General features: G+C 46.4%; 3 protein-coding genes across 3 annotated transcripts; 1 reads left to right on the top strand and 2 right to left on the bottom strand.

Moving 5' to 3' along the window:
• Nucleotides 1–20393: 20393 nt before the first annotated feature.
• LOC136457561 (cytokinin dehydrogenase 1) lies at nucleotides 20394–23000 on the top strand. Its single transcript, XM_066457595.1, has 4 exons — nucleotides 20394–21055; nucleotides 21519–21925; nucleotides 22033–22298; nucleotides 22412–23000. The coding sequence occupies exons 1-4, from the start codon at nucleotides 20440–20442 to the stop codon at nucleotides 22701–22703; spliced, it is 1581 nt and encodes a 526-aa protein (XP_066313692.1). The 5' UTR covers nucleotides 20394–20439; the 3' UTR covers nucleotides 22704–23000.
• A 1691-nt stretch (nucleotides 23001–24691) lies between these two features.
• On the bottom strand, nucleotides 24692–28784 carry LOC136457563 (zinc finger CCCH domain-containing protein 17-like). The gene is made up of 7 exons (XM_066457596.1): nucleotides 28268–28784; nucleotides 28065–28160; nucleotides 27304–27393; nucleotides 26974–27222; nucleotides 26706–26885; nucleotides 25324–25424; nucleotides 24692–25204 (listed from the first exon to the last, which is right to left on the bottom strand). The coding sequence occupies exons 1-7, from the start codon at nucleotides 28673–28675 to the stop codon at nucleotides 25048–25050; spliced, it is 1281 nt and encodes a 426-aa protein (XP_066313693.1). The 5' UTR covers nucleotides 28676–28784; the 3' UTR covers nucleotides 24692–25047.
• Nucleotides 28785–31344: 2560 nt separating this feature from the next.
• On the bottom strand, nucleotides 31345–43091 carry LOC136461609 (uncharacterized). Its single transcript, XM_066460890.1, has 22 exons — nucleotides 42019–43091; nucleotides 41100–41215; nucleotides 40381–40589; nucleotides 39933–40052; nucleotides 39700–39828; nucleotides 39488–39613; nucleotides 38978–39033; nucleotides 38776–38875; nucleotides 38573–38690; nucleotides 37814–38017; nucleotides 37425–37725; nucleotides 36795–36888; nucleotides 35487–35595; nucleotides 34506–34777; nucleotides 34287–34414; nucleotides 33860–34094; nucleotides 33206–33394; nucleotides 32839–33125; nucleotides 32570–32750; nucleotides 32236–32478; nucleotides 32020–32102; nucleotides 31345–31936 (listed from the first exon to the last, which is right to left on the bottom strand). Exons 1-22 carry the CDS (start codon nucleotides 42852–42854, stop codon nucleotides 31789–31791), a joined length of 4284 nt encoding a protein of 1427 aa, XP_066316987.1. The 5' UTR covers nucleotides 42855–43091; the 3' UTR covers nucleotides 31345–31788.
• Between the last annotated feature and the right edge of the window lie 28390 nt (nucleotides 43092–71481).

A 71481-nucleotide genomic window follows, 5' to 3' on the forward strand; every position in this document is an offset into this window, starting at 1 on the left:
TGGATTAGGATGTCCTAGAGGACAAGGATTCACTGACAGGCACCCAATTGTCCACATAGGGACCCTTCCCATTCCACGTGCGGTGAAGTGAGTCTGTGAGGCCGGTGGAGGTGAGCCAACTCATCGTCCCGTCCTTGGGTCTGATGGGAGCCAGTGGATCTGCCACCACACCCGGGGTGCCGGTGGAGGATCGGTGGATGGGGGAGGCGGATCTGCCACCGCACCTAAGGTGCTAATGGAGGTGGGTGGCCCTGCCACCATGCCCGAGGTACCGACAGACCGCACCCTTAGAGATAAGGGAGGCGAGACCCTCTGCCCAAGAGCAGGGGCAGGTTCGAAGCGGTCCTACCTGGATGAGTTGGACAGGAATCTAGGGGTTCATCCCCAAAATGTTCCTACCGCCCAACTGCACTGGAGTAAGTCATCGACTCCTCTATTTTTCATGTTTTTCTATTTTTTCTGTTTGACCTTGTGCCGTTCCTTGGCGCTGGCGCCCAAGAAGAGTGTTGTTCTCCAGGCGACACGGGTGCCATCGCCTGATGTCGCTCCTATTTCGGGTAGGAGAGGAACCGATGTTGCGGCCTCATTGGCCGGTCTAGTGCCGCCTACGGTGGCTCCCGCACCCTTGGCAGGTCAAGCAGGTGCCAGGGCTGAAGAAGCACCCTCGAGGGTCGCCGAGTAGACGACGGCGGAGGTGACTCCGCCGCCCATGTTGGAGCGGATGGAGCTGTCGCCCACGCTTGTGGCGCCTCCTATGGTAGGCGTGGCATAGCAAGTCAAGGCCCCAGCGTTGCAAGCAGAGGTGGTCGTGACCGTGCTAGGCCAGGAGCAGCCCGATATAGCCACGGTGGTGTCCGAGGGGCAGCGCAATCCGCGCCTCCAGCGGTCCAAGCGACGGAGCCTGAGGTGGGTCAGATGGAGGGGGGACATGGCCGGAGGGTCCTCGAGCATCATGGCAGTGGTGGAGAGGACTAGTGGGAGGTCGCCCTTGGTCCTAAAGTCGGGGGGCAGCCACTCACCCGCGTGGGGCGAGCTGCCGCTCCAATGGATGGATCCCCGAGATCCAACTTTGACCCTTTTCTCGCTCGACGATGCCACCGAGAGCGTAGAGGAGTGGAGTCTCAACGAAGGGATCTCAGTGATGATGGATGTCCTAGATCATGCCAGGGTCATCCGGCATGATGTCATCGACCCCAATGGCCGGGTATCCGCTTGATCTTTTCTTTCGCACCCTTCTTTCTTCATGTACTTTCGTATTTTTGACACTGGTCTTCTCTTTAGTCTCTCATTACTCATAGATAAGAGAAATCTCGATTCCTCCATGAGTAGAAGGAGGAATGGGACTGCCTCACCGAGGAGGCCCGGTTGCATAGAGATGTGGGCGCCCAGCTTGCTACTGCCCAATAGCGGGAAGCCGAGGCGCGTCGAGACGTGGAGGAGATCCATGGGATGTTCTAGGATCTGTCGACGAGAGTGCAAGAGGATGAGGAGGCAGCCGCTAGGGTCTAAAAGGAGTGGGACAAGCTCCTCCAGAAGGATGCCAAGGCCAACCAGTGGGCCGTCGAACTCCTGGATGAGCTAGAGACAAAGCAGAATCTCAAGCTAAAAGCCGAGGACAGGTCCATGGCACTGCAGCAGAGGGTGGATCAAGATGCCGAGGTGATCGCCTGGCTATGCAGGGAGTGAGACGAGCTACACCAAGCTACAGAAAGGCTCTGGTCTTCAATGGCACGGTCTGCAAGGAGCGTGACTGGGCCGTCCAGGAGCGTGACGAGGAGCATCAGGTGGTCAGCTCCCTCCGGGTAGATCTTGGAGTCACGGTGACCCAAAGGTTGGAGGCCGAGAGCATCTCTGCTAGGCTAGGCATGGAGCTTGCTGAGGTGTGGGGGACTCTTTAGGCCGAGAGTGACAAGCATGATCTTCTACGCGCTACCATCGGGGTGGTCTTCAATGACCTGGGGGTGGCACGGCCGGAGGAAACTAGCTCACTTGTGGCCCATGCCATGGGTATTACGACACGGGTGGGCCAGCTTGAGGAGAACTCCTTTCACGCTGGGATCACCCAAACCTTTACTGTTGCCTGCTCTCATTATGATTAGGAAATCAACTTGGAGGTAATGAGCCTCGGCTTTGTGCCTAGCTACGAGAACTCTGAGCTGGATGAGATTAAGAAGGCGGTGACTCCCATTACGCAGAACCTAGTGAATAGGCTGAAAGACGTGGTTCTCCCTTCGAGGAAGTAGTTAGTTGAATAAGTTTGATAAACATTTATCTGTGATATGTGGACAAGTGTCGGTACTTTTGTGTCTTGAAAATAGTATTGTTTCATTTTGTTTTGTAATTTTGTTTCGTTCGTTTGAGTTTACTTTCTCTCTTTTGCAATTAAAAAAAAAGGTTTATGCGATCTGGCCCTTCCGTTCATTAAGACCATAGGGCCTGAGGTGTATAAGGGGGAAATTTCGATTAAGCTAGTGAGCAAAGTTACCGTAGCCGTCGGGACATGGGCTTTTTGCTATCTTACCAGGCGTGCTCGTTTATCTATTCCCACAAATCTTGCCGCCAATCTTACCATGAGGAAAAGGTCTGATGCAATGGCTGTTTTGAAAAAAGAAAGGAGGTATTCGTACCTTTATCAGCCCCCGAGTGTGATCTGACCCCTTGCGGTCGCTGGGGTCGGATGTTACTGGAGATCGGAGCGAGGGTAGCGAACTTGCTTTTGTATTCGCACGTACCCCCTACTTAGGATTTTGGTGATCGTTCGGTGACCATGCGTTTGGTCCCATTGCTCGCCTGACCTTCCTTGAGCCCCCACGCGTGGTGGGGATTTGGTCAAGGGTTGGCTCGTTTTGTGAGTGTCGCCCCGTCTGTAATTTTTTTCACAACTAGAGGGGTTGAGGCGGCGTCCCTTGCCTTGTCGGCTCAAGTGACATGCTTGGTGAGCTAGCTAACGGGGATGTTTGGATGGAATCTAATCCCATTGCTTTGCGATAGGGTCGGCAAAGCCCTTGGGTGGTGTTCTGTTGCTCCTTAACTAGCCTTCCAATAGATTCCCCCTCAATGGAGATTCTATGGGCTCGGCAAGAGGCTGGATTGAACTTAGAAGGTTGAGATGACCCTATCCGCCTCAATGCGGGTTGGGCGAAGGCCGCTAAGGCTCATCAGTGTTTTCTCCCCTGGCTTTTGTTTGATGCGAGGTGGCCTCGAATCCTTTGTGGGTCAGCCTTCGAACCTTGGTCTTTCGATCTCAGATCAAGCGGCTCGAGCCCCCGAGCCCCTTAGGGTCTGATAGGGGTCGGCCATGTTTTGCCCGTCACCCCATCCTTGGTTTCTGTAACCAAGGGGCTCAGTTGACGACACTTGCCTCGACAACTTGAGTGTCGCAGTCAATGAGCTCGCTAATGGGTATGTTTGTGTGGAATCCAGGTCCATCATTCGTTGATGGGGTCAGCAAAGCCCTCATGTGGCATTCCACTACTTCTTAATCCGCCTCCCGGTAGAAGTCCGAGCCGTTCGATAGGCTCAGGTGGCCCGTTGGCCTCTCCTCGATGGAGATTCTATGGGTTTGGCTCAAGGTTAGAATCAAACGAGAAAGGTCAAGATGTCCCTGTCTGCTTCTAAGCGGGGTCAAGCAAGGCCGCTGGGGCTCATCACGGTTTTTCTCCCCTGGCTTAGTTTGATGTGAGGCGGCCTCGAGCCCTTCATGGGCCAACCTTCAAACCTCGGCCATTTGCTGCTCATATTGAATGAGGCGACTACCGCTTCATGACACGACATGAAGCGTTGGGATGCAGCGATTGCATATGCAATGTTTGGATGATGGGATTAATGTATGATTTAATTGAAATGAAAGCAGGGGTCGGTAATGTTATCTTGGTGTCTTGAGCGATGAGAATCTCTTACCAGACATGTCCGTGTGGGGTTTGAGTCCGACATTCATGATGGGGTCGGCGTGACTTGCACGAGCACCGCAGTTTTTCGTTTCCATCTTTCGATGGTGATTCGAGCTGTTCAATTGACTTTAAGTGATCTAACAGCTTCTCCTTGAAGGAGATTCTACAAGAGGACCCCTCCTAACCCTTCTCGAGAAGGCGGATGCAAAAGCTTGGGGTACGGGGAACTATAAATTCAATTATGCTGGTGAACAAAACCACCGTAGCCACCGAGGCATAGGGTCTAGCGGTTTATCCAGTTTTACTCAAAGCTTTACACCCGCACCCCATGTCTCTAGTTTTTAAACATAAGGAGGGGTCAGGCGATGAGGATGTCTAAACAAGTAGACACTCTCGGCAACCCCTGAGCGATGTTCGTGCCCCTGCCGTTGCTGGGGTCAGAAGCTCGGTAAAGAAATTAACACACCAAGTAAGTAAATAGAGGTGCTTATCTTTCAGCGGTCGTTTATTTGTCATTTTACCTAGGCCATCCGATCAACCTAGGAGGCCTGTTGGGCCCCCTTGGATGGGGGTTCCATCGTCGGATCGTTTCAAGTCCTGCCTAGGGAAGCAGAGAGTCGCTTGTATGTGGGTGCACTCTAATTCTCATGCCTGACATGTGGTAGTGGTGGGCCATGCGTAGGCAATGTCTAGCTTGACCAGGCGACGTCTCATCGACCAGAGCGCGTCCCATCGGTCTAGGCATGTTCCCTCGGATTCCCGTCAGCATCGATTTCCCATCTGCATTGATTAGGGGAAGGGAGAGGGTTTTTCGTCCCAACCTTTCGCCTTTCCTTAGCTACGGTGCCTCTTCCTTAAATAGGGAGGGGGAGGGGAGTTCTCGTCCCATTCCTTCACTTGCTTCTGAGCCGCTACCTCTTCTCCTTCCCTTTCACCAAATGCATTCGTGCGTCGCAGTGGTTCCTAAGTGAGAGAGGGTAATGCCAGGGAGAGAAAAACTCATAGATCCGCTCATGAATCTGGAGCGTGATGTTGAGCTGGAGGTCCTCCAATGTAGATGAGATGGTGCTGGCCGCCTTTGCCAAGAAGGGGCCGCCTCAGCCGAAGGAGGAGGTGCACTAGAGGGTGCTGAGCATTATTGGTTTTGTCGTCGTTCATGGCGGCCTTTCTTTGGCAGGAAATGCCCCCCGCGTAGACGCCGTTGTCAAGGTAGCAGCTGATCATGGTGGCATAGTCCTTGGATGCTCTGGCAGAGGTGCTATTATTGGGGTTGCGGCTAATCATGATGGCGCAGTCCCTGAATGCCCCGGTGGAGCTGCCATTGTCGGGGTTGTGGCTAATCATGATGGCGCAGACCCTAGATGTCCCAGTGGAGCTGCTGTTGTTAGGGTTGCGACTGATGATGATGGCATAGTCCCTGGATGCCCCAGCGGAGGTGCCATAGTCGCCGATGTGGTGCTCGACATTGCAAATGATGGCACCCTCAAGGATCCCATGAAGCGGTTGGACGTCACCGATGGAGAGCATGGCGCGGCGACCGTAGTAGTACCCATAGTAGAGCTGGTCAAAAACTGTAATCAAATAAGTTTGTGGGGGAGCCCTGGGTGAATAGTCTTTTGTATTTATGAATACATTAGTCTTTTTCGTGATGAAATCACTTAGTAAGCAATGAATTTGTGCAAAAAATGAATAAGTTTTCAACTTTTGTTATGGCAAATAGCTTTTTGGCTTTTCTCCCTCTTTTTGTAAAAGAGGTTTAGTGCCTTCCGACCCTTCCCATAGTTAAGGTCATGAAAACTCAGAGTGTGGGCGAGCCAATTCTGATCACGCTGATGAGCAAGGAGATCGTAGCCGCTGGGGCGTGGGTTTCCCACAGTCCTACCAATTATACTTAGATTTTGTTCCTAAAATCCTAGCCCTTAGGACTTGCTATGAGAAAAGAGGGAAAACTCAGAGAATGTTGGCAAAGATAACACAGAGAGTGTTTGTACAATAAATGTACTTATATCAACCCCTGAGTGAGGTCCGACCCCTCGCACTTTGCAGGGGTCAGATGTCACTAAAGATTGGGGATTTTTGGAGACAAAAACTAATAAGAAAGAGTATGCATTTATTTAAGGGTAAAAATGACATAGCAGCTCAATGTTCTAGGTGTTGGTGAAGACCTCGCCGTTGATGGTTTTCAACTTGTAGGTGCCTGGCCAGAGTACTTCTGTGATGACTTATGGCCCCTCCTAGGGTGGGGAGAGCTTGTGACGGTCCTTGTTGCTCTACACGAGGTGGAGAACCAGGTCCCCAATGTTGAACGCTCGGTCCCCCACCCATCGGCCATGGTACCAATGCAGCGCCTAATGGTACTTGGCTAAACAGAGGAGGGAGATGTTGCGGGCTTTGTCTAGCTAGTCCATGGCATCTTCGTGGGATGCCTCGACTCCCTGTTCATCGTATGCTCTGATTCTTGGTGCTCCATAGTCAAGGTCCGTCGGGATGATGGCCTCAGAACCGTAGACCATGAAGAAAGGTGTGTAGCCGGTGGCCCAACTAGGAGTTGTCCTTAGGCTCTAGAGTACTGTAGGGAGCTTGGCAACACATTGTGTGCCGAACTTGTTCAACCAGTTGAAGATCCTAGGCTTGAGGCCCTATAGGAGCATGTCGTTTGTGCGCTCAACATATCTGTTCGTTCGAGGGTGCGCGACAGCAGCCCAATCGACTCAAATATGTTGTTCATCGTAGAATCAAATGAATTTCTTGCTGGTGCACTGTGTGCCATTGTCTGTGATGATGGAGTTTGGTACTCTGAAGTAATGGATGATGTTGAGGAAGAACATCACAGCTTGCTCGGACTTAATGATGGAGATCGACCGAGCTTCGATCCATTTTGTGAACTTGTCTATGGTGACAAGCAAATGGGTGTATCCCCCGGGCGCCTTTTTTAGAGGCCCAACCAGATCGAGCCCCCAGACCGCAAAGGGCCACATGATGGGGATCATCTGAAGTGCCTGGGCCAGGAGGTGAGTTTGCCGAGTATAGTACTAGCACCCTTCATAGGTGCGTACGATTTGCTCGGCGTCGGCTACTGCAGTGGGCCAGTAGAAGCCCTATCGGAATACATTCCCAACCAAGGTTCTAGGCGTGGCATGGTGACCGCAGACCCCACTGTGGACATCGCTCAGCAGAAGCTTCCCCTGTTCGATAGGGATACAAAGCTACAGGATCTCGGTGTGGCTCTATTTGTAGAGTTCACCTTCTACAAGAACAAAGGACTTGGTGCAATGTGCGAGCCATCAAGCCTCCATCTTATCCATCGACAGCGTGTCACAGAGGAGGTAGTCGAGGTAGAGTGTTCGCCAGTCATCTAGAGGGTTGTGCTCTATCACTGGTTCCTCTTCAAGCTCCATGACCTCAGGGTCGGAGGGAGCTGTCGGTTGGTCAGCCCCTAGGGCTAGATCAGATAGGCCATCATCAGCCCGCTCTGACACTTTGTAGCATACCGAGGGCTTATGTTGGTCACTGGTCAAGACGCCTGTTGGCACCGGCTCTTGACCAGACGCTACTTTTGCAAGTGTGTCGGCCGCCTCATTGAGGTGCCTTGGGATGTGATTGAGTTCGAGGCCATCGAATTTGTCCTCCAGCCATCAGACCTCCTAGCAGTACATAACCATCTTGGCGTCATGGCAGCTAGACTCCTTCATGACTTGGTTGACGACTAGCTAGGAGTTGCCTCGGATGTCGAGGCATCGGATGCCCAACTCGATGGCAATTTGTAGGCCGTTGATGAGCGCTTCATACTCAGCCACATTATTTGATGAAGGGAAATGGAGCCGAACCATGTACCTCATGCGAACCCCAAGGGGTGATACGAAGACCAGCCCCACGCTGGCGCCCTTCTTCATCAGTGATCCATCGAAGTACATCATCCAGTACTCTTGATCGACGACCGCCGGTGGTGTCTGGACCTTGGTCCATTCCGTGATGAAGTCAGCCAACACCTGGGACTTGATCGCCGTTCAGGAGGCATATGTGATGCCTTGATCCATCAACTTGAGCGCCCACTTTGCGGTTCTTCCCATGGCGTCTTGGCTCTAGACGACCTCGACGAGGGGGAATGACGTCACGACCGTCATGGGGTGTGACTCGAAGTAGTGACGTAGCTTCCTCTTGGGGATGAGGACGGCATATAGGAGCTTCTAGATTTGAGAGTAGCAGGTCTTGGAGTCAGATAGTACCTCACGGATGAAGTACACAGGGCGCTGCACCTTGAGGGCATGCTCCTCTTCCTCCCACTCTACTACTAGGGTGACACTGACCACCTGCGTGGTGGCCGCTATGTATAGCACAAGGGATTCTCCGTCGGTTGGAGGAACTAGGATCGGGGGCATTGTCAGAAGTAGTTTGACCATGTCAAGTGCCTCCTGGGCCTCGGACATCCACTCAAAGCGGTTGGCTTTCTTCAAGAGTCAATAAAGGGGGAGACCTCATTTGCCAAGGTGCGAGATGAATCGGCTGAGGGCGGTGAGGCACCCTATGATTCGCTGAACCCCCTTTATGTTCTGAATCAGGCCCATCCTTGTGATGGTGGAAATCTTCTCCGGGTTGGCTTTAATACCACGCTCGGAGACGATGAAGCCGAGCAGCATGCCCCTTGGGACCCCAAAAACATATTTTTCAAGATTGAGTTTGATGCCATTCGCTCAGAGTTTCACAAAGGTTTGCCCAAGATTGGTAATGAGATGGTCAGCCCGCTTTGATTTAACCACGATGTCGTCAACATAGGCCTCAACGGTCCGCCCGATGAGGTCCCCGAAGCATTTGAGCATATAGTGCTGGTACATGGCCCCAGTGTTCTTCAGACCAAACGGCATTGAGACATAGCAGAACGATCCAAAATGGGTGATGAAAGATGTCGTGAGCTGGTTGGATTCTTTCATCGTGATTTGATGGTAGCTAGAGTACGCATCAAGGAAGCAGAGGGTTTCGCACCCCAAGGTAGAGTCAACTATTTGGTCTATGTGTGGCAAAGGAAAAGGATCCTTTGGGCACGCTTTGTTGAGGCCCATATAGTCAACACACATCCTCCATTTCTCGCTCTTCTTTTGTACAAGAACAGGATTAGCTAACCACTCTAGGTGGTGTACTTCCCTGATGAATCCGGTGGTCGACAGTTTTGCTATCTCTTTACCGATGGCCCTATGCTTTTCCTTGTCAAAGCAACATAGGCGTTGCTTCACCGGCTTGGAGCCTAGATAGATTCTCAAGGTATGCTCGGCGACCTCCCTCAGAATGCCTATCATATCCGAGGGTTTCCACGCAAAGATGTCTTTGTTGTCACGGAGAAAGTCGATGAGCGCGCTTTCCAATTCAGAGGAAAGCGTGGTACCAATGCGTACCATTTTACCCTCGAAGCTGTTGGGATCAATGAGGACCCCCTTGGATCCTTCTGTTGATTTGATTGACCCGGTCAATTTCTTCGCGTCGGGTGCTTCTTCGGCGACCTCCTCCCTGAGAGCGACGAGTTCCCTGGAGGCGACGATTGTTGTGGCATGGCCACAGCACTCGACCTTGCATTCGCAGGCGCGCTGGAAGGAGGTGCCGATGGTGATGACCCCATGAGGGCCTGGCATCTTCAGCTTGAGATATGTATAATTGGGGATGACCATGAACTTCGCATAGCATGATCATCCTAGGATTGCGTGGAAGGTTCTGGGGAACCCAACCTCCTTGAAGGTGAGAGTCTCAGTCCTGTAATTGAACTGATCTCCAAAGGTAATGGGCAGATCGATCTACCCAAGTGGCATGTCCTGCTTCCTAGGCATGATGCCATGAAAAGGCGCTCGGGGTGGGTGGAGGCGTGTCCGGTCGACGCCCATCATGTCGAGCGTCTTGGCATACATGATGTTGAGGCTATTACCTCCGTCCATCAGTACTTTGGTGAGTCGCTTTGGGCCAACAACCGGGTCGACCACAAGCAGATACCTTCCTAGGTGTGGGATAGCATCTGGATAGTTGGTCCAATCGAAGGTTATGGCAGACTCCGACCACCAGAGGAAGGGAGGTGTGGCTGGTTGAGCCATGTAGACTTGGCGGCGTGTGATCTTCTGGCGATGTTTGGAGTCGTAGGCCGTTGATCCTCCAAAGATCATGAGGCAGTCGTCCAGCATCAGAAAGTCGTCGTCCTTCTCCTCGGCGTTGTCCGTAGTGGGGGCAGGTTCCTTCCCCTGCTCCCCTTTGTTGGAGCTTCTAGAAAAGAACTTCCGCATGAGGTTGTAGTCCTTGAGTAGATGCTTTATGGGAAAGGCATGGTTCGGGCATGGCCCCTCGAGCATTTTTTCAAAGTGGTTCAGGGCACCCTCCATGGGCTTTCGTCATCCCTTATGGTCAGCAGCGGCCACGAGCGAGTCCTCATGCCATTGCTTCTTATTCTTTCTTTTGGTGGAACGATTGGAGGTGCCTTCGCCGACACCCTCGTCCCACCTTGCCTTGCCCTTGAGGTAATCAAAGATCGCTCTGACCACCTCTTCTCTTGAGGCATGGCTAGTAGCGATGTCTAGGATTTCCTTGGTGGTTTGTGGGCCTTTGCATCCTAGCTTATGAACCAAGGACTCGCAGGTCATCCCGGATAGGAAGGCTCCTATCACGTCAGCATCGGCGGTGTTAGGGAGCTCATTGCACTATAGAGAGAAGCATCGGATGTACCCACGAAGGGTCTCACTAGCCTTTTGATGATAGTTCTTGAGGTCTTATGGGTTCCTAGGGCGTTTGTACATGCCCTAGAAGTTTCCCACAAAGATATCCTTTAGATCCACCCAACTCTAGATTGCGTTAGACGGCAGGTGTTCCAACCACGCTCGTGCCGAATCGGCAAAGAATAGTGGGAGGTTGCGGATAATGAAGTCATCATTATCTGCACCACCGACTTTATAGGCAAGCCAATAGTCTTCTAGCCAAAGTCCGGGGTTTGTCTCCCTAGAGTATTTAGGGATATTGGTAGGCGATTGATACCTTGGCGGGAATACAGCGTTGAGGATGTGTCGGCTAAAGGCCTGAGGCCCTGGGAGGCTAAGGCTCAAGCTTCGGTCCTCGCTACTATCGTAGCATCTGCCGCATCAAGGATGATAGCCGCGGTGAGCTCCTTCCCTTGGGTTGCTATAGGCGCGTCTGTGGGTGTCGATGGTGCTGCATGTGTCGCGGTTGTGGCCAAGACATTGATGTACTAGGATCGTAGCGCGTTGCCCAGTGCCTTGTGGTGCTTGGTGGACTGATGTGTCCCTGGCAGGACACACCGAGGGCATACGCTGGCTGGTGTTGAACTCACATTGCCGGGACAATGAGCTTTCCACCTGCTACGTCGTCGTACGCTCGAGCAGCGTGGGTATTTCATGGTGGGCCCGATGATCCTCGGGCATTGTGGCCTCTGGAAGGCCATGAAGCAAGGCCATTACGGCGGCGATGTTTTGGCTTGCTTGAGTGAAGTGAGGAAGGGTTTCATCGTCATCGATGATCCTTCGATTTACGTCATGGGCCACAGCACGTGCGCGCCCACCGTTTTCACGACATTTGATCTCCTGATCAACCTCCGTGTACTCCCAAACAAGCTGTTGTCTGGCTTCATCTATCTCCCACTTTCAGGCTCTCAGCTGCTCCACCCCTACATGAGGCGGGGTGGCTGTCCCCCCTTTAGTTCTGCCGCTGAGGTTGCCTACTAGAGTAGTCTCCTCCATGGAGACACTTTCGACATGTCCCTCGGGGGTTTCTGCCATGAAACATTCCTGGGAGGGGTGATGGCTCCCCCTGCTAGAGTTAGAGCTAGAGTTCGACCCCGGCCCCTCTGTGAGGAGGCCGTGGAGGGATTCTATGATGCTTTCGATCATCCCTACGAACTTGTTGTTCATGGGGGATGGGATCGTGTGCTATGCCACAAGGTGGCTAACGGTCGCCGTGGCGTTGCGGAGACTGAATGGAAGCGCCATCGGGGCGCACCGTGCAGAGTGTTCTAGAGAGAGGGTGAGGTGGTGTGGGTCCTCCCTAGATAGTTAGGGTCTAGGGGAGACACCGGCTGGCGCTCAAGCCTCCCATAGTTGAAGCTAACGGAGGGGAGAGACTGGGTGGCGGCGTGGGCCAACGCCAACTCTCCCCCCACCGTGACGATGAAGTCTAGATCATCGAAATGCATGTGTGCGCTCGGGGCCCAGCTGATTACGTGGCAAGCCATCCGAGGCTTGATTTGGAACGCGCAAAGGCCCCTACCTAGCGTGCCAACTGTCGGTGTTTCAAACAAGCACCGGCTAGTAAATTTATAATTGTTGCGCGTTAGGCTCGGATGGTGTACTAAAGGACACAAAGTTTATACTGGTTTGGGTGGAATGTCCCTATGTCTAGTTTGCTGCTGCTTGTGTTATTAGTACCAAAAAAAGATTTATAGTAGGGGGTACAAATGGTCGAGAGAGGGACATGTATCAAGTCTCTGATGGAAAGGTCAAAAGGACGCCAAGAGCTTGGTTGTTGCTTGGTTGTGTCTTATGTGTTAAAATGATACGTCCCCTTAGTGGGGTGCCCTGTCCTCCCTTTTATAGACCAAGGGGGAGTAGGGGTTATAGACGGGAGAAAGAGGAAAAAACCAAAGGTAGAGAAGGTCCTTCAAGGAAGCCGGGTCTTCCTTTTCCACTGTGCCTACCCTGCTAACATGGTAGATCATGCTAGGAATGGCGTGTTCATTTATCCTCATGGGGCCATGCCCTGGCCTCTTTCAGCAAGTGGGTGCATCCCATCCTACACCGGTGGACGGTGCAGCGTGCCAGAGAGCCGAGCTATGACCCTTCGGGGAGTAGATGGGGAAGTGACCATACGTCCATCACTGTGGATGATGTGAGCTCTATCTTGGATCATAGTGGTTGTCATATGCTCGTGTTAGTATCCGCGTTCGAGGGCTGATGACGGCGCCTACAACACTATGGGACAAAAGTCAGCGCTACAACACTGTTCGGGCTCTGTTGGGTCAGAAAGGGCCTAAAGCGCCCATCCTATCGTATCCTGACAGTACCTTTCTACAGGCATGCAGGGCATGGCCCTCGGTACTGTGGTTGACTCAAATGTCTTGTAGTACCCTATGCTTGTATTTATGATGGAACAAGGTGTAGCCATCGGGCGAGGCGGAGCCACCCCTCAAGTGTCAGGCAAGAGGGCGAGGCGGAGCCAGCCCTTAGCCATCGGGCGAGGCAGAACCAGCCCTTAGCCATCGGGCCAGGCGGAGCCTGCCCTTAGGCGTTCGGATGAGGCAGAGCCTACCCTCAGCCATCGGGTGAGGCGAAGCCAACCCTCAGACATCGAGCGAGGCGGAGCCTTAGCCCTTGGGGGTCGGGCAAGGCAGAACCAATCTTTTATTGTTCGGGCAAGAAGTGTAGTAGCGTTCTTGTCTGACCGGAAGCGTCAACGTTCAATGGTTATTAGTTCCACCTCATTGGGTACCCCGGTATTAGGTCCCCGACAGTGGTCGACATTATGTAAGCGTGGCGCTTATACATTGTTTACCTATGGATACACCCTATATTCTAGGTCATGTGGTAGATCACAGATGTGACACTCCCGTTGAGTCCTTCGTAGTCCACTCCCCAAATATAGGCGCACATAGGGTCCGGTTACGAAGCAAGAGCAAGCTCTGTTCTTAATCTTCCTTAGTAATATCCCTTATGTGTAGATATAAGGATGATCTTAACAATGATTACTAGGTATAATTGCACTAATCAATGTATGCTTTGACTTGTAATTAAGAATAACTTAGGAATTATTCCTCTAATATTCTACCTGACCATGCTAATGCCATAGGAATGAGTACTTTGAGTGATTTATCATTATTATTGATAAATACTCATCATATATCTTATCCTATGACTTACCCCTGTTATGAGTAGAACATTGGTTATAGTTTACTTCTTCTTCAATAGTAAAAGTTATTAATATATATCCATGCTAGACCTTTTCTTTGTTAAAAATATAAATAACGATACCTGGAATACTCTTAGGTAAAGTGCTACAATGGTATATTATCTGTGCGCTTGCAGATCTTTTTTAATCATATATTTATATATTCTTTCTAGTCACATAAAATGATAAAGAACTACTTAGTATTATTCTAGTAGTAATGTTGTGTAGTACCAACAAACATCTCTGACATCATCACTAGGGATGACAACCTAGTAAAGTAATGTTAGGAGATATAGGTTTATAATAGGTGGCTACTTAAAACAAGTGACATGTTAATAAATACCAACCAGGGGCTTAGAGAGGTGGCTTTGCACTCACCTGATAAGTCCGGTGATCACCGAAGTGGTACCACCAGAGCTTAGGCGCCCCCACAATAACTATAAGTGCAATCAAGCCCTAAGTGGGTTTTGGTGATGTTGACCACACAATTAAAGGTCTAATGGTTTTTGTAAGTGTTTGATAGTGTACCATGTATCATGGGTGCAAAGAAACACTAAGGGAGACCCCCAACTCAAAAGGATGGTTTAAAAAGGCTCAAAGAGTTAGTTTACTTTATTTTATTTTTTGAAATTGAGTTTAGGACAAGTCGTACTATCAAGGAGGATACTAATAGTGTGCTGGGAAGATCCAAGTGCTCATAATCCATCTACTTATCACATACACCTAGCCATAAAGTGCTAGGAGCTTCCAATCTGATTCCATTCTGGTGCACAGGAACCTCCGTGCTTGGAGGAAGAGCCTCCGCACTCTATCTGTTAGGCCAAAGTGGGAGCTGATGGGGAGTATTTAAACTCTCCCCTCCTCCCCCAATGGTTATCTTCCTCATTCACTTGTCTCCAATGACCAACTACTCTCCCTCTCTCCTCCATTAATCCAACAACCTTAGGCCAAAATATTAGTGATTCCTTGAAGGTTTTGGCAAAAGAGAGTGTGGGAAAGCAAGAGAAGATCAAGCTCCTTCATTCTTGAGCACTTGGTGAAGCCCTAGCCGCTTGGTGTATTTGTTACTCTTGGAGCTTGGCTCCTAGATGACTAAAGGTTGCCCAGGAGCTACCAACTTGTGGTTGAGCATTGGGCATTTGTATTGCCCTTTGTGACTTAGTAGAACCCTCTAACCTACTACCCTGGTGGTGGGTTAGAGAAGAGGAGCGAGTTGAAAGAGACTCCATAGCCTTAGTGGCTTCCTCAACAACATGGGCGTAGTCAATCCTTTGTGGCGAGCTAAACCACAAGATAAATCCTTGCGTCACTTGTGTTGTGCTTGTTTATTTCTATTACTTGTGTTTGAATTGATTTCTAGGGTTTGCACCTGATCTACTTGATCCACTGAGTTTTAGGTGCAACCAATGCTTTGAGAAGCTCAACATACTCCCCTAGGAAGGCTGGTACCACATTTTATCTAAGTTTCATTCATTAGATTCTGCTTGTAACTAATTTTGTGCTCTGATGCACGGAGGCTTCACGCATCTATGTGTAGGCTCCATGATCCGAAGTTTATGAGTTCCAAAAAATAGGCCTATCCACCCCTCCTGCCATAGCTAGATCCTTTTGGTAACCGGTCTAACTATCACTCTGTCTTACTGGCTGGTGGGCCACCAGAAAACTCTAGTACTCCTAGGGTTTGAGCTTCAGAGCTTAGGCTCCACCAAGGAGACATTTGGTTTAATTTTTTTTATCTATGGGCGAGAACCTATTCTCCCGTTCCACAGGAGATAAGGGCACCTGAGAATTCCAAGGACACGTGGCGACATTTTGTATACTTGGAGAAAAGCGTGGGATGTTACAAAACAGACCGTCAAATACATAGATGAGGCTCACCTATCTAGAATTTACTCATAGGGACCTTTCTAGAACCTCTCTAGAATGCACCGGGAGCCTCTGATGCTAGCACTAGAGAGTTCACCTGAGGGTGGAACCAGTGAGGATGTTTTGTGTGAAAACCACATGGCTATGATCATCGAAAAAGTTTGGTGCTGCCCGTGGGAGGGCACCAGAGAATAGGCTCAAGTAACTGTTATTTTTTAGTTTAAAATGAGACATTGGGAATCCCTCGGTGCTCTTCTCTAGTAGTCACCAAAACTAGAGCAAATGACTTGGCACCGATCGACTAGGTGCAATGATGAAGAGCAAGCAAGATTGCGATCGATGAACCTATAAGGCCATGTGAATAGGTTGTCGGCAAACAACCAAACCTTAGGAGAAAAATCATTGTGCCCACTTGCCTCTCGTGGTTTGCATCCCACTACACTTGCTCTTTACTTTTGTGCATCTTGTGCTTGTGTAGTTGTTCGAGTAGCGACTAGTTGAGTAGCTTAATTCGAGTAGATTGCTTGCTATTGTGTGTAGTTGTTGTTTAGCTTGCTCATTAGAATTATGTAGAAGCTCGCTTGTTTGGTGTGCTAGTTGCTAGCTTTGCTTCTAGTCTTGTGTAGGGGTGCTCTTGTTAGACTAAGCTTGAGTAGTGCTTATTAGGGCCATCTTGTTGCTTAACAAGTTTCACTAGTGGTGTACCTTGTAGAATTGTTAAAAGGCTATTCACCCATCTCTAGCCATCAACCGTTCTTTTCACAGTCACCACTTCGCACACCCTATTGAGCACATCCGAAAAACCCAGCCAACAAATCTTGAAATTGACAAAGTCAGCCCATCGCAACCTTACCAAGCACATACAAAAGACTAAGCCTGCAGATCTCGAGATTGACAAAGCCACCGATAGGCCCGTACACTCACCCTATCCCTATGAACACATCCAAAAGACTAAACTAGCAGATGCAAGTCTCAAGATTGATAAAGTCACCACAGTCGCTCGTACACTCACCCTACCCCTATGAACATATCTGAAAGATTGATTCGGCATATCTAAAAATTGATGAAGTAACCACAACCTCTCGCACACTACTCACCCTACTCCTATGAACATATTTGAAAGATTGATTCGGTAGATCTAAAAATTGACGAAGTCACCACAACCGCTCGCACACTACTCATCCTATCCCTATGAACATACCTGAAAGATTGAGCCGACAATCTCAAGATTAACGAAGTTATCACAATCTCCTATCGCCTACACCGAAAGAATAACGTTAATAAATCCTAAAATAAATCTAAAAAAATACGATCACTCATGTCAAATCGAGAACTTAGAACTGGATAGATAGTTTACATCACAACAAAACCAACCAGCTGACTATGCTCAGTTTGCAGGGTCTGTACTATTGAACTTTTGTCGACAAAATGTCGTCGGCAGTCCTTCAAGGGGTATCCCACGAAGGTAAATTGATCGGCAGAGGTGCGCGTAATCAAGAACAAGAGGGTAACAGAGACACAAGAGTTAAACAGGTTCGGGTCGTCAGCACGATGTAATACCTACTCCTGTGGTCTGTTGGTTTGTATTGGTTATCGTATGATATTGCGTGTGTTTTGAGGGGGTCCCCTACCCACCTTATATAGCTTGAGGGTAGGGTTACAAGTCGGTTAGATCTGGGAAATAACCGGTAAGTAATAACAAATTACAGGAATCATGGGATCGAACATATCCTAATAGATCTCGTAGCATCTTCAGGATATCGCCCTTGAGTCTTGCGGTACACGCCGAGCAGTACCGTGCACCGTACGTCTTCGTCTTATGGGCTGGACCACCCCTGGTGGCTGCAGTCCATGTAATCTACTGTGGGTATCTGGGGTCGTACCCCACAACTTTCAAGACTTCAAAAACATGTGTGCGTGCATCATACAAATACAACTTTCAAAACATCAACCATACATCCATTGTAATATGTAAGTACAATTATGGTTTTAAATAGCCTGCTATAGTTTTGCTATAGATTTTTAGAGGGCATGCCGCTAAGCTATCACCAATTGTTTTGCTATTGCGGCTAAGGACATTTTAGTCCCACTAATCACTGCTATTTGGCTTAGCCGCAAAATTTATCTATACGACTGCTCTATTCATTGTTGTGGTATTTGCTCGATAAATGAACAAACCATTCAAAAATTATTTAGTTGTTTATTCGTTGAATGCTAGATAAAATGAATGTTTTGATTACAACCATAGGTATGTTTAGTTAATTGAATGATTGAAATAATGAATATGTAGACATGTTCTCCTAGAGCTATGGACACAGAGCTTGTTTGGTTGAATGACTAAGAACCTGCCTGGCCAGTCAAGGATTCTCAGGCGTTGGCATGAGGTCCAGATACTTGCTTGGCTGCCAACCTGCCTGACAGGCAGCAACCATTTGCGTTCATGCATGTATCTGTCTTAGTTTTGTGTTCGTGTGCATAATTTGTTAGAGAAAATGTATTTTTTATAAAACCGCTAAATAAAATAGTTTCTACTGCATCCTGCTATAGCTTTTGATAGCTTTTTGAGGATACCGTCACTAAATAACTTAACCCGTACATAATGCGTGATGACAAATTTCGTAGACACGACGGCGGTGGCGCTACCTGTGAACAATGGGTTGTGTGGGTTTTGTCGTTGCAGGAGTACATGCGTTCACTGAATCCTGAACCGGTCGCGATGCAGACACGTCGTCGGTCTCATCGTCGCTCGTCTGCACGTCGCAGCCACTGCAAGCGCCAAGCCCCTGCTGTTTCTAAAACAGTCAAAATTACTTCTAGAAAGATATTAGTCATTGACTCAAAGTTAATCCATTGAGTCATATCGTATCGCCAATCAAAATTACAGTGTGGTCATACAAATTAAATTCTAAAACAAACGGCTGTTATGTATGTATATAACTTCTAGAAAGATATTAGTCATCATTGACTCAAAGTTACTTCCTCCGTCCCTAAATGTATGTCGTTTTCACTTCCCGACAAACAACTTTGACTAGATATATATTAAAAATATTAATATTTATGATGCATAATTAGTGTCATTGGATAGATATTTGAATCTAGTTTTTTAATAAATTTATTTAGAGATAGAAATGTTACACGCATGTTTTATAAATTGGGTCAAAGTTATCGGCATGCAAATCGTGACGACCAACATTTAGGGAGTAATCCATTGAACCTGTGTCAGCATAAATATATAGTTATGCTTTGTCCTATTATGCCGAATTCGAAGGCCATTCTTAGGTCATCAACATTTGTTTACTTTTACTACTAGAATGGCATCAAGGAGGCCACTGAAAAACAACAAAATAATTGGGCCAAAAAAATTATATGCGGATCATTGTTACATTATGTAGAAATATGTGTAGCCGCTAGCCGGTGAAATTGACATGCAGACACCTTCGCTGAAACACATTTGTACCTTGGTCGTGTAACGTATGTTGACGCAGCTTATTATCGATCAAAAATATAATGTCCCAATCAAAAGGATAACTGTTTCCGCATATTATCATTTGCTTAATCCTGTATATTCATGGTTATTAAAGTGAGATAAAGTGACAAGATCGAAAGCTATAAGAGCCAAGCATATAGTGACATTTCGATGTAGTAGTACAGGATTCCATTACCGTACCAGCTAGCTTGGTCAAAGGAGGGGGTGTTCTGATCCGGCTACTAAAATTTAGGAGGTGTGTCGGGAGAATATTACATAGGGTGTTCGGATACTAATAAAAAAAATAAATTACATAATCCGTCAGTACTCCACAAGACGAATTTTTTAAGCCTAATTAATCTATCATTAGCACATGTTTACTATAGCAAAACATTGTCAAATCATTGACTAATTAGGCTCAAAAGATTCATCTCGTAAATTAGTCGCAAACTATGTAATTAATTTCATAATTAATCTATATTTAATACTCCATGCATGTGTCCAAACATCTGATAGGACCCCCCTTAGTATATCATATATGTAAATGTCGCAGCTGCCAAAGACCAATACAATACAGAACTTCCAGTCCCTGGTCTGCAAATGTTCAGACAGCAGCCAGCGTATATGTATACTGCTAATGGTTACACGTAAGCACCATGCATACATTAGAGAGGTTTTTTTTTCTAAACCCTTGGAGAGGTACCAAAATTATAATGTATTCCCTCTGTCCTGTAATATAGTATATTTTAGAGTCGATGAGATACATTAAGGGAAAATATAAAAAGATGAGTGTACCCTTAATTTATTTCCTAATCAGGCGTTATCATCGTCAACATTATTAGTGGTGATTGGTTGATAAATAGCAAGTATCAATTTAATGCCTACCAAATTTATACAACTATTTAATGCACAACTATTTTGTCTCCTAGAATCGCTTATATTTATGTACAATATTTTTAAATGTTTGAATGTGCTATATTATAGGGCAGAGAGAGTAATTAAGTAGGATTAGATATAAGAGTTTTTTTTCTAAATCCTTGGAGAAGGATGGTAACTAGCACCTGTGTGTGCTATATTTCTGTGGTCAAACAGAATAAAACTAGACGGCATGAAGAATAATTTTTTCTTTGGAAAGAAGCTCTCTGTGTTCGAGTAATTGAAGTATGTATCACACCACACACATATGTGTTGCCCCGCCCGTCCTTTATATACGGGGTGCAAACACCACGTCCTAGTTACCAAAAAACACACGCACACATAACGTGTAGCGCTCTCTCCCCGTGAACGACGTCGCTAATAATGGCGGTGGTTAACCTGCTGCTGGCTGCGCTAATCGCCTGTTCTCATGCACCAGTAGGCACGCTTGCGCTTGGAGATCACCGTCCCTGGCCACCCGCCCTCGCCGCGCTCGTGGCGGCGGGCAGGCTCCGGACCGACACCAACGCCACGGTGGCGGCCTCGACGGACTTCGGCAACATCACGTCGGCGCTGCCGGCGGCGGTCCTGTACCCGTCGTCCACGGGCGACCTGGCGGCGCTCCTAGGCGCGGCCAACTCCACCCCCGGGTGGCCCTACACCATCGCGTTCCGCGGCCGCGGGCACTCGCTCATGGGCCAGGCCTTCGCCCCCGGCGGCGTGGTCGTCCACATGGCGTCCCTGGGCGACGCCACCGCCGCCGCCGCCGCCCCGCCGCGCATCAACGTGTCGGCGGACGGCCGGTACGTGGACGCCGGCGGCGAGCAGATGTGGATCGACGTGCTGCGCGCGTCGCTGGCGCGCGGGGTGGCGCCGCGGTCCTGGACGGACTACCTCTACCTCACCGTCGGCGGCACGCTGTCCAACGCCGGCATCAGCGGCCAGGCGTTCCGGCACGGCCCACAGATATCTAACGTGTTGGAGCTGGACGTTATCACCGGTACGGATGCACCTACGTTCCTTGCACAAAATATCCGCGCACAACACCAACAAGCAAACGCTAGCCCGATCGGCTTTTTAAAAAAAAATGTTATTATTGGTACGTACTACGAGTAATAGATAATTACGTGCCACACCTGCATCGATCGATCAACTTCCGTCGTTGCTTGCCACGGGGCGACACGATCGACGGCAACCATCTACCAATCAACCTGATTAAATTCGTTAACTACAATGCAAATTCATATTTAAAATTGTACTCCATTATATACTAGAAGTGCATATGGTGGTTAATGTCCGCGCTGCACCGGCCGGCCGCCGGCCGGCAGGCGAGGGGCGGCGACGTCTTTTTTAACTACTAATAAATAAATAAATAAACATGCTGGCTCGCAGTATTGATGCGTTGACATTGGCATTTCGATCAATTGTTGGGCGTTGACTTTGTCGTGCACGCGTGCGTGCAGGCCACGGGGAGATGATGACGTGCTCCAAGGAGCTCAACGCTGACCTGTTCGACGCCGTCCTGGGCGGGCTGGGCCAGTTCGGCGTGATCACCCGCGCCCGGATCGTGCTCGAGGCGGCGCCGGCGAGGGCGCGGTGGGTGCGGCTCGTCTACACCGACTTCGCCACGTTCACCGCCGACCAGGAGCGGCTCATCGCCCCGCGGCCCGATGGAGCGTTCGGCCCGATGAGCTACATCGAGGGGTCGGTGTTCGTGAACCAGAGCCTCGCCACCGACCTGACGAACACGGGGTTCTTCTCCGACGCCGACGTCGCCAGGATCGTCGCGCTCGCCGCGGAGAGGAACGCCACCACCGTGTACAGCATCGAGGCCACGCTCAACTACGACAACGCCACGTCGGTGGACCAGGTACGAACCACGTCTATAGCTCTCGGTCGCCGTGACCATGATGCTAGCTTGCATGGATGTGATGGGTGATTAATTAGTCTTACCGGGCCGGGCATGCATGCATGCAGGAGCTCAAGTCTGTGCTAGACACGCTAAGCTTCGTGGAAGGGTTCTCGTTCCAGCGCGACGTGACCTACGAGCAGTTCCTGGACCGGGTGCACAACGAGGAGGTGGCGCTCGACAAGCTGGGGCTATGGCGAGTGGCGCACCCGTGGCTCAACATGTTCGTGCCGCGGTCGCGCATCGCCGACGTGGACCGTGGTGTCTTCAAGGGGATCCTCCAGGGCACCGACATCGTCGGCCCGCTCATCGTCTACCCCCTCAACAAATCCATGTACGTGTGCAGTGCATGCACGCACACACACTGAACAAATCGATCGACTAGCTAGCTCTAGGCACGGCGTGGCACGCCCTCTGACTCGATCGCTCTTCTCTGGGTATTTTCAGGTGGGACGACAGCATGTCGGCGGCGATGCCGTCGGAGGACGTGTTCTACGCGGTGTCGCTGCTCTTCTCGTCGGTGGCCAACGACCTGGCGAGGCTGCAGGAGCAGAACCAGAGGATCCTGCGCTTCTGCGACCTCGCCGGGATCCAGTACAAGAGCTACCTGGCGCGTTACACGAACCGCGGGGACTGGGTCCGCCACTTCGGCACCGTCAAGTGGAACCGCTTCGTGGAGATGAAGAACAAGTACGACCCCAACAAGCTGCTCTCCCCCGGCCAGGACATCTTCAACTGATCGCCACTAACTCGAACGCAAACGCATGCTTTCTTGGGTTAATAATGTGAATTGCCAGCGGTTGTTAATTAATATGTATATAGATTACTGATGTCAAGGTCATTATTTACGTTATGGAAGATAGTGATAAAGTGAAACCATCCCCGAGTAAAATCATAGTCTCATTTCATCTGTGCACCTCCCCGGGTTTAGGTTGAAAAACTATTGGCCAGATCTCAAACTTGACGTTGACGACATTTGTGGATATTGTTTTTACTTTTTTGAGGCATCGCTAGGGGAACCACATGGTTCCTCCCTATGCATGCATCTGCATATGGGGCATGTGCCCTCAAGGGTAAAACTTTCACATCCGTCGTGTTGATTATAGTTCTTTAATGGTCGGTTGGTTGTGTATTTGTCATGTGGTTGTTTTGTTTTCACATCCATCGTGTTAGGAGTCTTGTGGTGGTAGTATTTTTTTTACTTCAATTCATTGCTATAAGTTACTTCTTCCGTATTACATTATCAGTAATATATATGTCCAACAAACTTGTTATCAGTTGATTTTTAAAAAAAAAATAGAACACTTGGATGTTCTATTGTGCTCGTTGGGTGATGATCCAACAGTCTATCCTCCTATTCAGTACTGACTAGGAGCAATAATAGGCACTCTTTTCCTCTCCCTCCGTCGTTGTCGACTCCCCCTCGATCAATTTGGTTGCCTGCGTGGCTGCGTCATCACTGCCTTGCCAATTGGCAATTGCCACCGTATCCCTCTGGTCAGCGAAAACACTCCAACCTTCATACCAAAACTCCGAATCCTAACCTATAATTTGCTGTAGTAGGGAAAGAAGCTGCCTTGATCCACATCAGCTTGCCATGGGGAAGAGAGAAAATCGAGTATCAAACCTCTACAAGACACTCTACCCTGTGTTAGCCTTCCTTTTTGCTTTTGTTTCAAATAACTAGTCCTCAACTGGTCACTTAAAAAAGGGGGGAAATGCGAGAGGGGAAAAGAAAAGACACCGTCACTTGTGAAAGAAACTTGCTTGGATCGAGGTGCTTGATTCTTCCTCAGTTTGCACGTTTTGCTTCGATGGCACCGTCATTTAATTTTCTATAAAAATACAAAATCTTGTTCCGTGATTGATGATCAGATAGCACGCATTTGACAACTGACATCGACAAGATCAGGTAAAGGGTCATTTGCGACCAGTTCGGTTGGTGGTGAACTGATGATAAGTAGATCGAGTACTCCAGTTGACCAGAGGTGCAGTGCCTTAGTTTTCTCTTATTTAATTTCCTCAGCAATCACCACATGCATTGCACTTGACTTGCCGTACGTTGACTAATGGCATGCTTGGAGAGGTTTATTCCCAGCTTTAGACAAAGTCACTCTACAAAAGCTAAGCAACAGTGCTGACCTGAATAAATAAAGGTGGTCGTAGATTATTGGTTACCATCACACATACGCAAAGCCTATAGCTAGATTACACCAATTATCATCAGAAAATAAAAAAAAAGGAAATAAACCGCAAACAAGCCATTGTATATTCTTTTTTAGAAGACCTCTTGAGCAAGCTGCACGGATAATTAGGCCTCAAACGTCATTTGCATGTCTCTATGTGTATAACGCGGACAGTCAGGCCCCAAAACTTCATTTGTACGTATGTATAACATGTACAGTAAGGACAATCAGATCTCAAACATCAGTTGTAGGTACGGATGAATGTATATGTATGTATCACAAGGACTATCAAGCAGCTTCATTTGTATGTACTCCTTTCGTTCCAAAAAAGAACGTCGTTGTCTCGTTTTTCAAGGGCTCAACCTCATCAAATATATACAAAAATATGTTGATGTTTATGACGCATAATAAATATCATTAGATGAATCATAAAATATATTTTTATAATAAATCTATTTAGAAAATATAATATTTTCTATAACTCCTAGTTCAAATCTAGAATGACATTATTTTTCAGACTCCGTGTGGGCGGAATCGGTGGACGTGTTTGTTTCTTGGCGTTAAACTAGCAATTACCAGTCAATTGGAGTTAGGCAGTCTATGTCACACGGCATGGTGACTCGGTGAGAGCTCGTATACAAAGCTTACACGCTTGGTCTTCTGCCTGCATCCACACGACCATGGCCATAGACACTTTTGTCTTCTGGATGGACATGGCAATGGCACGCATCTCAAATCAGGGCAGTTAAAGAGAGCCGCATGTGAACATGATATCAGGGTTGCGTCACTTATCAGGCCTCATAAAATGGTCTGTGCTACATCATCTAGGCTTGACTTCAGAGCTGCCATAGCACGTCAGTGGCTGTCATTCATGAGGCTACACTGAATTACAGATGACTATGAATGCACATCCACCACTGCCTCCTGGTCCTGGGGCGCCCACCTCCACACTTTCAGCTCGCCGGAGCAGTCTCCGGTGAAGAGCAGCCCACCAGCTGCGAGCTCGATGGTCCTCACTTCCTTCTTGGCGAAGAGTGTGCCCATCCCGTCGAACCTGTAAGATAGTAACCAAGGAAATGCAGAGCTCCTTTCAGTAAGGAACCACTGAGCACCACAACAACGCTGCAAGCGGTTTGTCCACCTGATGGAACTGAGAAATTTTTATGCACTCACGATGGCAAGTCGAGCAAACGGATGCAATTGCTGTTGTGGAGGGAGCAGAAGAGAACTGGCGTCTTCCCAACTCGGTGCATGCCGAAGAGTGTGCGCAAACCCTGCAACAGAATCGGAAAGGTTAAGCAGCAGGGAAACAGCCTAGAGCTGTTGTGAGCAAACCAATTTAAAAGGAAGGGGGAAACACAGCACACTCTCATTGCACTTGCATAATTGTACCCTTTGTGTAATTTCCCTGATCAAGCACACCAAGGCAGCAATTTTTCTCAGACCATCTTATGAAAAAGCTTAAAAATATTTTTTTTAACTTGTTCCAAGTCAAAAGTACTAAAGAGAATAATACAGTGAGGGGAACATTTTGATATACAGGTAGACTAGAAAGTAGAAGGAAAAAAAACTGCTGCTGAGCTAGAACAATGGCCAGGAAATTTCATTAGTTCTTCCTGCATGCAGACTAAACTTTTTATGATAGGCAATCAGTTCAAACATAATGCTCTAGAAGTTGTTTTTATAATTCTAAGATACTCAGTACTCCACACTCTTCAAGTCTTCGAGGCAAACAGATGAACTGAGCAGACCTCCTAAAGTTCTCATCCAATGAGGCTTATATCAGTATATAGAAACTCCAATCACTAAATTTTCCAGGTTCATCAGATAAACTCCAGTCGACCAAGAAGACCAACCAGACAAGCTATCTCCCATACGCAAGCAAGAAGACCCAATGTTGAGAGGTTCCAGCATATGCCTATGCCAACACCTACCTCAGAGACTACATTTATGAATCATATTTCTTGGCCAAAAGCAAATGGACTCCCAACAATTAAGACCATGAGACAAGCAGATGTACAGAGGAAAACTGATCGTGGCAACAAAAAGGAAAAAGACATTTGAGGACAGATCTGCTTGATTTTTAGAAGTATTCGCTACATAGGAGTACAGAGCCATTGAAACTATCATATTTCTGTATAAGGCAGGTTATTCTTATACCCAAAAAAAAAAAGTAGAACAGAGTCATTACATTGTCAATTGAGAATAGACATAAGCTGATCAATGGAGTAGCACACAAAAAACAGAATTGATCAATGAAACTAGAAGGACTGGAAGGCACGAACAAAAACAACAAATCAGCAATGTTATTATTCACACAAAATTCAGTTATTATTACTGAAATAAGCAATATAGTTTTCGCACGCTATACTTCTTCTTTGCTGAACTTTGGGCAGTACCAATATTCATCAAAATAGGTAAATGTTGTTCTTAACTAGTAAAACTTAGTTATACAACTATAAAAATGTTGTTGCCATAAACTATTTAGTTATACACAGTCTGCAGCATCCAACAAAACAAAAATAATGCATGATCAGCAGGAGTGCAGTTCTTACATGCTCCTCGGCATGAGTATATTTGGCTTGAAGGTTTCCAGACTCTGACAGAGTCCAGACCTTTACAGTCTTGTCAAGGGAGCAAGATAATAACTTCTCATCCCAACAAAGCACAGATGTTACAGCAGCTTTATGCTCAAAGAGTGTTTGGACACACTGCCGAGTCGTAAGGTCCCATGCCTGGTAAATACAAAGAAATAAAGAATGCATCAGAACCAACATAACATTCAGTGGTCAATTGAGCGATATCTTGAGGAAAAATCCATACTTTGATGGTCTTGTCAAGTGAGCCAGAGTAAAGTCTTCTTGCTGAGATAGACAGTGAAACAACTGGACGTTGATGGCCACTGAGGATCAACACTGGTTCAATGTTACTCTCCTTAGAAGGAAATTTCCAGGCCACGATGCGACCATCTCCCATACCAGCAAACAGCACCTCATCCGTGATAGCCATGGAACAAACCAGACTAGAAGGCCCTTGAAGACTTAGTTTCATCCCTGTCTTTGTGTTCCAAGCCTTGTACCAAGCAAAGTTACCCCTCAATATGTCACCATATATAATACGAAAGGTGTACTCTCACTAGAATCAGAATTTCACCTCCACAGACTTCGGAATTCCAATGAATACCCATGGGCCATGGGTGATCATGCAGCCAACCTTGCCTCCCATCTTGATGACATCAACACACTATTCCAGAAACATTAAGAACAAAATTGTAATATGATAACATATTAGTTTTTTTTTGCCATCCTCTCTTGGATATACTGCCACATATCTCTATCTATGTTTTTTTGTCTTTTCTTTACTTTGTTTTTTCTCATTGCTATTTTTTTTACATAAATGCATGACTATCCACTAATGAGACGGCTGTAATCACTGAAGATTCTCTTGCAGATCATGGAACCATATGTATCAACCAAGTGACAACCAACCAGATAGCATCCCAAACTGATCCCAGGCAAACAGATAACTGAAGCAGGCGAAGAGCCTCCAATAGCAAGATGGCTAGCCTGACAGATAACATCCAATCCAAACCAAGAGCACATGGACCACCCCGACTAATCATAAGAAATCCACTGACGATTGGTGATACAGTGAGGGCATCATCACCAGAACCAATCAGAAGAAATCCTGAATCACCATTTGGTTGGTTGCATAGGGTGCACGTGAACCACCACACTTTGCTAATTAGCACATCAACCGCCACGAACAATGAAAACCTCCTCACTGGAACCTCCGTGGAAGCAGACCATTACCCGTGCATAATCAGAGAGATTGTTGGGAGCCCGTGCATAATCAGAGAATGTTGGAGCCCGTGCATAATCAGATACATTGCTGTGAGCCGAGAACCAAGCTACCTTGCCGGAATTGCAGTCCCAGATGCGAACAGATCCGTCGGCGCTGCCGGAGTAGAGCTTGTCGGAACCCAGCGGCAGCGAAATCCCACTGATAGCCTGACAGATTTTATGATTACTGTCAGAGCCCATCACAACTGCTAGACAGAAATTCGCGACCGCGTCGCGATAGAGCGGATTTTCAGAGAGACGGGGAAGCTTCGCACCTCCGTGTGTCCAGCAAGGGCGCAGAGGAAGACGAAGCCGCCCTCACCGCTGCAGCGGCGCTTATCCTCAAGGGGCGGCATATCGTCTCCATTAGCCGGTTTCGGCTTCGGCTCAGGCTTCGGGTTTGTCATGTCGTTTCCGCATCGCCGCCGTGCGGGTGCTGCAGATGCAGCATCGGGCTCGGCACGGCGACTCGATCCGGACAGCACCGCCTTCTGAACAGGGCCGAGGAGCCTCGTCGTCGCCGGATCGAGGCGAAGGGTCGGGCGGGAGGCCTTGGCGCCGCCGCAAGGCTCAGACACAGAGGGTCTGGCGTAGGGGCTCCACCGTGCGGGCGCGCGTGCGGGTGAGGGTGCGGGAGAGTGGCCGGTGCGGAGGCGCGCGGCGAGGGTGGAGGAGATCGGCATAGCGGTGGCTAGCGGTTGCCGGCCTCGCGGACGCGCGGATAGGGCTAGGCGGCGGGAAGAGGAAGAGCGCGATGGAGGCGGTTGTCGAGAGTCGCGATCGTGGAAGAAGTCGGACGCGGTACGTTTATTCTCGGTCGACCGACTGTAAAACGGTAGCTAGGGCGCCCCGACGTCTTTGCCCCGCGCCAGCCCGACGAGGCGTCTGCGCTCGACCCGACCTCACGTGGCGTTTGCGCCCTCACCCGACCCTTTGCGCCCCGTCTAGTAGCTGGGTAACATTGTAACATGTATAAATATTCAATCTATTTTTAAAATATTTAAATACAATAGTTGTAACATACGTAGATAGATGAAAAACTTACCACATGTTTCTGAAACACTTGAAAAAACATCTGAAAAATAATTGAAAACTATTGCAAACATACGCAACATCTAAATAAAACACTTGCAACATATGTATAAAACATATGCAACATCTAGATAAACACACTTGCAGCATACGTCTGAAAAACACAGATGAAATATTGGGAACAGACAATTGGAACATACGCGTACAATCATTGCAACATATGCAACATCCCCGATCTACTTTTGCAACATTCATATGAAACACTTGCAACAAACATCTAAAACACTTAAAACATACACTTGCAACATGTGCTTTCAGAGCAACAAATCGTTGCTGCTTGGGAGAATGGAGGCTCGTCGGTGTGCCGGAGGCAGCAGCCCAGCGGCGGCTTCGCAACGTGGCGGAGAGGCAGCGGCTGCACGACTGGGAGAGGGCAGCCGCGCGCCACGCCGTCCGGCAGTAGCGTATCGGTGGCGCGGAGCTCGCCACTCCGGTGGAGAAGGTTGCGGCAGGTCTAGTGGAGAAGGCCATAGTAGGTCGCTCCGGTGGAGAAGGCAAGTGGGAGGCACGGTGGAGAGAGAGGCGTGATGGAGAGGAAGGCGAGCGGTAGCACAAGGTGGAGAGGGAGGCGCAGTGGAGAGAAGACGGGCAGGAGGCACGGTGGAGATGGCGGGAGGGATGCGCGGTCGTAGGCTCGCGACGCTGCGGTGGGTTTTTTCCTTTTTTTCTTTTTTTTTAGAAAACTACGATTGCTGGAGGTGAGTGGATATGAACAGATGGGAGAGCCTTCTGGGCCTCCAAGCCTGCCAGCGGGGCCGTTCGGGGTGGACGGACACCCTAATACAAGCATTACCGATTGTAAAACGTCATGGATCAGAACTTCCCTCCCTAAAACAAAGGTACAGTCTAATCCAATTAAAGTCAAGTAAATTTAAATTTTACTGAATTTATAAAAAATAGTATTAATAATTACAGTTTCAAAAATGTACTATAAAAATATATATTTCATTATGAATCTAATAACACTTACTTGATATCGTAATATTAATAATTTTCTGTAAAAAGGTTTCAAGATGAAACTTAGTAATAGTATAGTAGATTTTGATATTACACTTAGTGATGAACAATACAGAATTTCATGCTACAGAAGTGGTTGTATTGGATTTGTATTTTTAGAACTACTTTCTAATTATCAAAGTTTCGTTGTCACAGATGCTATATTGTGGTCATAGATGATATATGTATGGTGTGATTGGTTGTCTACGTTAAGGTTAATCTGCATTAGGAGATTGCATCATAAGCCGTGTCATAGATGTTCCTCTCACAATAAATTAACATAAGTACGATTTGTTGTGAGAGAAAAAAATATTGTTCATTCGCTGAAAAATACTGTTGAAGTAGTTCAAGCGAACATGACAAAAGCACGGCAAGGCAGTCTGGATGGAACCAGATCAAGAGCTGAATACGACCAAATCAGGTGTGTTCGGTGGTGTATTAAAAAGATGTGCTTTTGAGGAAAGTGCTAATCTGAATAAAGGGCTATGCAAAAAACCAAACAACTAAAATTTACACTACCATGGTTTAGATACAGAGTTATCCCGGCAACTGATCATATTAACGTTATATTGCTCTAGAAGTTATCAAGTGAAACTGTACTTAGGGCCTGTTTAGTTTCCAAAAAATTTTACGTAGTACCCATCACATCGAATCTTGCGGCACATGCATGGAGTACTAAATGTAGATGAACAAAACTAATTGCACAGTTAGGTGAGAAATCGCGAGACGAAACTTTCGAACCTAATTAGTCCATAATTAGACACTAATTGCCAAATACAAACGAAAGTGCTACAATAGCCAAAACCCAAAAAATTTGGCATCTAAACACACCCTTATATTTTGGTATAGACGACCTACATGCATACTTTGTCCTTCGTGTGATGAGATTATATTTGGTCAAACTACGTGCGATCAATTTACTCTGAACAAATGAGGCTACTTTTACGAATTGTGGGGAAGGTCAATCAGTATTGAACACGAATACCTAGCCCTCCCCCGCTGTCCACTGAATAAAGTAGCATGGCTTCCCCATCCATCGTCGAGAACATTATCTCTTGAGCACACCGGGTTCTGTTAGATGGCCGACCCAGTCATCCATCCACCACTACCGGTCCGCAAGTGACACAGCATCAGATACGACAGAAGGGTTTTGCATCCCTCGATGACTTGCAAACTTGCAAATGGCACATCAAAAAATCCCCGATTTCACACAGTTTATCAGCCTTGCTGTCAGTGAAAACCATGGAGCTTTGCGCAAAAAAAGTGAAAACCATGGAGCATGTTAATAATATAATTGATTTACCCATCTGATCACATACAACAAGAGGCTTTTGCTTCTCGATGACTTGAGGCCCCTCTGCCCATCTCAACAAACATCAAGGGCCAGGGCATGGTAGCAATAGAACAACAAATCCACATCCCCCCGATGTCTCTCTTAGGTTAGCTTTCACATTGTTTATAAACTCTATGGTGTCTAAATCCTACAAAGAATGGATCAAGAACACCTTTTATATATACAACAGAACACCGGTTGCAACTGCACATGATCAGCGGGGGATGCGGAAGTATGCATCTATATAACCTCTGTAGTTCCTTCTTTGGCCTGGTCAATAAAGAAAGGCCTTGCTGCCCGCACTCTTCCTTTTATCAACTCACAAAAAATCGAGTTGTAAAAAGCTTTCCAGAAGGACCTCAGTTACACCTGGTGTCATGACTGCCAAAAGATGTTTGGGTCGTTGCTATATACCGCACGGTCTTGAATCTCTAAATTAGCAACGTGCCAATCAACAAGCCTTGCTTGAATGCATTTCAATAGCATGAGTCCCGTTGGGAAGAGCCACCAACCGCTTTCATCCCTGGAAATATTTTATGACATGTGGCTTAACTGCATATAACTCTTAGAAGATTCTAGTGGACAGGCTAGGGAAATTATGCTTACGTTCCCAGGTTCCAGGGCTGCACGCTCGGGTGTGTTTTGGTTGACGACTTATAATGTACAAAACCACATATGAAGGCCACAACCTAGAGATTAACAAGCACAGGAAGAAGGTTATAGAGGCATAACACTTGATAGAAAGAAACCATTCAATTGCTGACATTCCATGTGATAGATACCGATATAACATTGAAATGTAGGTGGGTGAAGAATACTTACGACATTGACCAGTGAAGTTATGTTCCACAATGCATATACACGAGCAAGGCCTGCTGACCGCCTTGGTCCATGACTAAATAGAGCATTTATACCAGCAGGAAAAGGCGACAAAATCCCAAGAGGTAGAATAAACAAAACCAAGAGAACATCGACCATAGAATATGAATACAGCTGGAGAAAAGTAAGCAAAACTAAGCTGAAATCTGCAAGAAGCAGTATTGAAATTACCAAACCAACAAGGTCCTGCAGTTCAGAAAAACAGAACCAAGATCAGCACAAAATGAAGAATTGATTCAAAATCATTCTGTGGACAAGAACAATGGCAGAGAAAGACCTGATGCCCAACTGGTTTCGAATTGTGCAAGATAAGAGAAAATGGGTAAAATAAATCTCTCCTGTCTTTTAGCGTCCTTAGGCTATTACTATCGAGAACTCCACCAGTGATCCTTTTGCGCATTAGAGCATCCTTAATCCTGGACTGACTTAGTTGAGTATCAGCAAGCATGTTTTGTGTTCTGCATGGTGTAATAATAAGCCATCATAAATAATAATGATGATAAACGACACCAATAATAACAAACATAAAAACACATAATAACTCACGGTGTGCGTTGCTCTGTTTTTACTCTAGGGCTTCCGTCAGGTTCAATAACTGCAGCTTCTCCTTCAACAGCATAAACAAGAAGACCAAGTTGGCAGTACCCTAATGCTGTAGCTTGGAACCAGGCAAGATCAACGCGGATACCATTCTCAGCTAAAGAGGGATTTGCATGAGTTTCAAGCCAGTCGATGACCGGAAGAAACGTTACTTTCAGAGTTCCACAGCGAACTAAACGCAGCTGTGCATTCAATCCAGCTACAAGACGGTGCCATATCCATGAGGGAACAGCCTGTAACAGATATGGCATGAGTTCTTGAGGAAAAGTGTAAGGACATGAACAGTTCAATTTGAAAGATCTTCAAATGATACCTGACTCATAAGACTAGTAAGCACACTGTCACTATTAAGTGAAAACGGAGCCATGTAACTTCCATCGCCTCCAAAGATCAGAGACATTGGAAACCTTTGATGAAGACGAGGTGGAAGATCAGGCCTTTTTTCATCTCCCCCAAGGAAGAAATCTAAATACCCTAGCATTAAATCTGGGGTTGCAGTCACCTAGAGATTGCAAAAGCAGAAATCAAATAAATGACAGGCTGGAAGATACTATTCCAGCGTTGGAAACAAGAATGAATATAAACAGTATACAGTTGACCAAACAGACACTAGAAACTATAAAAGGATAATCTACAGATGGTATACCTAAATCTGGATGTGATTCTAGGGGAGGCAAATAAATTTAGTGACAAGCATTTAGATTTGTAGACAATATTAGTATCAACACAGTAACCCTTGCTTCTACTCAAAGTAGCATGTTTGAGAGTACCATTTCCAACCATGTAAGTTTTGGAGGCCTCCCTTCAGCTAATAACTAAATATTTTTATCACTTATAATAGTATAGGTAGTCTCAGTGTGCGAGCAGCACCGTAAGGATCCAACTTTAAGAGCTTGAAGTGTTTAAAATTTATGAGCAAGACCAAGAGCTTTAAAGATATTTGAATTTTCTGAGAAACCAAGCCAACCTTAAGGCCTTCGTACAGTGCACGTGAACGGCAAGACCTTAAGCATGAATGATCATATTCAGAGCGAACAAATTCACGAAGTCTCTGTAATTTCTTTCTCCTACGCCACTGCTGCCATGACCAAGCCAGGGGGTAGGCAAGTATACAGAGGATACTGTAAATAGATCCTTCCCACCACTGATAAGCTGCAAGGGTGTTTATCTCATCGACAAATCTATTAAATGCATCTTCATATCTGACAACAAAGAGAGAGCAAAATTAGAACACCATTTCAAGTATTTCTGATAGTACTTCCTACAGGCAGATTAAAATGGTTATTTGACTCAAAAGAGTGATTTCACAGAGCTTAAGGGTGGTAAAAGAAAAGGACCACAAAGGTTGGATCAGAAGTATTATCTAGGTTCACTTGTGGAACAAGCACACATACACAATCTCTGTTATTTGTTCTGGCGGACTGTGTGAGAGATGCCAAGGTTCACTGAAGGTGTTGGGACCCATGAAATACATCCTGTGTACATGACCGTGTGACTCTTCAGCCCTATTAGTTTCAATGACCTGCGTAATTATCAATTTTTTTATCAGAATTCAGGAGGCGCATGGCATTTAAGATGTGAGCTATGCAGAAAAGGTAAGAACTAAGAAGTACCTCATTTAGTGATTCTAGGAAAGGAAAGGAATGATCAATTTGGGACCCTTGCTGAGTTGGTGCTGGCCCAGGTAACTCATCAGTGCCAACAAATTTCATACGAGCAACACTTAAAACAAGAGCTAACAAGATAAGAAGGAATGAAAGAAGTAGACCAAATAGCCAAGGTCCCCCAAAAGTATATATTAACTCCTCCAGAGCTGTATAACAGTGAGGCATGCGATATCTGTCAGACATGCATCTGTAGGGACATGGAGTTTCAGCAGCACCTCCTGAAAAATGTAAGCAAAGCATATTCAAGTGAAGTACCAGAAGTGTCTGAAACTCTGAATTACCTAGTAGGCAAGAATCTATAAATTTAGAAGAAATGTGAAAGGATATAAACCAAATCCATCCGAAAACATGAAAAACCATGGTCAACAAAATGTGTGTGTGTTGGGTGGGGGGAGGCCAGCAACTTAAGAAACTTAAATCAAATTTTGTTCGCAGGTAGCACTTCCACTTTATATGTGTTATGGCGGCGGTTAGGGTTGAGAAGGAGAAAGGGGGGCGACCAGGGGCCTTGCCCACGGCCGAGCAAGAGAGAACTTCTAATTCCTGCTTGATTAGATTGATACATCTCCTCTCCTTATATAGAGGCTTACTTGACCCCTAAGGAAGAAACCCTTATCTCTAATTATAACACTAATGGGCTAATACTGCCAACCCAGGCCCAATAGGCCCATGACATACGCCTCTATGGTGGCGGTTAGGGTTGAGAGGGAGAGAGGGGCCAGCCAGGGGCCTTGCCCACGGCTGCTTGATTAGATCGATACTTCTCCTCCCCTTACATATAAAGAGGCTTACTTGACCCCTGAGCAAGAAACCCTTATCTCTATTCAACTCTAACACTAATGGGTTATACTGCCAACCCAGGCCCGATAGGCCCATGACATACGCCTCTAACAATATGACACCCCAAAAACAAATAGAAAGAATTACCTCGGACATTTATGTATATAGCACGGCGAGGGAGTTCACCCGAAGGGCATGGGAAGCATAAAGATTTAGAAGATCCAGTAACATTTTTGTATGTTCCAGTAGGGCATTCCTGCAATTTATGCAAAAACAATTACCACGGCATAAAGTAGCACTGGAGTTACGTGGGCACGTGGCCACTGGCCACTCTAGAACGAAGGGAAATAATAATTATGCAATTATTCGATATTTACCAAACCAAAAAATAAACCAAGATATTACACATTATCATGATATGGAACATTAAGGTAGGCCGTTTTGTGCTAAGCAGCACGGATACGGATACATGTATCGGTATCGGACGGATACAGATATGCGGATACGCCATTTTTTGAGGAAACCTGATACGTGGATACGCTTTATTATTTTTTATAAAAAATAATAATAAAGGATATTAAAATTATTGGCAGTGTATGTATGGATGCTCTCTGGAGACTACTCCAATCATTCCACAGCTTCTAGTTGCTACTTCTACCTGTGCTGGCAGTTGGAGGGGTATTTTTGGCATATAAATGTGCAGCACGTCTTCCCTGCCTGTGCTTAGCTGGGCCCAAGATCAGATTTTTTTAATCTTCTTTCTCTCCCCCAACATTCTTCCCCACACGGTGCCCCTTCAATCAGCCGTCTTCGCGACTACGCTCCTGGCCTGCTCCTCGCAGCTCCTCCTCCACCGACGCAATGCCTTCCTCCTCCCACGCCGGTGACCGAGGTCCCTCTCGGCGCAGGCGGCCGAGCGACCATGGCTGCGCCCCACTCCACCCCAAGCGCGTGGCCAGCGGGCGGCCCGCCCGGCACGGATGCAGCACGCGGACCTCGCCAGTGCAGAGCTTGCCCAGCGCGGGGTGCGGCACGGCGCGTGGCCGGCGGGAAGCCTGCCCGGCGCAGATGCAGCACGGACCTCGCCAGCGCGGGTGCGGCGCGGCGCGTGGCTGGCGAGTAGCCCACCCAGTGCGTGTGGGATAGGCCATAGTATATCGCAGGTCAGTGGTGGGTGGGCTAGGCTGTATCGCAAATGCCCAAACAGCTTGGATACGTATCAGTCCACGTATCGGAATTTAGTTTTATTTATTTTTTTGCCGATACTTCATGGATACGTATCCGCCGCATATCCACTGCGTATCCATATCGGATACGTATCCGATACGGGATACGTGGCCAACCTCACGTATCCGTGTAAGTAGGTTTTGTGTATGAACCAACCAAACTTCACTGCTTATGGGATGCAACAAGATATAGGGTAGAACGTGTTTGGAACATATAAATAAGTTATACCTTGCAAAATGTTCCATAAAGACCCTTTGGGCAAGCTTTTCCTGTGACCGTTCCATTGCCACCAGAATATCCCAGCCCTTTGCTGACTCCTCCACTGTGTAATACATAGTTAGTATACGAACAATATATAAACATAACTCAAAGCATTACAGTAACGCCAGACATTTTGGTAGCTACAGCTAATGAAAGGAAAATTTAGAAAATTAAAACTAAGCTCTGTCGTTCACATCACATCTCAACTGTTCTCCGGTATAAGATGAAACGACTCCAACAGCCAACAAACCAATGAAAGGGGAAAAAAGGACAAATAAAAAATCTGCAAGACAATGGCACCATCCATAAAGTTGATGATAAGGCAGCAGAGCCCCTAATTAGAAGTTCCAACAATCAAGGAATATAGTATAAAATTGTTTTTCATCTTTTCCTTCGTTTGTTGCCTCATAATGTCAATTGTGAATCGTATCATACTAATCAAATAAGACTGGATATGAATAGCAGTCAAAAACATGATTAAACTCGAAGTAAAATGCAGAAGTTTATAGATAGCGCTGATACAGCATGAAATGACCAAAACAGCAAATTAATCCTATAAATTATAATACAAATACTAGAGAAAGGATCAGAGCAGACCTTGTGAGTATTGATCCCTTAACAGCTGCAACAGGCACATACTCATCTCCAGTAGGAATGTTAGACCAATGGAAATGAATCCTCCCCCCTCCACCTCCACCACTACTAGCACTTCCGAAGCCACCAACACTTGAGAGGACAGAGCTTTCAGCTAAGGACAAAGTGTGCACAAATAGAAGAATTGTGCCCCCAGAACCACCACCAGGTCCTCCAACAGAGCCATTAGCATAGCTGCCACCATTTGATTCTACGGAACCATAGAGGGCAAGAGTTGGCAAAGAATACTCCCATGAGCCCATCACTGGAGAGCAGTTACAAAAACATTTAAAAGACAATATTAAGACATGCTATGAACCAAAAAAAGAGGAAAATTGGAGCATATGTGGTACCTATTATACCCCCACCAGCTGTGGACAACTCGGTAGAGTCATTCCCACTGCCGCTGCCAAGTTCACAAGGTAGATCAGCATTGTCATAGATAGCTCCACCCTCAGCTCCCTTATAAAAACCATCCCCGCCTTTGCCACCGTGTCCACCACCACCACATATACTGCTGTTTAACATTTTCCCTTGTCCAACCCCAGTTCGACAGCCTAAATTTGAAGGGATCATCTCAAAATGAAGAAATAGCAACCATACAGACATGGACACGCAGGCATTTTTAAGCATCCCGGAAAATAGAAAAGTTACTGTGTTCCTCTTAAGCCAAAGAAGTAACATTAAGAACCACATATAAAATGGAAAGAGCAAGGAGATAGTATTATTAAAGTTTAACATTATATAGAGTAACTCCTCTAATCAACAATCTGTGCTTCTCTGATCTAGTTGAAATATAAGCATTTTTCTGCCAAAAATATTATATCATGACATGTCAATAGCATATGGTCAATAGGCTAGGTGAATGCTGCTTATCATTGTTGAAATATGTTCACTATAAATAGTTTAAAGGTCTTAGCAGGTGTGCCGCTCTCTTTGCTTAGAAAAAGACTCAGCAAGTTTTCGCAAGAATTCTGAACTCTAATGGCTAAGCAAATGACATGAGCCTTCAGGGATACAAGCTATCCCTTGGTCCCCATAAATTACAACTGCAGGCAAGAGGCAACAAGCCAACAGAGAATTCCTTTAAAAGTAGAAAACTAACAAATTACCCAAGCCTGATGCGCTGATGGTTCCAGATGTATGCACAGTAACACTTCTTGCCCTATTGAAATGAATTACAGTTCCTTGTACGAGACCCCAGACATCAATATCTTCAACACGGCATACCTAAATAGGATAAGATACCATAAGCTGCATCTTGTGAGAGAATCTACCTGGGAGCTGCATGGGAGTGTTCAAAAATTGAGTGTACCTGAAGGGTAAATGACAATGAAGAATTTAGATTGCAATCTTCTGGTGGATGTATTATTTCCACAGGACAGCTATCAGCTTCACAATTCAGCTTTGGGGCCCTAATAGATGCACAAGAGCTCATTAATGAGCAAAAAGATTTCCAACATAGGAAATAGGGAAAAGAATGTCTCTATGTGATAGATGAAGGTGAAAGTATTTACACATCATCGCTACTTCTGTTTACAAGTGGGCCCCGTAAAACAGAACCAGGTCCAACCTACAAAATGAATATTTATCACTATTCTTTCTTTAACTGGTCACAGAAGCAAAAAAAGAACATAATACCTCATGTGACCACATATTGAACATTCAATCTGGGTAGTTATAAATTTGAATTGCAAGTACAGGAAAAACACATCAGCAATATAGCATGACACAGCAGACAGCACACAAGACAACAGTATGACAGTCAACACAGCAGTATAATTATTGCTTAGATACACATACACTTAAAATAAGTGGAGACATATGACTGTATGAACCATCACGATTAGCATTGCTATAGAAATGACTTGTACTGCATCTTTGTTTGACTAGAGCAGTGCAACGCTGTAGAGTTCAAAATGCAAATTGCTATGCGATGCGCTAAGAAATTTTGCCGCAATAAACAAATACATCAGAAAGGTGACAGCTAAAAAAGGCAGTGATGTTGAAAAGCGTTTATATCATACTTGTATGCTGTAGAACAGCGAAAGAATAAGGATCTGTGCCTCAATTGTGTCTCCGTCCCCAGACAAATTCAGGAGACCTTGGCCACGAACTCCAAGATTAGCATTAGAGTGTATCACAGATGATTCCTGAAAACATATGAGCAATAGTTATGCATACTGAGCACAAGCAGCAAAATAGAAAAACAGTAATTAACATTGGACCAACTTGAAACCTTCAGAACTATCAGGTTGCTAGCATCTAACAAAGAAGTTGCAACTATCGAATCTCCGCCGCCATCAATTTCCATTCTGGAGTTCCACATAAGGAGCATCTTTACAGACATTCTCAAAGCACCAAACACCTGGGGAAAAAATCAAGTTAAAGCGCAATAGTTTGTGCATATAAAGTAGATACAAAGTAGGTGAATAATTGAATATCACAAGAAACCAACAGGAAAAAAAATACCTTGATTGTTGAGTCGCTCATAAGAAGCTCCTCAGCCATCAGTTCAAACTCCGAGTATGGATAACGGGTGAGACCAAAAGTTAGAATAGCACCAGAAAGAAGGCTAAGTTGCCCTTCGACCTGAAAATTACAAATAAGAAGTCCCATACTTCAAATTTTAGAAAGAAAACACTGATCAATCCCGATATAAGAAGCAACTCCACGATAGGTTTGTGTCTCATTATAGAAAATGCACCTTATATGTGACATTTATTTGTACAGCGTATGCTTACAACCAAAATGCATATATGTATTCATAAAGGATATATACTTTGATGATAAACTGAAGAGCAGGAAAACATAAGACTACAGACCTTGACAAGACAATGTCAGAAAAAACAATTAAATGTTACTAAAGACATCATGGTTGGTAGAGTGTTAATCAAGATAGCATTACAAAGCCACATACCTGAACGCGACTCCAGAGCAAGGGGACAGCAACTTTGGCATGATTTCTTACAAAAACATTGGTCCACAGTGGTTGATTTGGAAACTCTAAAAGAAGAGTGTCTGTCTGTGTACTCAAATTGTTGTTGCTAACAATAAGACTCTTTGGTACTGCTTCATAAAGAGTTCCAGCAGCTCCTGCATTATCTGGACAGCCTGAACTCCTCCCCCCTGAAAAAGATGACAGACATTAATTTCAAACAAAATAAATCAATAAGGTCATCTTAACAATAGCTTCAGACGTGTGGTGTGTATCACTAGAAAATTACCAAGAGTACGAGTTTCATGGCACACATATAGAGGCCTAAGAGTTAGAGTGAAAAGGAACAGTATAATGCTTCTATAGATAACTAAAATTTATTTTATTGTCATGATACAAACAGCAGATGGCATGCAGATCTCCTGCAAATGTAGAACTATTAAACCTAAATAACAAGAATACAAGAGAGAAGGAGAAGTAGAGATCAATTCAGAGCAGGTCCCAGATGGGTTTAGAAAGAAGCAACAGCATACAGCCAAAGGTAAATAACAGGACTGGTAACCATAAAGTGAAACGGATGGTAAAGAGTTATATGCATCTTTGATCTTTCTACCTGCAGTTCTTCCAAAAGTGATAACTGTTAACACTAAAAACAAATCAAGTCAGAAAATTAAAATCAGTGTGAACTTAGAGAAAGTTACCATGAACAAAAATCTGGGTGTCATCATGTCTACTAAAAACATTAATAGAAACTCGCCCTCCACCTCCCCCAGCCAAACCATCACCCCCAGAGGCACTGATCTTGCCACCACCATGCCTGTTGCCAGCAGACGATAAGAAGAGATGAAAAAACTGCAATGGTTTACTAAATTTCCTGAAGTACAAAATATTATAATAAGCACTAAGCAGATCTACAACAAAACAAACTTGCAAATGAATAGAAATTCCTCCATTGCCCCTTTTCTTACATATATATCATTATGAGATTATGACCAGTATAGAGCTATTGCTTGACTCACTCACCAATTAATCATGTGCATTATTGATCTACTCTCAATCAATCCATGAGGGTGATCCTATCTTACCCTAACTTTCTATGCACACAGAAATCCTAAAGTATTGGTGATTCAACAGAACTAAGTTTCAAAGCATAGCATCAAACTGACAGTAACTACATGGACCCTAGGCTTCCCAAAAATACTACAAACATGGATTTGCAATTTAGAAATCTGAGAATTATTTTTTTCTTATTTCAGTACATCAAATAAATGAACTAATGTGCCCTAAATGCATATCTGCAAGGGGGAAAAGAGGGTTTTTCATCTATTGCCCCTAGCCCACTATATCTGGGTACAAACATGGCCAAGAATGCCTATTATGGCTAGTTCCTTTAAACTGCAGGACCTATCAATTTGTTCTGCTGGACTTCAGTTGGTAAATGTTTTCCAAACTCCAACTTAATTTCACTATCTTTCTTACCAATTTATTCTGCTGGTCTTCTCAATTGGTAACTGTTTTCCAAATTCTACTTAACTAACTAAGCGTGCATTCCCATCTGTAGTCAGTTCACATAGCATAAAAAAAGCAGAACAAAATTAAAATCATTCCACAAACACTCACATCGATGCAGCCTTTATAAAGATGCTCCCCCCAGAACCACCTCCGCCCTTCTCATTGCTATCCCCACCGTCGGCGAGCACTGTGCCATTCATGACCAGCTCCTCAGCAAACAGCCACACGATGCCACCACCAGCACCACCGTAGTCCTTCTCAACGCTGGTCGAGCCCCCTTTGCTCCCGTAGCTCCAGGGGTGTTCGAGGTCAGACCATGCATAGGCATCACCGCCCCATGAGTCCTCCTGCGTCTGCCCTTCCTTGACGAAGCAGCTGGCTCCACGGCCACCGTGCCCGCCACCGTCGCCGTGCGTCCCTGTGGGAACGCCACTGGTCCGGTCAGGCGGATCGCCAGCGAGCGCGGTGGTGTTCACAACGACCGTGTCGGCGACGGTGATGTTGGTGGCAACCAACGTGACCCTGCCGGCTCTGACGCGCACCCCGCGGCTGAGGCGGACCTCGCCGGAGAGATTGGCGGATATAACGCACCCGTGCTTCTCGCAGGTCAGGGAGGCGCCAGAGAGGAGCACGAGGCTGCCGTTCCCCGTGATGTGGACGTCGCCGCCCAGCTCCACCTCCTCGGAGACCTCGCAGCGCGTGAGGAAGTCCCCCTTCCCGTGGAGGTCCCCCTCACAGGTCGCCGTCGGCGACGCCGGGTCCGGCGGCGGGAGCGGGGGCGACGGCGGCGAGTAGTCGTGCCACATCAGGATCGAGTACGGGCCAGGCTCCGCCCGATCTGACGCCTCCGCCCCGCCGCCCCGGCCGAGGCCGGCGTTCCCGAGGACAGCGCCGAGCAGCAGCAAGAGGCGGAGATTGAGGAGGGTGCAGAGATGGCAGGCCATGGACTGGGGCTCATCAGAGTCCAGGCTGTACGGGTTCGCAGCACAGGAGAAGGTTTCGGACACCGCGCCGCGCTTGCAGTGGCCGCCGGCGATGGCGGCGGCGGAGGAGGCGGGTGTTCCGGGGCTGGGTTTGGTCGATTTGGGTTTAGCTCCTTTTTCCCCTTTCGATTTTGCTACGTTTCTCTCGCACAATTTGATGTCGGATTTTGGAGGGGAAGAGTGTGGAGGGAGAAGGGTGTCACGCCGTTGGATTCGCCTCTAGATTCGTAAACTAGGTGCGGGGTTCGCTCGCTTGTGTGGACTGAGGTAGAGACAAGTGGAGCACGAGCGGCCGGTTTTCTCACTTGTCTGTTGCTCTTATAAAATTTACTGGCCTTACATTTTGGCTGGTTTGTGAGACTTTCTTTTGAAATAAGGATTCTTTGCAGTTTTTTCTCTGAAAGACAATTAATCCACACCAAACAAAATCAATTTCAGCAGAAACAGGAGAATTCCTATCAAACAATTGTAGGGTCCAAGAACAACTAGAAATGTTTATTAGATTAATTATACTAAAAACTTTAGAATTGGTTTCTCTTTGAAAATGTATTTTTCGAGAGACCGTTGCTCTAGCTAACATGGCTAGGTGTAAAAAGTTAGGCCTACAGCCAGGCTAGTACAATATATCCGTAGCCAGGAGTATTATATTAGAGGCTTTGAAAATTATTTATGTTTTAGCTTGTTTAATGGAAGCACAAAGCCAGTATCAGTTTTTTGACAAATATGATTGAATAGCTTATAACTTTCCTCCATTTTAAAATACTTGAAATTTAATACCAGAACATGCAAAGGCCAATGTATGAATATGTCTTATTTAAAAAATGCCATGATTTTATTTATATTTATATTGGTATATGTAACAATTTGTAGAAACACTTGTACAAGAGGGGTGGTAGAAGCTCTAAAAATAGAAAAAGTTTAGTCTGGTGACAAGTTTTACCAAACTAAAAAAGTAGCTATATATGGGTGCTAAATATTTGAAAACAGCGGGAAGCAAGCTTGGCTCATATAAATTTCTGCAAAATGTATTTGCTAAGACAGAGAACATATCGACGTTTATTAAATTGACAAAAGTGCATAGAGGAGCTTTTTGAAAGGAAAAGAGACCGAGATCGGCAGTTATTGGATTATCCGGTACCTTATCGAGTAAGTCATCCAAAAAGGACACCGTGTCTTTTGTTGTGAAAGAGCCATGTCCTGTAGTGGAGTCACAGCTTATCCATTTCTTTCTTCGAGGTGCATATTGATCATGTATTTTCTCGCTTTTTATTTGACGAGCGAAAGTTTGAAATCTGGCAATCTGCTCTCTTTCTCTCTTGTTGTTTTCTTTCTTTTTGTTGCTGGCACAAAAATGTGTATTTTTCTTTCTTTCCGTGAGCAGATGGCACAAAAAGATTGACGGGCAATTTAGGAGCTTAATCTGAAGAAAATACAAAAGGGGTATGCTTTTTTCTCAAATACAAAAGGGGCTATGTTTTTTTCTCAAACATGTAGAAGAGTTACATATAATATTATATTAAAAGAAGAAAAGAAACTAGAAAAAATTACACATAACATATACCTATATCCCACCACATACACTACAGAACACTACACACCTCCTAAGTCCCTCATGAGACAGGGTGGCTAACTAAGTCAAATCCTATAATTTCGTCCCCTCAAGAGTCAACAGCATGATGCTCTCATGATTCGGTGGGGTCCTATAAGAAAACATAGCAATTACAATAATTCTGAATGGTCCATGCTCCAAAAATTATAATAGAGTTTAGACCTTGTTGAACCTGTTTGACCACCTTTGGTTGATTCTAGACGACCAGCCTTTGCTGAGAGGAAAGGTTCTAGAGCCCTCATCTTTTGTAGCAGCCCAAACCAAAACTCCCGAAAGAAAACACATTGGTCACACAATAGGCATTGAGTGGGTTATGTTAAATAGAAATGACCAATTAAAGAAAAGAAGGGATTAAACAAGTTTTAACTCAAATAATAAAAAGTTAGAGCTGGTGTTTAAATCAAAAAGCAGCTTATTTTCTATTTGGGATGAAAGTGATACATGTATTTCGTTATTACTCCCTCCGTCTAAAAAATACCAATAGAGGATTTGTGTAAGTCAAATTTGCTTAACTTTGAAGATTTATAATAAATAGTATGAACATTTATATCTCCAACTAGATTTATTATGACAACATATTATATTTGTTTTGTATAATTAATGTTAGTATTTTTTATATAACTTCCGTTAAATTTATAATCGTTTAACTTCTTCAAAAAAAAGAATTATTTTTTCAATGGAGGGAGTGAAAAACAGGATCGCCACTCAATGGAAGCAAGGATCTCTCTTGCAGACTCTTGAAGTAACTTGACAAATAAACAATTCTCAACAAACCAAAACTGCAAAAGGTGAAGACAGAGGGGCCGTTTGGTATGGCTCCCAGGGCAGCTCCTGTAGCTGTTTTCGCTGCTCCATCAACCAAACGGGCAAAAGGCAAAGGGCACCTCGCGAGGATCCACGGGAAACCCTCTCTCACAGCACCATCTGTGCGCACGGAGCCGGAAATACTAGCTTCACCTGGCTCCTGCCGACGCGCGTGCGGGCCCCTATGTGGATTGGACATGGGTGCCCTTCTTCCCGGCAGCGACAGATGTTCGGGAGGCCAACAGCGCGACATGAGTCGACGACGGCGCTGAGGTGCGAGACAGAGGGGCGCGAGGGGGAGGGAGCTGGCGAGACGGAGGGGCGTGGCGCCGTGGCAGCCCAGTGGCGGGGCGTGGCCACAGGTGCGAGGTGGGCGGGCGGCATCCGGAGGTAGGAGATGAGACGGAGAGTCACGTACTCACATGCGGTTGATTGGACCATGAGCAACGGATGAGGTAGGAAAAAGAAAAGAAAAGAAAAGAAAAGAAAAGAGAGGAAAGGGAAGGAAAAAAGAAAAAAGGCCGATTGATAAAAGGATTAAGATTGAAAAAAATAAAGAAAGAAAGAGTAAAACAAACAAAATAAAAGGGTAATATGGGTATTTCACTATTTTCAACCATGAGTTGAAGTTGTTTTACCAAACGGTCCAAAAAAGTGCTTCGGCTCCTCGAGTAAATCTGCTCCACAGATGAAGCCACAACTAAAGTTGTTTTAGCCCGAGCCGAAGCTCTACCAGACGGGCCTGCAGTTAGGTGAGTGAATAAGCCATGGGAATATTTTGAGATCCGTGGGGCTTGGTGCCCAAGGAACTAAGAGCTATGTATAGTGCGAAAAGCATATTTGGGAGGAGAAATCGGTGGACACAAAAAAAGTAAACGGTGCCCTTTTCCCTTCCTCTCCTTTACAATGATGCAAGAAAATGGACTTCCACTCTGTTCCCCTTTATTGGACTGAACAAACGAGCTCCTGGCTATTCTTTTGACATTTTCCTTGTTCATAGCAACATTTGCAGTGTTGCGTACTCCCCTAAGAAAACTACTTACTACGTACTCCTAGTTTTTTGTGAAAAAGAAGAGTAAGCATGTCCCTGAATAAACAAACGAGATGAAAAGTGTGTTGTTTCAAATAGTACCTCTGTAATGTAGATCGGGGTTTAAACATCTTACTTATGGTTCCCCTACTTCGCCCTGGCGCAGTTGTGCCGTAGCCACGTGGATGCCGGTGTCGAGGGAGCTCGGCGCGGTGGAGCCTAGCGTAGAGGTGGCGAGGTCCAGTGGCGATGCAAAGGCGACTGGTGAGGTTGGTGGCGGCTTCTTGTCGCTTGCAGCACTCACTTTAGATCAGATTAGGTTTAGCTGTTGGTGGATCACGGCGGTTCAGGTCAACCTCATAGTTAGAGCCCTGATCCTCACCTTTTTTATAGTGCTATGCTACAGGGGCCCATCAACCATATTAGGGTTGGGCGCCCTCGATCAGGGCGCAGATCCAAGGGCCCAATATATTGGTGGAGATCAACTAACATTCTCTCCCTTGATCTTTTACCATCTTTTAATTTCATATCATTTACTTTTGTTCATTCCATTACAGATTAGCGTATAGAGCATGTTTCATCGTCACGGACCAATTACCGATAGATTTAATAGCTACAACACACCACTCTGTTCTAAAATAGATACTTAACTTTGAGCCTTCTTTTATCCAGGAATTATAGGCTTTTCCTTAAACCCATGCTAGCTACATGTTCTCTGAACACGTTGGGTGGTAAGCCTTTTGTAAGCGTTGGATGCGAGCAATTTTGATACTTATATGCTCAAGACTTATGACATGATCTCGACTTTTCTTTCATAAGCATGTGTTGGCAACACCCTTTTATTGTGTGAAGTACTAACGGATTATATCGTATCTAGGGCGATGTCCTCAACCACTTCAAACAGTAGACTTCGCATTCCCTACCCTGTGCTCATAACACTACAAATCGCATACTTATGCGATGTAGTGACGGTTGCAATGAAAGCTTCCCCTGCGAGAGTAAATACATTACAGACGTAGATTTTCTATCATCACCCGCATATCTCTGAATTTCGGGTAAAGATCTTTATACGTGTGAGGCCTTTGTTCTTACAAATTTTTCTTTCTAACAGGTCTGTTCTAGACTCTGCGCCATAACATAACAAATGCCAAGTCAGGGCGCGTACATACTTGAGCATATTGCAAGCTTCCGATGGATGAAGCATATGGAACCGCTTTTATTTGATCGATCTGATATTGGTTCCTAGGGCATTGAAAATCCCCATATCTGTCGCCCTTGACTATAGGAGCAGGTGAGGGACTATATTTGTGCATACTGAATTTCTTTAAGATTCTTTCTATGCATGCCTTTTGTGACAGTCCTAATACCCCTTTACTTCTATCTCGGTGAATCTCAATCCCTAGAACGAACGAGGCTTCACCAAGATCTTTCATATCAAATTTTGAGGATAAAAACTTATTTGTCTCCAGTAGTAGACTAACATCACTACTAGCAAGTAAGATGTCATCCACATACAGGACAAGAAAGATAAACTCTCCATTCTTAAACTTTGTATAGACACAATTGTCCTTAATATTCTCTTTAAACCCAAAATTCCTTATTGTCTGATCAAACTTCAAATACTACTGTCTTAAAGCTTGTTTTAATGCATAAATGGATTTTTTTAGGCGGCATCTCATTCGTTCTTTTCCTTCCATGACAAAACCTTTCGGTTGTGCCATGTAAACATTTCTTGCAAGTCCCCATTGAGAAATGCCATATTTACATCCATCTGATGTAATTCTAAATCATAATGTGCCACTAATGCCATTATGATTATGAAGGAATCCTTACATGAGACTGGTGAAAAGGTCTTATTGTAATCAATGTCTTCTCTTTGCGTAAAGCCTTTTGCCACAAGTCGCACTTTATATCTCTCTACATTCTTTTGAGAGTCAAGTTTTATTTTGTAGACCCATTTACAGCCTACTATTTTGGCCCATTTAGGAATTATTTCCAAGTTCCAAACTTTATTGACATTCATAGATTTCATTTTATCTTTCCATGGTCTTAAGCCACTTTGATGAATGATCACTTCTCATGGCTTCTTCAAATGAAGTGGGATCATCCTTCATTTGAAATTCTTCAGTATTGTATACTTCATAGTCAGCAGGAATAGCTAATTTTTTAACTCTTTGAGACCTTCTAGGGACCTCCATATTTGGTACATCTTCTGTTTGAGGCTGTTGTTGCTCCCCCTCATGTGTGGCAATAGGTTTTATAGGATCCTAAAGAAAAGGTTCCTCATCGTCAGTTTATTATTGCCACAGGTGGAATAACAACAGGTACTGGCACCATAGTATCTTGCACTGTCGGTGCAGTGACCGCAGGTAGTGAGAAAAATGGCTCATGAATCATCGGAGTGGGCGCATACACCCGTTTCTCTTCAAAATCAATTTCTCGAGCTACCACGCTCCCCCTCATCATTTCATCATCTAGGAAGACAGCGTGTCTCGTTTCTATAAACTTTGTATGTCTCTCTGGACAGTAGAAACGAAAACCTTTTAATTTTTCTGGGTAGCCAATGAAATGGTAACTTACTATTTTGGGATCTAGCTTCCTAATGTTTAGGTTAAATACTTTAGCCTCAGCAAGACTCCCCCACACACGCAAGTGGTTTAGTGAGGGTATTCTTCCTGTCCACAACTCATATGATATTTTGAGCACCATCTTACTTGGTACTCTATTGAGAATATGAATAGGCGGTTTTTAACGCCTCCATCCACAGGCTCAACGATAAGGTGGAGTAACTTAACATAATACGCACCATATTCATCAGGGTACGATTGCGTCTTTCATCTACTTTATTCTGCTGAGGTTCGCCTGGTGTAGAATACTAAGCTACTATGCTATTCTCCTGTAAGAACGTTGCAAAAGGTCTAGGAACTTGGCCATATGGGGTATGCCGATCGTAGTACTCCCCTTAAATTTATCCAATGCTTCTATTTTTTCTTTGATTGGATAAATGTAGCCATAACAGGAGTAATCATCTGTGAATATTATGAACAAATCATAACCATCCACACTCTTTACAGGAAACTAACTATAGATGTCTGTGTGAATAATCTATAAAATTCCTACTGCTTCGTTTGACATCTTTCTTAATTTTCTTTACACACTTACCTTTTATGTATTCTCTACATTGTTCTAAATCTGAGAGCTCTAATGGAGGAAGAATATTATTCTTAACTAGTCTTTCTACTCCCCCCTCGAAATATGGCATAAACGATAGTGCCATAATTTCGACGATGCATCGTGAGCTTTCTTATGCCACCATTTCTAGAATAACTCCCTGTCACCAGCTGTTTTATCAACTGGGTAGCATATGTCTTTGAAGAGCTAGTGAACCGACTCTTTATTCTATCGAAGTACTCGGTGACCGTGTCACACTCTGGGATTGAGCCCACAATTGCAGACTCAATCATATTATTTATCACAACCAAATATTTTTTGTTGGCAGTGACCCACTTTCTATGCTCAAGATCATAGGACATCTTTTGGGATTTAAAATCCATCTCTTTAGTTGCCCAAGCGGCATCAGTCTTATTTGTCTCCCTCACCAGTGCCACAGGATCAGTGTGACACGGTGAGGTGACTACCCAGTCCACCTCAGCCAAGATGAAGGCTAGGTCAATCTTTTTCTTTCACTCTGTGTAGTTATCATCTTTGAGAGTGGAGATCTATTTGATACAACCCATCAAGTTGTATCTGCCTTAAAACACAGTTCATATACAGTGAGAACATATATAATAACAACAATTACATGCCTTGATTCTAACGTTGGTCAAAATTAAAACATACAACTATTCTTATACATTAATTCTACATCATCGTTGGGCAGAAATAGAATTAATGTAATCATTAAAATTACAATATTGTTATTAACAATGTTGGTCAGAAAATAACAACATCATAATTATGTCAAAATCTCTTTTCTCTAATAAAATATCACATTGGTTGATTACGATATTGTTATTAACAACGTTGGTCAGAAAATAATAACATCATAATCGGTTCAAAATCTCTTTTTCTCCAATTAAATATCACGTTGGTTCAAAATAACTGAAGAATAAACAATCTAAAAAATTATCCCGTTGGTTCAAATTTTAACAGAGATATTAAACTAGATTTATCAAAATCTGCTTCTGAAAATTAATAAACTTGGAACTCTATTTACTGTTCCATTGTGGCCCGGCCTGCAGCTACAGTACCAGCCCAGCAACAACAGTGCATGGCCTGGCCTGCCACGGTAGCCCACGCACGCGCGCTGCTCACACCTAGGCTGCAACCTAGGACTGGGCCAACAAAGCGGCCTCTCGCTCGCGCCCTCCTGGGCCTGATTCTGGCCCGGTTGATCTACATCGTTGATGCAGATCGGACGGCCACGCGCGCGTCTCAACGGATCAAAACGGCGACCTTAGCGCCTCCACTGAAACCCTAGCTTCATTCTCTTCCTACCCTTTCTCTCTCTTCGCCTCTCTCCTCAGCGCAGCGAGCAACAACCGAGCGAGCAAAGCGGTGGAGTGGGTAGCCATGGCGCCGTCGCCGGCCCCCTCGCCGGCATGCGCGCTCCCTAGCGGGTGAGCACACCGCTGTCGAACGGCTTGGCCGCGGCACCCCCTTGGTCGAGCACGGGCGAAACAGCTCCCTCGGCTTAGCCTTCTTCTCCCACGCCGGCGAAGGGTCAGCTTGACGCACGGCGAGGTAGGTCCCTTTCGTTTTCTTGACCGTCCCCTTCTTCTTTTAGATTTGGATTCTACTTTTTTTATCCGAACCGGTGTTGGAGATTAGGGTTTAGATCTAGGGTTAGGGTTCGAAATCCGACCCACTGTTCTTCTTCCCTAGAGGGTCTTCACGGGTTTAGGGTTCGGCTTTGATTCCCTTCTAGGTTGAATCCCTCTTCTTTTGTTCTTTCCTTCACCCAGTTAGGGTTAGGGTTACGTTAGGGATCGGATTAACCCGATTCGATTTTTCTCTGGTTTTGATTTGAGATCGACAAGATAAGCACTTTCCCCTTCTTCTCTTTTGGATCTTCTTTCTTTTCTTTTCGGAGTTGAACTGATTTGGGGTTGGGGTTAGGGGTTAGGGGTTAGGGTTCGACTTGGAGTGCTGAGACCCCTTTCTATTCTCCTCTCAGATCCTGAACACCGATGTTTTTTTCTTGCCGCGCGCCGGTGAAGACGGCGATGCGGTACCTTTCCCCCCACGTAGTGGCGGTGGTGACCGGCAGTCAGTGACGCACGCCACCCTCCTGGTCTCTTTTCTATTTTTTTACTCGGTTAGGGTTAGGGTTTCAATCCAAAACGGATCGAACCCTTGTTCTTTCTTTGATTTCTTTTCAATTCTCTACCCCATACTGATCTACACACTGTTAACCTGGCTCTAGTACCATTATTGTTTCAAATAGTACCTATGTAATGTAGATCGGGGTTTAAACATCTTACTTAGGGTTCCTCTACTTCGCCCTAGCGCAGTTGCGCTGCAGCCGCGTGGACGCCGGTGTCGAGGGAGCTTGACGCGGTGGAGTCCAGCGTAGAGGTGGTGAGGTCCAGTGGCGATGCAGAGGCGACGGTGAGGTTGGTGGCGGCTTCCCGTCGCTGGTAGCACTCACTTTAGATCGGATTAGATTTAGCTGTTGGTGGATCACGGCGGCTCAGGTCAACCTCGTAGCTAGAGCCCTGATCCTCACCTCTCTTTATAGTGCTGTGCGACAGGGGCCCACCAACCATATTAGGGTTGGGCGCCTCCGATCAGAGCGCAGATCCAAGGGCCTAATAAACCGATGTGCCTATTGGCGAAGATCAACTAACAAAGTGTATTGAAATGAGTGTTTCTCTCACCTTGTAACGACCGCACACCAAAAAGATGGCTTCAAGATTGTTTGGACTGGTGTTTTCTAGATAAAATCGATTGGTTTATCGAAGTATTCTCTGTAATCTTAGGGCCTCACTATATGGGAAAGTATATCTCTCTTGTAAAAGTGGTCCCATGATGACTAAGATAAACCCTACAAGTGCTTCATGAAAAGTCAATTTTTTTGTCCGCTCGTAGTAGTAGCCACTTAGTGCATTTGAGACTTGAGAGAACCACGTTCGTAGAGTTGGCCTAGAACCACGTTCGTAGAGTTAGCCTAGCTAGAATCTCTCTGCATTAAAAAAAAAACCTTTAACAGAGCTCTCCCTATATGAAATGGTGCAAGATTTCCGGGTTCCAACAAGGAGGTACGACGATTTCAGTCAAACGTGCAGAGGATGTAGTCTAAAACATGAAGTCTCATATATCTACGTGACTCTACCACGAGAATATAAAGGACGTTGACTATTCTTTTTTCCAAGCCTTGACAAATTTCATTCGAACAAAGAAAAGGAGTTTGTGTGCCAATTAGATGGGATAAGAATTCTTAGGTGGTGTTTAAATCCAGGAGCTAAAGTTTAGAGATATCACATGTGAGTGTTCGGATAGTAATAATAAAACATATTACAGAAGTCCTCAGTAATCTACGAGACAAATTTATTAAGCCTAATTAATTCATTATTAGCATATGTTATTGTAGCTTTATTGTAGCGCCACATTATCAAATCATGGACTAATTAGGTTTAAAAAATTTGTCTCGTAAATTAGTCGCGATCCGTGCAATTAGTTACTTTTTAGTCTATATTTAATACTTCATGCATGTGTCCAAACATCCGATGTGATAGAAACTCAACTTTAGAGGGCGGAACTAAACAAGGCCTTAGAATCTAAGTATCCCTTGTTGTCTAGGTTCCACTAGATTTTAGTTTTTAAACATTGTGTTTGGTTTGAGGATAAGGTAGGATATGATGGTGTCATTCTTTTTTTATTTGGATGGAATGATTCCATCTTCGTATTTGGATGGAGGGATAGAATCATCTATATTATGTGTTTATTTGTAGAGATTGAAAAAAAGAGACTAGACAATCATTTTTGTCCTCTTGGCATCAGTTAGGACGGGTCGGCATGTCATTCTATTTTCTTGTTTCTTCCTCCTATCTACCGCAATGAGGAGCCCATGGAAAAAGGATGGGAGGCTGATGGCGCGCTGGGTGGGCGCGGGGCAAGCCACCTCACTAAGACTGTCTCCAATGGTTGTCCCATATGGGCACCCATATCTAAAATGTATCTCGGATGGGATTGTATCAACCTCCAACAGAGCACCTATATGCAAGACCCATTTTGGGTTACAGCAAAGGCACAACCCAAATATGAGTATCCTCTCTCCTGGAGACTCATTTGCAGAAATGGTTCTCTCTTTGGGTCATGTTGTTGGAGAGGACCAAAAATATGTACGGAAACTCTTTACCTGTAGCGCTACCCAAACGTGAAATGGGTCTTATATTTTGGATAATATTGTTGGAGATAGCCTAAGGAGGCCGGTGACGATCTGGGTGATGGGAAGGCCAGCCTTGGCCCACAACGAGGCCATGCGATGGCGAGGCGTTGGGGCCATGGGCCCAATCAATGGAGTCACTCGCGCCGGAAGAAAAGAGTAAAGGAGAGGGGAGCGGACACACCCACCCTGGTCGTTGTCAATTTGAACCTCCGGGTGTCAATCCAAGTGCCTCACCATCGATCCAGGTTAGTCATGACCTAGGTCCACGATTTTGCTGCCATGACCGTCGTTGCCTCCACTCGTCTCAAACTAGCCACCATCCTCGACCAACTCCACTCGCGCAGAGAAACCCGAAGAGTAGCGAGCGTAGCAAACAGAAGCAAACGCAGTGAAGAAGGGACGAAATGGTCTGACATTTTTTGAGGGATGGGGATGTTCCTAAATGTAAGACTTTGACCCAACTGTCTCTAACCAGAACACCGGGGAAGTGGGTTGTCCCGTCACCGAGCCAAACACTACCTAAGAATGTATGTGTTGAGATACCATAAAATCCTACCTGTTTGGATGGGATCATGGGATTTGATTATTCTAAAACAAGTTTAAGAATCTAGCTAGATCCAAATGGAGCACTTTCCAACCGCCATACTTCACTTTCTATAATGCTCTCATATCCACCTCTTTATCTTCTCTGGCCAGGACTTGCGGCATGCGCTCATACGAGTTAGAATGACTCGTGTCTAATTATAGCATAGAGTTTGATTTCAAAGCGTATGGGAACAAATGACGCGGTCGTAACATAATTGCTCAAGCTGCAAGTTATCTAACTAATAACTGTGCAATAAATTGTATGTTTCGTCGCAATGCACCAACACTACACCTGTGTCCCAAAATAAATGAACTTATCGAGGTACAAAAGTATATTATATTTATGATGTGTAATAAGTGCCATTAGAGTGATAGTTGGAATATACTTTTTACAATAACTTTAGCTGAAGTATCTAATTAGGTTCTGAAAATTTTTAATTGATCGAAAATCATGATGTATGTTTATTTTGGGACTAGGAGAAAGTATATCATAGAGTAAAGTTCATGACGGGTCCTCGAACTTATGCCTTGTGTCATCCCAGTCCTCAAACTTAGAAAGTGTGTCACTCCGGTTCTTAAACTCTGTTTGGGTCTCATATTTATCCAAACGGGTATGAATTTGTACCCACGAGCAGAGATAAGACTTAATTGGTTAAATTAAAAGATTAGTGGGGGTTATAAACAAAATCTCCCAGACACATAAATTACACAAAGATTTACAAACTTCAACAGGGACTGTTTTGAAAATAATCATTGTCTTCCCCAGGCGAGCCACTGCAATCACCACCGCACAGGGGCATGGGCGAGCAACATGCACGAGCAGCCGTCGCGCAGCGAGCAGCATGCATGAGCAGCCACACAGGGCACGGTGCGAGCATCATGCACAGGGGCACGCCGCAAGCTGCATTCACGAGCAGCCGCACAGGAACATGCACATGTCGCCGCCGCGCGGGTGAGCCCGCGGTTGCGCACAGGCACGCGCGCAAGCCGCCGCCGTGCAGGCTAGCACCAGCCGCGGCCACGCACAGGCGTGCGGGCGAGCCGGCTCCCAAACCGTGCCTGTCGCGGGCTACCGGGGCGCCACGCTCGCGGCGTCCCCACCACCGCCACTGGACCTGGGCGCAACCGCGCAAAGGTCGTGCTCGCGCAGCATCGCAGGGCCGAGGAGGCGAGCTGTCGTGCCTGCGAGGCTCGCCGAGGGGGAGGGTGCCGCTGCCGCCGGTTCCTTCCTCTTCCTTCTGCCATTCTGCGCCGTCGGCTCCCGATGCGAATGTGTGTTGCGAGCAGCCGGACAGGCATGCGCACGTGTGAGCGGGCGAGATGCTGCCGGCGCGCATAGACACATTCGCGAGCCGCGACCGCGCAAGCGAGCAGCAGGCTTGCAGGCGAGAAGCCGCCGTCGGCGGCGCAAACGTGTGCGCGAGCAAGCAGCTGCCGCGGTCGCGCGGGCGAGCACCATCGCCGACGAGCGCCGATGCGCAGGTTAGCCGCCGCCGCAGCAACACTGGGCCGAACACGCACGCTGGCACACAGGACGAGCTAGCCATGGCCATGAGAGAGGTGGGAGATGGGAGATAGAGCTGACACGTGGCTCCATACATGTATGGATAAATATGAGACCTAAATAGAGTTTAAGGATCGGAATAACACACAACTTATTCGGTTGGCTGGTTCGTATCATTGCTGGTTCGTGAAGAAGTAATGTTGTCTGGTTTGTGTGAGAGAAAAATACTGTTCCGGCTGAAAATTTACGATCGTTTACGACAAGCCACAACCAAACGAACAGGCTGACACTTTCTAACTTCAGGACAGGGATGACACACCTCACAAGTTCGAGGACCATCCATGTAAATTTTAGAGAAATCTGGAGGAATCTAGAGAAATCTGGAGGAATTTATGAGAGGAAAACACTGTTCCGGATGAAAAAAGAAGCGGATCAAGCCGGGTTTAAGGGCACGCGAATAGGCCCCAGTTCGTGTGCCCTTAAACCTGGCTTGATCCGCTTTTTTTTTTTCATCCAGAACAGTGCTTTTCTCTCATAAATTTCTCCAAATTCCTCTAGAATTCTCTAAAATTCCTCCAAACAAACGAGTCTATAAGATAATATACAAGGATTGAATTCAGTTCGGATGACCACACATACACACAGGCTGGCACAATGGAATAGAAAGTCCATGTCTCGGCTGCTTTTTCAGAAGACGGAAGGAAGGCGATCGACAAAGTTACCTGTGCGTATCGTAAATTTAGTTAGAACAGTATTTTTCTCTCACATCAAATTAGCCAGCAGTAATAATCCATGATCGTATACGATCGTATCAGCACCAGCCGAACAGGCTGCTTGTCTTGGCTCGGAGACTGACGGTGAGGACGTACACATACTTCGTCTGTTCGGCTGGCTAGGCTGGTGCTGGCCAGCCCACTCACACGGGCACTATTTACATAAACAATGTCTTTCAATTACAATAATATTTTTCTCTCGCAGCAATCTAATCGAAACAGTTTTTTTTTTCTTATTTTTCTGGCCAGCCCAACAGCCTGGCTACGGCCGCCGGCTGGGGGGGCCGTCACGGTCGTCTGGTCTTGTCCAACTTCTAATTAACTCGCATTTACAAGCAAGCCGCAGCTAGGGCTGGATCGGCCTAATCTCAGCAGGATTGTTTAACAGCAGAGCCAGCAAGGTGTGACAGGACAGTTAATGGGGTGTGAATTGTGATTAATCCCCGCTCAGCTAAGTTGGTACGCACTGTACGTGCTACACTACACCGGGCACCGCCGGGACATCGATCATCATCCACCAGTACTCCACTGCAACAGTGTTTTTTTGCGTAGAATCCTTGACGTGATCACGCATGCCTCCAAGGCTCTAAGCATAGAGTAGGGAGTAGCACTGTTAAGGTTTGGAGCCCTAATCTGCCATCAGGGCCCTATGATAATGATTATTAGAGTTAGGGGGGGTTGGTTGTCCCCTTCCTAAACTTTAGTCGTTGTCCCATTGAATGTTTGGATACATGGAGTATTAAATATAGACTAATTACAAAACTAATTACACAGTTTGCGACTAATTTGCGAGACGAATCTTTTGAGCCTAATTAGTCCATGATTTGACAATATTTTGCCACAGTAACATGTGCTAATGATAAATTAATTAGGTTTAAAAAATTCGTCTCGTAGAGTACCGATGTATTATGTAATTTATTTTGTTATTAATATTTAAATACCCTATATAATATATATCTTCTAAATTTTAGTAGGTGGGCTAGAGGGGCCATGCCTGGCCGGCGGCCACTATACTACCATTGATATGTGCGATTTGAAACGAACGAGACACGGCCGCCCTTCAGACAAAGCCGCTTTCCAATCTCACACGCTGAGGCTGATCTGACAAGCTCCATGGACGAATGGACGGGAATCCATCCATCTCCAGCTGCTCTCGTTTTCTGCACGTCATTTCGTCCAAACCCCGAAACCTGGCTCACCCGTTTTCCCGTTGTTTTCTCGGCGGCTGGGGCGGTCAGTGAGGGCCTTCGCCACCGTGCCCTTTCGGCCAGGATGACGCGAGGAGGATGACCTCTGGAAGAGACGTCCTCGGGACCCCAAGGAAAAAGCGCTGAAACCGACGCCAGGTTTCCCTTCCTTTCAAACTAAAGCTCATTTTATTTATTGAAAGATACAGTCACCAACGACTAGAATACCAAATCATGTTGCCGTGAAAATTTTCGTACCACAAAATTAAAGTGAGCGTTGGTTTGTTTGTTTGCATGCATCGGTGCACAGGACCGGACCGGCCCGGACCGGGGCAAGCTCGGTCAGCTCTGCTCGGATCACCATGGCTGGCCACGAGTTTTTTCCGGCGGTCGTTGTGGACGGAGGAGTCGCCGTCGTGCTCGAGTGAGTCCAAGGATGAACCAGGTAGAGGACTGTGTTTAGTTCAGTGAAATTTGGGAGTTTAACTACTGTAGCACTTTTATTTTTATTTGACAATTAGTGTTCAATCACGGGTTAATTAGGCTCAAAACGTTCGTCTCGCGATTTCCAACCAAACTGTACAATTAGTTTTTTTCGTCTATATTTAATGCTCCATGCACGTATCATAAAATTTAATGTGATAGCTACTGTAGTATTTTTTAGGGATTTTTTTTTTAACTAAACGCAGCCAGAGTCGTAGACCGAGGAATTTGCGTGGCGTTGGCTCATCACTACCATCTCGTTGTGTGTGTCCCTCCCTGGTCTCTGGTACGTCTCTGCACTCAGGTGCAGTTTTTCCCTACGGTGTGACGAGGAAGCGAGAAGAGAGACTCGCCCTCTTTTTCAGTGGAGAAAATGGATGGATGGACGGAGGAGGACCTAAATAAACAAGAAAAAAAAGGGTACACGCTGTTGCCTTTTGCTTTTGCAGCCTACCTGACCTCATCGCCGACACTGCACGCAACCGAGACCTACCAATTCTCGTCCTCGAATCGAATCAACCAAAGCAAAGGGCCAAAGAGAAAAAAAAATAGCAGGGCTAGGGAGGGGAATCCCACTAGGCCCATGCACACCGGCCCATTCTTTGCAGCTTTAGGCCCGAGCAAGGAGGAGAGTCGCGAGGGCCTGGGAGGAGAGTCGCGCGGGCGCGAGGGCACCACCGGTCCATTGGACCGGCCTTTTTTTTAAAAAAATAACTCACTCGGCCGGCCTTCCGGTGCGCGCTTTTCCGTGCAGCGCCAGCTACAGCTCTCCGGCCCGGTACCCTTTTCCGGCTCACAGTGATAGGGTCAAAGGCTAGCTTTCCAGCACAATATGCCGTGCAAATTTCATCTTCTAAAGAAATTTAAAAACCAATTTAAAAGAATATTCAGTCACTCAATTTTTTTAAACTCATCGCATCCACATATATACTTACATATAAAATTATACGAATAGTCTTTCGAATTGGTGTTCGTATTTCCATTGAAGACGTGACTATTTTCACTACTACCTCAAATCCCAAATTATAAGACATTTTGAAGTTTTTATTGCATAGCTTTTGCTATGCACTTAGATATACAATATATTTAGATACATAGTTAAAACAATGGCCCCGTTTGCTTCGCTGAAAAAAACAAGCCGAAACATTGTTCCAGCTGATTTGTTGTGAGAGAAAAACACTGTTCCAGCTGAAAAAACAAGTTAAAAAGATGGATTATAAGAGAAGCGAACATGACTAATATATGTAGAAAAGCAAAAATGAAGAGTACATATTTTGGTAACTAGCTAGCTAGGTTCACTTCTTCTATTTAAAGTTGAAACCTTTCCGGCTTGGCGCCTAATTTAGTAATCTACGAGATGACGAACTAACAACCTCCACTGTCGATCGATATCTAGAAGAATTCCCAAGCTAGGCCGCGTTTAGTTCGTCGAAGTTGGCGTCGTCCGATTCACCTTAGATACTATAGTGTACTGTAGCATTCCGTTTGTAATTGGTAATAATTGTCCAATCGTTGACTAATTAGGCTCAAAACGTTCGTCTCGCAAAGTACAACCAAACTGTGTAATTAGTTTTTGATTTCGTCAATATTTAGTACTCCATGCATATACCGCAAGTTTGATATGATGGAAATGGAACTAAACATGGCATTGGAACAAACAAGCATGCATGGCATCGATGCCAGGGCTAGCTCCCTAGCTAGCTAGGCTAGGCAGCAGCGTTGGTATCTGCATCTGCCTAGCTCGCTGCTAGGTTCATAGAATATAGCCACGCGCGCGTCATGTCAGGGTTAACTTATTAACAACAATGATGCCTGTTAATTCGCTTGCTTCCGAGATGATGCATGCCATTGGACATTGCTGCCTTTCGTAGGATTAACTAGAGTTTGTTGACATTCCTGCTCGGCCGGATAAAAGAAGTGCCGTTGAGAATGCGAGATTTGCATATATGCCAATCGTTTGTCTTTTCATCCTCCTGTCCTGTTGCAAATACTTCATGTTGTTAATAAGGTCCCCTTTTGAACAAAGAAAAATATAAGAATTTTAGAAGATTGCAATCTTATAGGAAAATTTCCTATATATCCATTTCGAACAAGGATTAAATCTTATGAAATTCCGGTTAGCAAAAAAAAAAAAAACACACCAAGAGATTAAAATTATTACATGCTTCTAACTAAAGACTGAGATGGTACACAAAAGACCATCTATTAGACGCAAAAACCCGCATGGCAGTAAACTTGCACGCTTCAAGAATATGATCTTTGCAATTATCTGAGCACTGCAATTGAGCCCAAAGCCGGAGCTAACGTTTCCCCCCTAATAAAGAGAACCTATAATAAAGTCCCAAGTTAATAATAGGTAATTATATTTAATTTGTTGCTCCTCCATGGACCAACTATATATAGAACATATTTAAAGTACTTGTTGGTGTTTTGAAGTCAAACACTAAATAAGCATCTCACCATAGAAAACGGGCATAATAACATTCAAAGAATAAATTTTAGATTATTTAAGACTTACTACTACCAAAGCATTAAATCTTATTCCTGTTCCAAGTCTCCACCCTCTCTTGTTTAATACTTGACATCCATTAGTTCAATTTTGAACTAAGCAAACATCACATGTTGAAGAACTGAGAGGTAGCACAAAGCAATGCTACCGATCAAGTTGGTCTTGCATGAAGGCACGCTTTTCATTTAGTCATCATGAACATAATAATGAAATTAGACATAAAAGGGTCTGTAATACACTTGTTGAAATATACTACATACTGAACTCAATGATACTTACAACATTGGAGCACTTCCTTAAACTTATGAATGTGAATTATTCAACTTTCGCACCAAACTAGTCATAAGATCCACACACATGCGTGAGTGGTGCCTAGCTAATTTCCATTGTCGTACTGATTACTCGTCCCTTGCTATGACACCGCAATTTCCCATTGTTGTCATCGCCCGTGCTGACCCATTCTTCATTGCCGTCGCTGACATTCTCTACTTCTTCACCCATGGCTCGGCAAGGACCTATTATATTTGCACGCTGTGAATCTCTACTCTAGCCAAATTTTAGTGGACTCCAACCATATTTGGTTGTGGATCCCATGATGGACAGAGGATCAAATGTCATGGGGGAGGGGCGAGGTAAGTGGAGGAGGGGTGAGGGGAGGAGGAGGCACATAGAGAGGACTTATAGCCTCTTTTGTATGTCTTCTAAAAGAGCTTTTGTTGTGGCTTCTCAAAAAAAAACCCACCGAATAGATATGGGAGAAACAACTTCAGAGGAGGAGCTGCATGCAAGGAGCTACAGTAAAATGATACGTGAGGGGGCGGAGCCAAAAAAATTGATAGAGAGAGGTGTTGATTTGGAACTTCACCACGAGAGAAGGTTAATTCGGATTTTGGAGCGAGAGAGAGAGAGAGAGAGGAAAATATGTAGAGTCGGGACTAAAGAGCACCAAGCTAAAATTATATTAGAGAAAGATTTTGGGTCCATCCAACTAGCCATACCAACTTGTAATATAGAGGGGAGTGATATATCACTACCATAGTTCCTTTATATAGCCTTCCGTGATGTGGCAGGAGTAAAGCCTTTTTTATGTAGTAGATAATTATTAGCCCAAAAAATAGCTGAATCAAGAGGTGGACCTATTTAATAAGGCTATAATAAACTTTTCCCTTATTGTTTAATATGTTCTAGGAGTCCTAAAAATTCTTATATTTTGGGACAACAGTAGTAGTGTTATGAAAAAATCTTCATATAGTTTATCTAATCACTTTTACTGTCCTGCTACCAAATCCAATAAAATCAGTATTGTGCTGTCAATCTATAAGTTTTAATATTGTTGGTTGAAGTTAGAAAGTTTGACCAATTCTAGTTTTTTCGTCAGAAAATGGCTTTAATACTTTGACGAGCTAGGCTTTTCCGACAGTAACTCCTAAAAAATAGCTCAGTTAGTTATATCCTGTGCTAATAACTTGTGGCAAGTTGTGATTCATTTTCGTTCAATATAATGTATGGTTGCGGTGGGCGTTGTGTTTTCACAGGAGCATCGCCACTGAGTAATTAACATCCTACTCCCTTATTGTCGGGAACCAATACTAGGGTACCCGAAGAGGATGAGCTAATGACCATCAACATTGATTCATCCGAACAGTCAAGAGCGCGACTACAACTCCACCCGACCTCAAGGCCGCAGGCTCCGCCTCGTTCGACCCTTGGGTTTGTGCTCTGCCTCACCCGACCTCTGGGGGCGAGCTCCGCCTCGCCCAACCCCGAGGCCATGGGCTCCACCTCGCCCGACCCTTGGGTTTGTGCTCCACCTCACCCGACCTCTGGGGGCGGGCTCCGCCTCACCCGACCCTTGGGTTTGTGCTCCGCCTCGCTCGACCCCGAGGCCACGGGCTCTACCTCGCCCGACGGGGGTCCATACCACCACCAACCACTCTAGGTCCAAACGTATGGGCCTGGGTCAAAACTCTGACACTAAGGAAGAGACCGACATGCCCCGATGTAACCCGTGGCCATGATAGGCCATACCTGAGGATTCACATCAAGAATAACATCGGGCGTACCGGTGCTGTTCTGCTTAACCCCCATACGAACGCTGACAGGTGCATTAGCTCACCACAACGTTTGCTGTGACGGAATGGAACGCTATGACCAGCAGATGACGCCTGCGCATGGCGCTAGTAACGGATATGGCTGTGACGCGGAGCTATCCCTGTTGACATCTACAATGTCGGTGGGACCCGCATGAAGGATAAGATGGACCCAGTGATCCTAAAGGACTTCTTCTTCTCTCTCTCTCTCTCGTTCTTATCTTTTCCTCCGCTGTAACCTGTGCTTTCCCTTGGCCTATAAAAGGAAAAGCAGGGCGTCCCATGAAGGGGCATGATTCAATTAAAACCGATCAATCGAGATCGACACAAGAAGCACAATACGAGCACTCGGCTGAGCAACAATCGAGCTCTCAGCACCCGTTCACTCCTTTCACCAGAAACTTGGGATCCTTTCCCTCTCTTGCCTGTTTGTACCCCCTACTACAAACTTTCAGTTCTAGTAACATGAGCAGCAGCGATGAACTGGACGTAGGGACTTTCTGCCCGAATTAGTATAAACCTTGTGTCCTCTAAGCATACCATCTGAGCTAGACGCGCAATAATACAAATTTACTCGTCGGTGGTAACTTGAAACAACAACATTTGGCACGCTGGGTAGGGGCCTTTTGCGAGTCTCGACGTCCACTTCAGATCTCAGATGGCCAGTCACGGTGTCAGCTGGGTCTCAGGCGCACACGTGCACTTTGGGAACCTAGACTTCGTCATTACGATAGAGGGAGGATTGGTGTAGGCTCCCACCGTCGTCCAACCTCTCCACCCAGCTAGCCTTGACGCAATCGCCATGGCGCTTGAGGAGCTATAGCTGCGCTCCCCGGAGGCCCACATCCCTAGGAGCGACCAGCTCCTTGGATTTGATTATGGGAGGTTAGAGCGCCAGCTCGGCACCTTCCTGGGACCCCAACTGTCCTAGGAGGACTTGTGCCACCTCACCTTCTTGTTCGCCAATGTCATGACATAGCTTGCTGGAGGATAGTCGCTCTCCTCAGAATACCTCACCCGGAGTGCCCCGACAGCGCTCCTGCCCGGTCTCCGCAACACCACAGGGACTATTGGCCACCTTGTGGCTCAACGCTCGCCTCTATCCCCCACGAATGACGAGTTTGTGGGGATGAGCGAATATGCCACAGAATCTTTCCACAACCTCCTTGTGGGAGAATCGGGGTCGCCCTATGACTCTGACTCTAGCAGGACGTGGGGAGCCATTACCCTTCTCGTGAATGTTTCATGGCAGGTACCCCTGAGGGACACATCAAAAGCATCCACAAGGGAGAGGCTACCCCAATGAACGACCTCAATGATGAGGTCGAGAGGGATGCAGGGGCCCCACCTCGCTTGTGGGTGGAGCAGCTAAAGGCCCAGCACCAAGAGCTTGAGGAAGCACTACTCTAGCTCGAGCAGGAACGCACGGAGCTCGAGCGCCATGGAGATAGCGGGCGTGCTTGTGCCATGGCCTATGACATGAACCGAGGATCATCGAGGACGATAAAGCCCTCCCACACTTCACTCGGACAAGCCAGAACATCGCTGCTGTGACAACCTTGATTCAGGGGCTTTCGGGGCCCACGACGCCTAAGGATCGTTGGGCCCATCATGAGATTCGCACGCTACTCGAGCATGCGGCGACGCAACAGGCTAAGAGCTCGCTGTCTCGATGACGCAAGCTTGATGCTAGCCAGCGCATGCCCTCAGAGCGACCCAACATGGACGTGTCAGTCCACCTGGCATAGCGAGGTGGGCAGGTGGTAGGCTACGCACCGCAGTCCCGGTGCACGAGCATCTCGACCACAACTGTGACATGCGTGACACCCTTGATGCCCGTAGGCATGCCCGCAACAATGCGAGGGAGGGGGCCATCCACAGCTACCACCCTCATCGTGGCAGACGCTACGATAGCGGTGAGGACTAAGGCCCAAGCCCTGACTTACCGGGACCTGAGGCCTTTGGCCGACACATCCTCAACGCTGCCTTTCCACCACGGTACCGATTATCGACCAACTTCTAGAAATACTCTAGGGAAACGAATCCTAGACTATGGCTCAAGGATTATCAGCTTGCTTGCCAAGCCGGTGGAGTGGATAATGATGATTTCATTATCCATAACCTTCTATTGTTCCTAGCCGATTCGGCGCTGAACGTGGTTGGAACACCTTTCGCCCAACAAAATCCAAAGTTGGGCGGACCTAAAATAGATCTTCGTGGGAAACTTCTAGGGCACATACGGGCGTCCTGGGAACCCATGTGATCTTAAAAACTACCGATAGAAGGCCAAGGAAACTCTTCGTGGGTATATTTGGCGCTTCTCCCTGTAGTGCAACGAGCTGCCTAACGTCACCGATGTCGACGTCATAGGAGCCTTCCTATCTGGGACCACCTATGAGTCCCTTGGATCACAAGCTAGGACATAAGGGCCCACAAACCACCATGGATCTCCTCGACATCACCACCAGCCACACCTCAGACGAGGAGCTAGACGGAGCGATCTTAGACCCCTCAAGGGCAAAGTGGGACGAGGACGTCGGTGAAGGTGCCTCCAGCCGTCCCAGCAAGAAGAAGAACAAGCAGCAGCGCGAGGGCTCGCTCGTGGCTGTCACCGACCGCAAGAGGGGTCGAAAGCCCACCAAGGGCACCCTGGACCACTTCAAGAAGCTGCTCAAAGGACCATGTCTGAACCATGCTTTCCCTATCAAGCACCCGGAGACCGTCCCACAACCTGGGGAGATATCCGCTCGTGGTCGGCCCGATCATTGGCACAAAGTGGCTCACCAAGGTATTGATGGATGGAGGTATTGGCCTCAACATCATGTACACCAAGATGCTCGACGCTATGGGCATCGACCGATCACACATTTGACTGACTCGAGCGTCTTTCCATGACAACATGCCTGGAAAGCAGGCCGTGCCACTTGGGTAGATCGATCTGCCCATCACCTTTGGGGATCCAACCAATTATAGGACGAAGACCCTTACCTTTGAGGTGGTCAGGTTCCATGGAACCTACCACACCATCCTAGGATGTCCATGCTACGCAAAGTTCATGGTCGTCCCCAACTACACCTATCTAAAGCTAAAGATGCTGAGACCATGCGAGGTCATCACCATTGGCACCTCCTTCTAGCGCACCTACGAGTGTGAGGTCGAGTGCTACGAACACGCCACGATAATCATCACCTCCAAGGAGCTTGTGGCCATCAGGAAGGAGGTCGCCAAAGAAGCACCCAACCCAAGCGGTTGGCTAGGTCTTTTGAGCCTATAGAGGGCACCAAGGAGGTCCTCATAGACCCCAGTGGCTCCAAGGGCAAAGTGGTGCGCATTGGCACCACACTTTCCTCCAAATACGAAAGCACGCTCGTTGACTTTCTCCACGTCAACAGAGATATCTTTGTGTGGAAACTGTCAGACATGCAAGGCATTCTGAGAGAAATCGCCGAGCATGCCTTGAAGATCAGGCCGAGCTCCACGCCGGTGAAGCAGTGCTACTGTCGCTTCAGCGAGGAGATGCGTAGGGCCATCAATAAGGAGATTGCGAAGCTTTTGGTGGCCGGGTTCATCAAGGAAGTATACCACCCTGAGTGGTTAGCCAATCCCATTCTGGTACAAAAAGAGTGGAAAATAGAGAATGTGTGTCGACTACACGGGTCTCAACAAAGCATGTCCAAAGAATCCGTTTCCTTTGCCACGCATAGACCAAGTAGTCGACTCAACCTCAGGGTGCAAAACCCTTTGCTTCCTTGATGCATACTCCGGGTACCACCAAATCACGATGAAAGAGTCCGACCTAGCTTGCGACATCTTTCATGACCCCATTTAGATCGTTCTGCTATGCCACGATGACTGTTCGGTCTGAAAAAACACGGGGGCTACGTACCAGCATTGTATGCTCAAATGTTTCAGGGACCTCATCAGGCTGAACCAATGAGGCCTACGTGGATGATATCATGGTCAAGTCCAAATGGGCTGACCAGGTCATAGCCTACCTAGAGCAGACCTTCGCAAAACTCTAAGCAAACAGCATTAAGCTCAACCCCGAGAAGTGCATTTTTGGGGTCCTAAGGGGTATGCTGCTGAGTTTTATCATCTCCGAGCGTGGCATCGAAGCCAACCTAGAGAAGATCTCGGCCATCATGGGGATGGGCCTGATTCAGAACATAAAGGGGGTACAACGAGTTACAGGGTGCCTCACTGTGCTCAATCACTTTATCTCGCCCCTCGGCGAATGAGGTCTCCCCCTCTATCGGTTCCTGAAGAAGGCCGACCATTTCAAATGGAAGCCCGAGGCCTAGGAGGCACTTGACATGGTCAAGCAGCTTCTGATGAAGGCCCCGATCTTGGTCCCTCTGATCGATGAGGAACCACTTCTGCTCTACATTGTGGCCACCACACAAGTGGTCAGCGTCGCCCTAGTGGTGGAGCAAGAAGAAGAGGGACACATCCTCAGAGTGTAGTGTCCCATGTACTTCATTAGCGAGGTCTTATCTGATTCTAAGACTCGCTACCCCCAAATCCAAAAACTCCTATACGTTGTCCTCATCGCTAAGAGGAAGTTATGTCACTACTTCGAGTTGCATCCAGTGACGGTCATGACATCCTTCCCTCTCGGTGAGGTCGCCCAAAACCAAGATGCCACAGGAAGAATTGCGAAGTGGGCACTCGAGTTGATGGGTCAAGGCATTTCCTATGCCCCTCGAACGACCATCAAGTCCCAAGTGATGGCTGATTTTATTGTAGAGTGGACTGAGGTCCAAATGCTACCAGCAGTCATCGACCAAGAGTACTGGACGATGTACTTCAATGGATCACTGATGAAGAAAGGCGCCGGCGTAGGGATGGTCTTTGTTTCACCCCTCGGGGTATGCATGAGGTACATTGTTTGCCTCCATTTCCCCTCCTCCAACAATATGGCCGAGTATGAGGCACTCATCAACGACCTACGCATAGCCGTCAAGCTGGTTATCCGATGGCTCGACATTTGGGGTGACTCCTAGCTGGTCATCGACCAAGTCATGAAGAAATCAAGCTACCACAACACTAAGATAGCTACATATTGCCAAGTGGTTCACTAGCTAGAGGACAAGTTCGATGGTCTCGAGCTCAATCATATTTTGAGGCGTCTCAACGAGGCGACTGACGCGCTGGTGAAAATAGCGTCTGGCCAAGAGCTGGTGTCGATGGGCATCTTCACCAGTGATCTGTACAAGCCCTCATTCTGGTATGAGGAGCTAGAACATGCTGGTGATGGGCCACCTACCTTGGGCTCAGAGGCTAACCAGCCATCAGCTCCATCTGACCCTAAAGTCATAGAGCTTGATGAGGATCCAACGACAGAGCCTGACCCTCTGGCCGACTGGAGGATGCCTTACCTCAACTACCTCCACCGTGAGGTGCTGTCGATGGACAAAATGGAGGCTCGGCGGCTAGCATGTTGTTCTAAGTCCATTGTCCTTATTGAGGGCGAGCTCTACAGGTGAATTCACACTAGGATCCTACAGCGCTGCATCCCCATTGAATAAGGGAAGCGATTACTGAGTGACATCCATGGTGGGGTCTACGGTCACCATGCCGCTCCTAGAACCCTAGTCAAAAATGTGTTCTAGCAAGGCTTCTACTGGTCGACCGTGGTAGCCGACGCTGAACATATCGTGTGCACCTACGAAGGGTCTCAATACTATGCTTGGCAGACCCACCTACTAGCCCAAGCACTCCAAACAATCCTCATCATATGGCCATTTGTGGTCTAGGGGCTCGATCTGGTCAGACCTCTTAAGAGGGCACCCGGGGGCTATACGCACTTGCTTGTCGCTGTAGATAGGTTTACAACATGGAGAGAGGCTCGACCGATCTCTACAATCAAGTCCGAGCAAGTTGTGCTGTTCTTCCTTGACATCATCCATTGCTTTGGGGTCCCGAACTCCATCATCATGGATAATGGCATGCAGTTCACCGGAAAGAAGTTCCTTCGATTCTGTGATGAATACCACATCCATGTCAATTGGGCCGCTATGGCGCACCCCTGCACGAATGGGTAGGTCAAACGCACAAACGACATGGTCCTATACGGCCTCAAGCCTAGGATCTTCAACTGGTTGAACAAGTTTGGTGGATGATGGGTCACAGAGCTTCCCATGATGCTCTGGAGCCTAAGGACGACCCCTAGCTGGGCCACCGTCTACACACCATTCTTCATAGTCTATGGTTCCAAGGCTATTCTCTCGACTGACATCAATTATGGAGCACTGAGGGTCAGGGCGTATGGCATCCCTCAAGGATGCCATGGACTTGCTAGATGAAGCACGTGATGTTGCCCTCCCTCGCTTGACCAAGTGCCAGCAAGTGTTGCGCTGGTACCACAACTATCGAGTGCGGGGTCAGGCCTTCGATGTTGGGGACGTAGTGCTCCGCCTCGTCCAGAGCAACAAGAACTGCCACAAGCTCTCTCCATCGTGGGAGGGACCATATGTTGTTGCGGAAGTGCTCTAACTAGGCGCCTACAAGCTCAAGACCATCGACGGCAAAGTCTTCATCAACGCCTAGAACATCGAATAGCTATGTCGTTTTTACCATTAATATACGCACACTTTCTCTTATCAATTTTGCTACCAACTCTTCGATCTTTAGTGACACCCTGACCCCAGTAATGGCAGGGGGGTCAGGCCTCACTTGGAGGCTGATAAGAGCATATCTATTCGATAGACATTCTCTACGACCGACCCTTTCTCACATTAAGACCCTAGAAGCAAGGATTGTGGAAACAGACGCTGAGTAAAACTGGTCAGATTGCAAGAAACCTACACCTCAGCAGCTGTGACATTTTTGCTCACCAGCGTGATCAGAGTTTTTTTCTGCACCCTGAGCTTTTCTAGCCTTGACTATAGAAAGAGTCGGTATGCGTCTTAGAGTATATCCACCTAGGGAAACATCCTTAATGCCCATCCCTCTCTCATGATAAGATCTAGAAGCAAGGGTTGCAAAAACGAACGCTGAGTAAAACTGGTCGGACTGCAAGAAACCTATGCCCTAGCGGCTATGATGTTTTTGCTCACCAACATGATCAGAGTTTGTTCACCCGCACCCCGGGCTTTACATCCTTAATAATAGAAAGGGTCAGAATGCATTAACCTTTTTATACAAAAGGGGAGAAGGGCTAAAAATTTGTTTGGCCATAACAAAATTTAAGAGCTTGTTCACTTATTATGAGTTCACCGCCTAGCTTATACGCCTAACTAAAATTCTTGGAAAGGATGATTTCATCCTCTATCTTCACAGGAAAGTCCTATGCCAATAGGTCACCCAAGTCGGTCGGACGACTCGGGCCGCTGCCGAGAGACGGGTAGGGAGCAGCAGGATGCCCCACGCGGGTTAGGCCGACTCCATCATGAATGACGGATTTGGATTTGACTCAAATATATCTGGTAAGAGCTCTTTGAACCCGTCACTCAAGCCATCAAGGTAAGTCCTATGCCAGCAGGGTTACCCCAAGTCGATCAGATGGCTTGGGCCCCTGCCGAGAGATGGGTCATCTTTAAGTGACACCCGACCCTAGCAACGGTAAGTGGTCGGGCATCACTCAGGGGCTGGCAAGAATGTCTATTTGGTAGACATTCTCTATGCTTGACCCCTTTCTCACACTAAAACCTAGAGGCAAGGTTTGTGGAAACAAATGCTGAGTAAAACTGATCGGACGGCAAGAAACCTATGCCCCAGTGGCTATGGCGTTCTTGCTCACCAGCATGATCAGAGTTTTTGTCCCCACACCCTGAGCTTTAGCCTCTACCTTCCTAGGAAGGGTTTAGAGGGGCCCACTAGCAGAATCTCCATCAAGAAGAGGCCAGCAGGTCACCCAAGTTGATCAGATGGCTCGGGCCGCTGCCGAGAGATGGGTCATCTTTAAGTGACCCGACCCCAACAACGGCAAGGGGTTAGGCCTCACTTGGGGTCTAGCAAGAGTGTCTATTCAATAGACATTCTTTATGCCTGACCCCTTTCTCACGCTAAAACCTAGAGGCAAGGTTTGTGGAAACAAATGCTGAGTAAAACTGGTCAAACTACAAAAAACCTATGTCCTAGCGGCTATGGCATTTTTGCTCACCAGCATGATCAGAGTTTGTTAACCGCACTCTGAGCTTTAGCCTCTGCCTTCCCAAGAAGGGTTTAGAGGGGCCCACCTATGGAATCTCCATTGAGGAGAGGCCAATAAGGTCACCCAAGTAGATCAGATGGCTCGGGCTGCTACCGAGAGACGGGTAAGGAGTAGTGGGAGGCCCCGCATGGGTTATGCCGACTCTATCATGAATGACTGACCCAGATTCTACTCAGACATATCCGATAAGAGCTCCTTGAACCCATCACTTGAGCCCTCAAGGTAACTTTACCAATCCCCGTTCCGCTTTTCCAGTGCATGATCATTCATTCATCCATTCCCATGCATGCTTTCATACATTCATTCATACATTTATCCCATACGTCCAAGCATCGCATATGCAATTATTGCATCACAATGCTTCATGTCACATCACAAAGCGGTAGTCATCTCATTCAATATGAGTGGTGACCGACCGAGGTTTGAAGGCTAGCCCATGAAGGGCTCGAGGCTGCCTCGTGTCAAATAG

Source organism: Miscanthus floridulus, chromosome 6, assembly GCF_019320115.1.
Source record: "Miscanthus floridulus cultivar M001 chromosome 6, ASM1932011v1, whole genome shotgun sequence".
NCBI lineage: Eukaryota > Viridiplantae > Streptophyta > Magnoliopsida > Poales > Poaceae > Miscanthus > Miscanthus floridulus.

What these genes read in the sequence shown, in the direction of transcription:
- LOC136457561 (XM_066457595.1), top strand. Translation starts at nt 20,440, where the DNA reads ATGGCGGTGGTTAACCTGCTGCTGGCTGCGCTAATCGCCTGTTCTCAT. An exon ending in GGAGCTGGACGTTATCACCG is followed by an intron (nt 21,056 to 21,518) that starts GTACGGATGCAC and finishes GCGTGCGTGCAG; the next exon opens with GCCACGGGGAGATGATGACG. An exon ending in ACGCCACGTCGGTGGACCAG is followed by an intron (nt 21,926 to 22,032) that starts GTACGAACCACG and finishes GCATGCATGCAG; the next exon opens with GAGCTCAAGTCTGTGCTAGA.
- LOC136457563 (XM_066457596.1), bottom strand. Translation starts at nt 28,675, where the DNA reads ATGCCGATCTCCTCCACCCTCGCCGCGCGCCTCCGCACCGGCCACTCT. An exon ending in GAATTCCGAAGTCTGTGGAG is followed by an intron (nt 27,223 to 27,303) that starts GTGAAATTCTGA and finishes GCTTGGTACAAG; the next exon opens with GCTTGGAACACAAAGACAGG. An exon ending in ATACTCATGCCGAGGAGCAT is followed by an intron (nt 25,425 to 26,705) that starts GTAAGAACTGCA and finishes ATTCTGTTGCAG; the next exon opens with GGTTTGCGCACACTCTTCGG.
- LOC136461609 (XM_066460890.1), bottom strand. Translation starts at nt 42,854, where the DNA reads ATGGCCTGCCATCTCTGCACCCTCCTCAATCTCCGCCTCTTGCTGCTG. An exon ending in CATCAGCGCATCAGGCTTGG is followed by an intron (nt 38,018 to 38,572) that starts GTAATTTGTTAG and finishes CTTCAAATTTAG; the next exon opens with GCTGTCGAACTGGGGTTGGA. An exon ending in TTTATGGAACATTTTGCAAG is followed by an intron (nt 35,596 to 36,794) that starts GTATAACTTATT and finishes CATAAATTGCAG; the next exon opens with GAATGCCCTACTGGAACATA.